Here is a 72,089-nt window from a genome sequence, read left to right as displayed (position 1 = left end):
TTCTTAAGTTACTGAATTCAGTTTCAGGTAAACATTTGGTAAATATAGAGCCTTTTTTAGCTTAAAAACATGGTTTGGGTATTCTAGGTCTTCAAAACCTGATGGTTGACTTACATAGACCTTCTCTTTAATTTGCCCATTTAGGAATACAGATTTAACATCCATTTAATATAACTTGAATCCTTTGTATGATGCATATGCTAGCAACATCCTAATTGATTCAAGCCTAGCTACAGGGGCATAAGTTTCATCGTAATCAAGTTCTTCGACTTGACTAAACCCTTTGGCAACTAGTCAGGCTTTGTTCCTTATGATTTCTCCTTGGTCATTCAACTTATTCCTAAAGACCCACTTAGTGTCAATAATTGACTTATTTTTTGGTGGGGGTACTAGATCCCAAACCTGATTCCTTTCAAATTGACCCAACTCTTTTTGCATTACAATTACCAGTCAGGCTCAAACAATGCATTGTTTATGATTTTGGGTTCAATTTTAGATATTAGTTCTATTTGACTTAAGTTCCTAAAAGCTGATCGGGTCTGAACTCTCAACTCAGGATTTTCTATTATTTGATCAATTGGATAGTCAAGGTTTAGTCGTATTATTCTTGGGTTGTTTTTTTTTCTATTTGTTTGTTTTGTATTATTTGCTCTTCTTCTTCTTCACGATTTATTGAATTTGGTTGATTATTAGTTTTCCCAAGATTAATTAAATCATTATTTTCATTAAAGGTGACATTAGTTGTTTCTTCAATTTTTAAAGTGGATTTATTATAAACCCTATATGCTCTACTGGTGGATGAATATCCAAGGAAAATTCCTTGTTGGGGTTTTGAGGTAAATTTTCTTAAGTAATCTTTAAGGTTTAAAATATGTACATTACATCCAAATACTTTAAAGTATTTTACATTTGGAGTTTTATTAAAATAAATTTCATAAGATGTTTTACCTAAAAGTTTGTTTATTATAATTCTATTTTGGATGTAACAAGCCATATTAATGGCTTCAGCTCAAAAATATTTAGGTAAATTGAATTTATTTAGCATTGTTCTTGCAGCTTCTTGTAAGGTTCTATTTTTACGTTCTACTATACCATTTTATTGTAGGGGTCTTAAGATAAGAAAACTCATGATGATAAACATTTTCTAGGCAAAAGTTTAACATTTTTTTATTTTAAAATTCACCTCCATTATCACTTCTAATTTTCTTAATTTTTATTTCTTTGTCATTTTCTATTTGTTTATAGAAATTACTAAATATTTCAAAAGTTTCATATTTATGAGTTAAGAATTTCACCCAGGTATATTTGGAGTAATTATCTATTATAACTAAACAGCAAAGACTTCATTTAGTGATTCAATTCCATGGGAATCAAATAAGTCTAAATGTAATAGTTTAAGTATTTTATTAGTTCTATTTCGATTAGTTAATTTATGAGTTGATTTAATTTGTTTTCCTTGCTGACAAGGATTACAAATTTTATTTTCAAGGATTTCTAATTTAGGTAAACCTCTGACTAAACTAATTTTGTTTAATTTAAGTAAATTTCTAACATGGGTGTGAGCTAGTCTCCTATGCCATAACCATGTTTCTTCATGTTGCGTCAAAAGACAATTGTGTGAGGTTTTTGGTAGATTTATTGAATAAATATTTTTATCTCTAAATCCTTTTAATAATATATTGGGTGAGTTTATGTAACTTATTTGACATTCAGAAGATATGAATTTTGCTTTAAATCTAGAGTCACATAATTGACTTATACTAAGCAAATTATAATAAAAATGTTCATCAAGCAACACTTTTTTAATTGATATACTTAATTATAATTGAATTTCTCCTCTACCAATTACCTTTAATTTGTCATTGTTTCCAAAGGCAACTTAACCTAAATTTTTAAACTTGATACTAGTGAATTTGTGATGATCCTCAGTCATGTGTCTAGAGAACTATCCAAAATCCATTTGTCCAGATCTTTGGATTTCATATTAGGACCTTCAGAAACGGATACAGATCCATGGCTTCTCTCGGACTCAGTGTCAATCTCGGACTCGTACTCTTCCTCGGACTCAGAATCTTCGTTTCTTGCTATAAGGGCAAGATGCCTCGAGTACTTCAGCTCTTCCGCATAGGACTCCTCAGAAGATGACTCGTCCCACATCGCTTGAAAGGCCTTCTTCCTTCTTGCTATTTTTGGTCTATCCTCCTTCCAATTTAGGTATTCATGTTTGAAATGCCCCTTCTTGTGCATCTGTAATAAATCATTTATGATTTGTTTTGCATCTGGTTGATTGGTGTCTTCTTGGTGCTCTTTTTGAATTTCTTTCTTGTTAGTAGTTTTCGGACCATGCTGACCAACTCTTCTTCTTTGGTTGAGTTTGAGTCAAACTCACTTTCTGGTTCATCCTTGGTTCTCGTCTTCATTTCTTTGCTTAATCCTGCATACAAGGCAATTCCTTTCTCAACTTGACTCAAGTTAGACTGTTCGTGTAATTCTAATTTACAAAAAAGTTCATCTAACTTAAGAATGGAAAGATCCCTTAAAACTTTGTATGCATCTACTATTGATGCCCATAAAGCATTTCTCGAGAAGACATTTAGTGCGTACCTTATCGTGTCATGATTTTTCAGATTATGTCCGATTAGATGTAGGCCATTGAGAATATCTTTTAGTCAATCGTGTAGTTGTGTTGCGGTCTCTCTAAGAATAATTTTAATATTAAATAAATTATTTAATAATAAATCTCTTTTATTTACCTTGGATTCATCAATTACTTCGTGCAGCTTCACCAGATGGTCCCAGAGTTCTTTTGCATTTTCGTAGGGCCCGACTTGGTTCAGTTCTTCCATGGTTAGGTCGCACTGTATTGTGTTGATTGCTTTATATTGCGCCTTTTTGATCATCGGGGGAGTCCAGTCTTCTGGTTCTATCACCTTTCCATCTACCATTGAGGGAGTGTATCTTTTGAGTATGGTGAACCAGAGTTCGATGTCAAACTTGAGGTAGCACTCTATTCTGCTCTTCCAGTAGCTAAAATTCTCTCCTTTGAACAGTAGAGGATAGACAGTGTTGTACCCTTCTTAGTAAGAGTTCGACATTCTTGCAATCAACGAGTAAAAAAGGAACAAGAAAATTTCCAAGACTCTTATCTTGGGATTAGTAGTGTTGTATAAAGAATTAAGAGAAAATTTTTTAAGGTAAAAGAAAATGTTTTTAAAATTGCTCAAAAAATGATTAAGTAATTTCAGAGCTACCAGGCTCTGATATCAATTGAAGGATCGAAAGATGCGATAGGGGGGGTGAATATCTCTTTTTAAAAACTTTTTTTGAAGCGTTTAAAACACGAGTAGTGCAGCAAAAAATAAAAGACTTGTTTCGGTTACTTGGTTCGAAGCCTAGGTCGACTCCTACTCTAAAACCCGTGATCCTTGATCGTACCGTTAGGCAATTCACTAAAACCCTTCTTTCTGAAATATCTGGAAAGAAGCAATTCGTATAATGAAATGTGTAAGATAGTAACAACCAACTATCTTACTTGAAATTAAGTATAAAGCAAGCTAAATAAAAATATACCAACACTAGATTGAAGATGGAGCTTAGTCGGTACTTTGTGGATAGAGTAGCATCTTGCTTGAAGATGAGCAGTAGAGTAGTAGCATGAGCAGTAGCTTTGCATAGAGATGAACTAAAAATAGATGCTCTGCCTTAGACCTCGAGCTCCCCTTTTATAAGCATCGTTCGGTTAACTGATAAACCCATCGGTCGACTGATTAGTTCAATCGACCAAACCTTCTATCGGTCGACTGAATGCGTTCCCCCTTCCATCTTCACTGAAATCTAATCTTCACATATTTAATGAGCTTTAATGGTTCAATCAACCGATCCCTTTATTCGGTCGATCGAACAGTGAATTTCCCTATTCGTCTAGATTCACACTTAATGTGCCATTAATAAAGTGATCGTTCGATCAACCGATCCCTGTGTTCGGTCAACTGATCAGGCTAGCTTCCATCTCTACTTTTGATCAATCTATTTTGTGCCATGTCTGCATGGTTTAATTGATCGATCTATGGGTTCGATCGACCGATCAGTCACTTTACCAAACTCTGATTCGACTGATCTCTAGTCTAAATTAACTTGGTTCGATCAACTGATCCTGGTGTTCGGTCGACCGATAAACTTAGATTCCTACAAAATAGAGTTAGAACAGAAGCTACTACAAAACAAAATTAGCACAATAATATAGTAAGATGCATGAGTAGTAATAGACAGTAAGACTGTCTTGATCTCAACTTAGAAACCTTCTTGGTTTCTTTAGTTGGATCAGCGACTTAGAGTTTGTTCCTTCTTGGAACATGTCCTCACTATTGCTTTTCTCCAGTTGCTTGCCTCAACCTATCTGCCAAATATTGGTCCTCCAGACCCGTTTGGACTTTGCCGCTTAGCATTAGATCGGCCCACCAAGACTTTCCCTCGATCTTTGGTCCTCCAAACTTATCGAGCTTCCCTGCCAAGTGTTGGGGCTTCCACGATCTACTAAGTCTTTCTTGCCTAGCCGCGACTAGGGCTTTCCCGGTTAAGTAAACAACCTGTACACTCAGTCTACTTATTAGATCACAACGAGACTTAACTTGAATCTTTGACAACATCAAAACTCAGGTTCGATTCTAGTGCATCTTGTACCAATAGATTGAATAATATAAAATTCCCCCAGAACATTATAGTGACTTAGAGGAGGAGTTCCCAATAGCTGATGATCTATATATTTTAAATTCTTGATTGCTCCAAAGGTCAATTTAAGAGGCAACAGATGAGCATGAAGTTTGTGTTGGACATATTTTTTCGTCTCGACAAGAGTTCAAGAATGCACTTGTGAAACATGTCATGGTTAAACATATGAGATATAATCCAAATGATATCCAAAAAATAAAGTAAAAGTCATCTGTTTCAATCAACCATATACATAAAGAGTAGTTGCTCGGGAGGATGTAGAGTTCACTATTACGAAATATGTAAATGAACACTAATGTGACACTATTAGGGAAAGTGTTGATAATCAAACAAGCTCTTCCTCCTTTTGTTGAAGAGCAATTTGTTGCTAATGAACAATATAAACTAAGTATGATTATATTAGATATAAAAGCTAGGTTTGGAGTGACCATATTATACAGAAATGCATACATAGCTCTGGAGAAAATGATGAAGAAGGTCGTTGGAGATTATGACTAAGCTTATAGAGATTTTCCACTATATCAACGTGAGTTAAGAGTTAGGGATCCTGAAACCTATGTGGCACTACACAAGATTGGTGATAACTAGTTCTAGCGTTGTTTTGGGGGTTTTGGATCTTATCAAAGAGTATTTGGGTCTTATATTCGCAAATTGATCAGAATTGATGCCACACATCTAAGAGGAAAGTATTTAGGTGTGTTGTTGATGACTACAATAATTGATGTTAATGACAATATGTTGGTGTAGGGAGCACCAGACGATTGAACCTGAGTTTTAATAATAACAAAGAGTTCAAAAGTTAAGATGTCTTGTGATCTAACTAGTGTTACTGAGTTTGCAGGAAAGTCCTAAGTGTTCTTAGGCAAAAGTCCTAGTGGATTCTAGGCAGGTGGAAAACCCTAGGGGGAGGTAACCCTAAGTCCTAGGGGTTCGCAACCCTAGGTTATGGAATGTCCTAGCTACGGTTATGCAATGAAGTCTTGGTCGAGGGGATTGGGTGAAGTCTTGGTGGGTCGACGACTTTAGGCAAAATCCTAAAGTCGAGGATTCTAGGTGAAAATCCCGGGGGTTGCAGACACCAGGTGAAAGTTTGGACGGATCATAGAACGAATGTTCAGCATGAAGTCCTAGAGTCTTGGATACTAAGAAAAAGTCCAGACGGTCTAGATGATAGGTCTGGCAAAAGGTAAACTCTCCTAAGAGGAGTAGGTAAGGACGCGTTCCCTGAAATGGGAACAGTAAGCGTCGGTCCGATTTAGAATTTCAGCGAAACTCAAAGTTAGGATCGGACAATCCGAAGGCTATCAAAAATTATCTTTACATGTTATTTACCTTTTATTCTAACTCTATTTTGTAGGAATATTAACACTTTACAAGTTATAATTTTGGCTTGTTCGGTCGATCGAACATCCTGATCGGTCAACTAAACCCTCGAGCAAAAAGATCAAATAGGCAACGACTTGATCAGGTTTAACTAAGGGATCGGTCGATCGAACCTCGAGTTTGGTCGACCGAACGATGGATAAGTAATGACTTGATCGGACTGGGTTGATCAGACCAGATAAACCAGCGAGGATAGAAGGATCGGTCAATCGAATGATGGGATCGATCGATCGAATGAAGGCTTATCCGAAGTGGTAGAATCTGGATAGAAAGCTAGGCAGGTTCAGAAGGTTCAGCTGACCAATCAAGGGGATCGGTCGACCAATCAACGCCGAGTCAAACCTGATCCCGAGATCAGTGGATCTGAATCAGACTCAACTCAACTATAAAAGGAGGCCTTGTCTAAACACTTGGAAAATGAATTCCGACAATCTCTCTAGTGCTACTCCAAAGACAAGTCCACGAAGTCATAACGCTACTCCAATAACCGAAAGCAGGCTTCTTTGAATTCTAAAGTCATTGATATAATTGTTCATAGTACTTTAATTCATTATCATTGTACTTCATCTCTATACTTGAATTTTTGAAACTATAGTGATTTCCCAATGCCTTGGAGTAAGAGTCGTTATAGACTTCGAATTAAGTAAATCTTGGTGTGCCATTGCTTGTTGTTTCTTTATTTTCTCTGTGCATTTTGTGTTTTGCAAAAATGTGAAAATGCCATGAGTGCTATTCACCCCCCCTCTAGCACGTCTCAATCCTATAATTGGTATCAGAGCAAGACCACTCTGAATTGGTGAAACCACCAATCGAGCAGGGAGTTCATTTAAAAAAAAAAAGAAAATTGTATATCGTTTTTGTTTAAAAAAATATTCTTACACTTTTTATTTTTTCCCTCCATTTTTTTTGAAAAAATTATTTTTATTTTTTCATCATTAGTCAGAGTTGGTGAAATATCACATTTAGCAAAATTTGTCATACTATTTATTATTATTATTTTATTAATTTTTCTCAAAATTAGTGAAATATCTTTATTTTATTTTTCCCAACACTACTAATCTAAGACCAAATCTTAGGATATTTGTCGTTTTTTATTGTGTGCAAGATTTTTCTAAATAGCCCATCAAAAAGGCTACAGCACCGCTCGTCCACCTCTTTTCTCTGGTGAAGACTTTGGGTACTGGAAAAGTTGGATAGAGTACCATCTCAAGGCCCAAGTGGAAATGTGGATCATAATCCAAACTAGATTCACATTTCCCACAGAAAGATGGAGTACTCGTCCCTTGTGACAAGTGGGAAGCACAAACAAAGAGGAAGATCGAGGCGGATGCAAAAGTGACATGTACCCTCCAATGCAGACTAACTAAAGAAGAGTTGAACCGGATTGGCCCCTTCAACAGCGCCAAGGAGTTATGGGAGAAATAGATCGAACTACACGAGGGCACCTTTGATGCAAAAGTAAGTAAACATGACTTAATATTAAATAAGTTATATAAAATTAAAATGCAGGAAGGTAAGTCGGTGAGCTAGTTACACGCTCACATCCAAGATGTTCTGAACGGCCTCCACGCGATTAGATAAAAAGTGGAGAATCGTGACATCATCAGGTATGCGCTAAATGCTTTTCTAAGGAATATCTCGTGGGCATCGATGGTAGATGCTTACAAAGTATCCAAGGACCTTTCTTCAATTAGACTAGATGACCTATTTTCAGAATTTGAATTTCACAAACAGACTAATGTATGTCCAGTAGAAAAAGATATTACTTTAGTCATAGGTACAAGCAGAATGCAGGAACCAAAAATCAAGCATTGAACCAAACCTGAGCCTGAAGATGAATCAGACTTAGAAGATGACGATGAAATTACCGTCAAGTTCATTAAACTGGTACCAAAAATGTGTAAAAAGAAGAAGGTAACTCAATCAAACATGGAGGCCAAGTTTAAATCACTTTCTACTACTGTAACAAGAAGGGGCATATCAAGCCTGAATGTCCAAACTAGACACAAAGAAGAAGGAAGGTCTTAAAGCCATGTGGTCTGAATCCTCGGAAGGCTCCGATGAAGAAAACGAGCAAGCGAGTTTCCTTGCTCTACCGGTACAAGCTTACGTTGCTGAAATTGAGTCTAAGTTTAAAACTAAAGATAAATCAGAAACTGAGTCTGAAAGAAGCCACAGATCCATATCTGTTTCTAAAGGGCCAAGCAATACTATAAGTTCTTTGGTTGTTGGTGCTCAAGTAGATGATCGACATAATTTAATTTCATATTTATTAAGGAAGTTTGCCAAATCTAATATCCGAGTAAAGTCACTCTACAAGGAGGTAATAACACTTAAGGAGGAGACTAACCTAAGATCTTTGACTGAATAAGTTCAAGATGGAATCTCAACTCAAGTCCAATAACTTGAGGAAGAGAATTCTAATTTAAAAACTCAAGTCAAAGAACTCAAGGACTCATTGGAATGGTTTACTTTGGGTTCCAAGAACCTTGATATGATTCTTAGAAAGCAAAGGACCATATATAATCAATCCAGACTCGGATATGAGGCCAAATAAAGATTCAGATCATATCTATCTTTAGTAAATCAATCAAATAGAAACTTAGTCCAAGCATGAGTCCCCAAGTCTAACCTGAGTAATCAAGTTGAACTCAATCAATATTGAATCCCCAAAGATCAAATCCATTAGCTTGATAGACTTTATCGAGGCTATGATCTAGGAGGAGCCAATAAAAATTATTTTTGTTATTAAGTAGCCTTGCTTAATGTTTGATTTGCTATTTTCCCTATACATGCTTAGATTAGGATAGATAAAGACTTAGGCTTGATCGACACTTGTTTAGTTAGACCAAGGATTCTTAGAAAAAAAAATTAAATATTTAATTTATTTAAAAGACTTTGTCTAGAAGTAGTTGTTGTTCCAATATACAAGAAGGTCTAGTGCTTCGCCATAACTTGGAAGTCAATTATTGAAATGAATGTTAAATTAACTAACTATTAAACCTTAGTCTAACGCAGATATAAATCAATCCTTAGATTTAAATATAAAGATCAAATTAACCATCTCACAAAATCAATAAGGTTCCTAGATTTAAAATTAAGAAAGGGTGAGATGGATTTAGATTTAATTTGAGAATTAGTCTAACGTAATTCAAACCAATCAAATTTAAAATTAATTTCAAAACCTTAATAATTTTAAAACTTTAATAAATTTTAAAACTTTAATTAACTTTAATTAATTTTAAAATTTAATTAATCTTCAAATTATAATTAATCTTCAAATTTTAATTTGAAAGATCTTTCAAATTTTATTTTTAAGACTAAAATTTAAGTTTAATCTTAACTATTTTAAAAAAAATCCAAACTTAAATATTTTCAAAGTTTAAATTCAAATTTATTTACTTAAATTGTTAAACTCAAATTTAATTATTCAAACTTAAAATTTTCTTATTCAAACTTAAATTGTTAAACTCATATTTATTCAAACTTAAAATTTTCTTATTCAAACTTAAATTGTCAAACTCAAGTTTAATTATTCAAATTTAAATTTTCATATTCAAGTTTAATTATATTTTAAAAATTCAAATTTAAACATTTAAAATTAAAACTTAATTATTTTACAACTCAAATTTAGACTTATTTTTTTTTCAAAATTCAAACATAAAATCAACTTTAAAATCAAAATTAACTTAACTCTATCTCATACAAACTCATAAGCTTAACTTGTTTGATAATTTAAAAAAAGTGAGTTGGAAAATCAGGAAAATAAATGATTATTTTAAATATGTTCTTAATTTTTTTTGCTTGGACTCTAGGAATCCCAAACTTAAATAAGTTACCTAAAGTTTCTTTGGGCATTAATCAAGGGGGAGAAAATAGGAGTTGAGTTAAATATTTTTATTTTCAAATGTCAAAGTATTTTTCTAAAGGAAGTTAAAATTTTCTTTGGTTTAACTATTTTTGAAAGTTTAACTATTGTTGAAAAATAACTTTAAATATTTTTTTGAAAGGCCAAGTTTAAATAGTTTTTTTTGAAAAAAAAATTAACTAAGTTTTTATGAAATATTTTCAAAAAGCTTAAATAAGATTTTTTAAGAATCTTATACTTAACTAAGTTTTTCAAAAAGCTAAGTACTTAACAAAGTGTTTTTTAAATCTAAGAATTTAGCTAAAATCTATTTTTTTTTCTTCCAAGCCTTTAAATATACATTCAAAGATACTAAATCTTTAAAAAAATATCTTTTAAAAATGAAGTATTTTCAAAAGTTAAGTTCTTCTTCAAGGCTATTATAAAATGCTAAGTACTTTCAAAAATAGTCTGTTTGAAATTATTTTTTACTCTCCCTTTTCAAAAAGTTTTTCAAAGTACAATTCCACTATCAGAGTTTATTTCAATTATTTAAAAAAATATTTTATTTTGAAATTAAGTGTTTTTCCTCCCTAAATTATTTATATATATGTCAAAGAGCTGGGAGAGGGAATATTCAAAAGTTAAGGGGAAGAGAAAGTTAAGAGACTAAGGGGGAGCTAACAAGTTAATTCTTTTTTTTATTAATGAATCTCTTAACTTTTGCTATATGTTTTACTTAACTTTTGAATCAAGTTGCTATAATAAAAAACGAGGAGATTGTTGATGCAGGGAGCACTAGATAATCAAACCTAAATTTTGATAATGGTAAAGCGTTCAAAAGTTAAGATGTCTTATGACCTAACAAGTGTAACTAAACTTGTAGGAAAGTCCTAAGTATTCTTAGGCAAATATCTTAGTGAATTCTAGGTAGGTAGAAAACCCTAGGGGGAGATAACCTTAGGTCCTTGGGGGTGGTAACCCTAGGTTGTAGAAAGTCTAGCTGCGGTTAGGCAACAAAATCCTGGTTTAAGGGATTAGGTGAAGTCTTGGCGGGTCTAGGACTTTAGGCAAAATCCTAGAGTCGAGAATTCTAGGTGAAAATCCAGGGAGTCACGGACACCAGGTGAAAGTCTAGATGGATCATGGAGCGGACGTTCAACATGAAGTCCTGGAGTTTCAGACTCTAAGAAAAAGTCCAGATAGTTTAGATGATCGGTCTAGCAAAAGGTAAACTCTCCTGAGAGGAGTAGGTGAAAACGTGTTCCTCGAAGAGGGAATAGTAGATGTTGGCCCGACCTAGACTTTTAGCAAAACTCAAAGTCAAGACTGGATAGTCAGAAGGTTGTCAAAAATTATCTTTACATGCTATATGCCTTTTATTCTAACTCTATTTTGCAGGAATACTAACACTTTACAGGTTAGAATTTTGGCTTGTTCGGTCGATCAAACATCCTAATTGGTCGACCGAATGTCCTGATTGGTCGATCGAACCCTTGAGTAAAAAGATCAGATAAGTAGCAACTTGATCGGGTTCGACCAAGGGATCGATCGATAGAACCTCGAGCTCAGTCAATTGAACAGTAGATAAGCAGCGACTTGATCAGACCAGGTTGATCGGATTAGATAAACTAGCGAGGATAGTGGGACTTTTCATCTACCTAAACTTTATTTAGGACTAGTCACTTAATAGACTTCTCACCACCGCCTAACCTCTAGTTAGGACTTTCACTTACTTAACTTTCAGTTAGGACTAGTCACTCGGTAGACTTCTCATTACTACCTAACCTCCAGTTAAGAATTTCCCTTACCTAACTTCTAATTATGACTGGTTACTCGATAGACTTCTCACTACTGCTAAGCCTTCAGTCACCTTGATTACTTAGACTTTTCACTTTACTAGTTAGCCGGACAAATTTGACTTGACTAGACTCCATTAGATATATTGTCAAACAAATATCAAAACCTTGGAGGTCGATTGCACCAACAGTCTTATGGTATACGTCTCCTTTATCAAAGGAGTAGTGAATCCTCTATGCGCTATTCAAACACCTTCAGGTATATTGAGTTATATCTCCTAGGAGATATTTGCTAAAATGTCAAAGTATAAATTTTCATGACCAAGATGACTTTAATAACTCAAGTCTAAGGAAACTTACACTTGAGTTGTAATGAGATCTTCATTAATATATATAGAACCATATAAAATCTCATAGCATGTCACATTCAATGAACTAGTTACCCATAACTAGTATCCACATGTTGACTCTCAACATCCCAATATTTTAACAGTGAGGACCGACTGCTTGGATAAACCAATGAACATAACATATGTTAGTCTTACAAAATTGATGATGTCTAATCTCATTAATTTATCAACTAGGAAAGATTTTGATACATATATAATTACACATGATGAGATAAGTACTAAAGCTACATTTGGTTGGGCATAATGTAATTGAGCTTGTAATGTAATCAAATTTGTAATGTAATGCAATGTAATCTTGATTACATTACTACGTTTGGTAATGAAATGTATGTAATCTTTGATTACAAAGGTGATTACATTCTTTTGTTTGCTGTCCATTATTTTTATAAGGAATGTAATTCGTATTATTATAAAATGACAAAAATATCCTACGACTTCTATCGGCGGGCGCTACATCTCTATCGGAGCTTGCGGTGGCCGCTGTCGCCGGTCGCCAGCCGCTGCTGGTCGGCCGTAGCCAGCAGTCGTCGACCGACGACCGACAATCGTCGGTGGTCGCCGGCCGACGACCGACGATCGTCGGCAGTCGCTGGCCGACGACCGGCGATCGCCGGCGGCCGCCGGTCGATGACCGGCGATCGCCAGCGGCCGCCGGGGGCGGTGGTGGCGAGCGAAGATGTGCGGCGACAGACTAGAGGTATATTTGACATTCAAATTTTTGTTAAAAGGTGACCTTGTAATGTAATCGGATTACAATGTGTTTGTTTTGTAATCCAGATTACAAAACTTCATTACATTTTGTAATCCAGATTACATTACAAGTTAAAAATGAAACCAAACAAAATAATTAGCCTTGTAATGTAATCTGGATTACATTACAAGGTAGATTACATCCTACCAAACGCAGCCTAATTGTGATCCAATCATAATTTCTCTTATACTATAAATTATATTGTGGACTTCATTAATTGAGTTTAAGATTGAATCATATACATAGAGAATGTACACTCAAATACTAAATTTATTTATCAAATAAATGATATAACTTCTAATACGATTGCCTTAGGAAATCTCTCAAATATAACAATTATTTTCCAAGTTTTAACTTGTTTCCTAAAAATTACAATGATGCTTAATGTTGGTGCAAGTTGCACCAGAATCAAAGCTAAGTTTTGATGTTGTCAAAGGTTCAAGTTAAGTCTTATTGTGATCTAACAAGTTGACTAAGTGTGCAGGATGTTTACTCAACTGGGAAAGACCTAGTTGGAGCTAGGCAGGAGAAGTCTTAGCAGATCGTGGAACTTAGGTAGAAAGACCAAGTGGGTCGAGAGGACCTAATACTTGGCAGTGAGATCAAGAGGTCTGGAGGACCGAAGATCGAGAGAAAGTCCTAGCTAGCTGATCAAGGCTAAGTGAAAAGTCTAAACAAATCTGGATGATCAACGTTCAGCAGGTAGGTTGAGGTAAGTAACTGGAGGACCGACAGTGAGGTCGTGTTCCTAAAAGGAACAACCTAAGGTCGTTGATCCAACTGAAGAAACCGAGAAGGTTTCCAAGTTGAGATCAAGACAGTTGAGCTGTCTATTATGATTACTCATGCATTAGATTTATTATTACTGTGCTAATATATGTATTGTAGGATTATTGTCTAACACTGTTTTGCAGGTTCGGCCTGATCGGTCGACTGAACCAGATGATCGATTGACTGAACAAGGCCAACGCAAAGCAGATATCAGTTTAGACCAAAACAAAGCAGGGTCCAATCAAAACTTGATCGGTGGACTGAACCGTGATGACTCAGCACAGTTCAGATTGAGCAAAAGCAAAGAAGGAAGAGTGATTGATCGGTCGCCCGAACTAGGGGATCGGTCGACCAAACCAGGGGATCGGTCGATCGAATAATCATCACTTAATGGCACATTAATTCTAGATTTTGGCAAATAGGGAAGGATCTCTATTCAGTCGACCCAACAAGGGGATCGGTCGATTGAACATTTAATTATCATTAAATGTCAAAGATCAAATCAACATCAGATCTCAACGAAGATGGAAGGCAGCTGGTTCGGTCAACCGAACCCAAGGATTGGTTGACCAAACGTCGATGACTCTTATAAAAGTGAGCTCAAGGTCCGAGGCTGGGTAACGAAATCTGATTGGTTTGAAGTTCATCTCTATGCAAGCTAATGTTCGTGTTATAACTACTCTTCACATGCAAGCTACCACTCCAAGAAGTGCCGACAAGCTGCACACTCATTCTTAAGTCAGTATAATTTTACTAGCTTGTAATTGTACTTATTTATTAGTAAGATAGTAGGTTGTCATTATTTTACTCATTTATATGCACTACTTCTTTCCGAGGTTTTCAGAAAGAAAAGTTTTAGTGGATTGTCTATCGGTGCGATCAAGGATCACGGACGTTGGAGTAGGAGTCGACCTAGACTTCTAACCAAGTAACTGAATTGTGTTTTCTATTTTCCACTGCACGACTTTGATTTTAACAAGTAAAAGAATTATTTTTAAAAGTGTGATACCCATCCCCCTCTATCGCACTCTTTCAATCCTACAATTGGTATCAGAGTGAGGTTGCTTTGAAAGTACTTAATCATTTTTTGAGCATTTTTAAAAACTTCCTCTTTTCCTTTAAAATTTTCTTTACTCTTATCTCTTTTATCTCACACTGCTAATCCTAAGACAAAAGTCTTGAAAATTTCTTTTATTGTTTTTATGGCTGCAAGTATGGCAAACTCCTACCAAGAAGGGTATAACACCATCCGACCTCCACTATTCAAAGGGGAGAACTTCAAGTATTGGAAGAACAGAATGGAGTACTATCTTAAATCTGACATTGAGCTATGGTTTATAATACCAAAAGGCTACACACCTCCAACAAAAGATGGAGTGCCACTAGAACCAGAAGACTGGACTCTCCCAATGATCAAGAAGGCATAACTAAACTACAAGGTGATCAACACCATTCAGTGCGAGCTCACAATGGAGGAGTTGAACCGAGTTGGTACATACGACAATGCTAAAGAACTGTGGGACTTTCTGGTAAAGCTATACGAAGGGATCGATGAGTCTTAGGTAAATAAAAGAGACCTACTTTTAAATAATTTATGTAATATTAAAATGCTCCCCGGAGAGACGGCTTCGCAACTACACGCTCGACTAAAGGACATCCTCAATGACATCCATCTGATCGGGCATAATCTAGAGAATTGCGATACAATAAGGTACGCACTAAATGCTTTTCCGTGGAATGCTTTGTGGGCATCAATAGTATATGCATACAAAGTTTCTAAGGATCTTTTAATTCTTAAACTAGATTAGTTATTTTGTGAATTAGAATTACACGAACAATCTAACTTGAGCCAAGTCGAGAAAGGAGTCGCTTTGTATGCAGGTCCAAGCAAGGAAACCAAATCAAGAACAAAAATCGAATCAAAAAGTGAGTTAGACTCTGATTCAACAAATGAAGAAGAATTGGTCAATATGATCTGGAGATTGTTAACAAAGAAGAAATTCAAAAGAAGCACCAAAAGGACACTAATCAACCAAACGCAAAATAAATCAAAAATGATTTGTTATGGATGCAACAAGAAGGGGCATTTCAAAAACGAAAGCCCAAATCGAAAGGAAGAAAGCCCTCCAAGCGACATGGGATGAGACATCTTCCGACGAATCAGACACGAAAAAACCGAAGTACTCGAGCCATCTTGCATTTATGGCATGAAACGAAGACTCTGAACCCGAGGAAGAATACAAGTCCGAAACCGACACCGAATCCGAGATCAACATCGAGTCCGAGAGAAGCCACGGATCCGCATCCGTCTCCGAAGGTTCAAATATGGTAACGATTTATTCTAAGTCAAACTTGCTTAAAGTAGTTAAGTGTTTATTTAAAAAGTTGTCAAAATCTGAAAAATAAAATAACTTGCTATTTAAGGAAATAGACCACCTTAAGAAGCAAGTTAACTTGAGTGACTCGACTAACCATGTAAGATATGTAAAAAAAAATATTTATATGGTTGAAGAAATAATCATGTGGGAATTTTTAGAAATTTTTCTGGACTTTTACGAAGATTGTATGACTAGTTTCGTGGGGTAGTAGTAGAGGCCTATTTGGGAATACGCGTTACTGGTGTTTAATTGAGGAATTACTTAGGGTTTGATTCCCTTAACCCTAAGTGGACTATATTAATAGGATTCCCATCTCCCTCACCCGAACCCATACACCCGACCCGCACTCTCCCTTCCTCTCTTTCTCTCTCGCGCGTACGAACCCGATACCGACAGAGGATTCTTCCCCGATGATCCCGTTCTCGCCGAATCACTGGAGGAAGAGCACCGGATCACGACGGTGCCAACCATCCCCGGAGGAGCGATCACCTCTTCGGCCATTTCTTAAGCATGATCAACGATGATCCAGTGTCTAGGGCAAGCGGGGAGTTTGGCTCGCATCGTTCCCGATCGATCAAGTTCCTCCGTCCTTCCTCCTTGATCTATTCGAAGGAAGGTGACTCGTGTCATCGCTCGTTGGAGCGGATCAGACGACGTCGTCTGTAGGTGATGATTGAGGTAAGCGTCGACGGGAAAGATCTTGTGGATTCAAGATGGTGGTTTTTGGGGTTTTCAACTTTGATTTCCTTTCTGGGATTAAGGGAAGGGTCGGATCAACCTGGTGATGCATCTCGCTTGAGCAGATCTGGACCTTCTTCCTCCTTGCAATAGATTGGGGTCTCGGTTGGGAGATTTGGGAATCAATTCAGCTGAGTAAGGTTCTGTGTGATAAGGATTGCAGCAAATTCATTGTTCTACAATTAGCTTCTGTTTAGGTTTTTGGAAAGAGGGGGTGTAAGGAGCTTGGTAGCTGTCGGCAGGATCCTTGCGAGGGCTATAGGTTTTTGATCCACTGCTACCTCTCAAGGTAAGTGATGTCCAGTAAGGGTATTTCTGCTGATTTCATTCATACGTGGCTAAATTAGGTTTGTTTAATGGGTGTAGAATTTTATTCTTACTTAGATTAATAGTAGTGAATAGTTGTGATTATAAATCCATGTTGACACTAGATTACTAGGATTTAAAATCAGATTAGATGTGGTGGATTAAAACCTTTGGTTAGGGAATAATTGAAAGGTGAATTATATTCGAACCTAGTCTAGTCGATTATGGTATGTTTAAGGTTGCATTATTCTAGATAACCACGGTTGACTATTACTTTAGAGTTGGTTATTTATTTAAAGGTGATTCAATTATGTGTAGTATATATATATGTATATTACATGGATTGAATATGTGATACAGGACCTTGATTTGGATGAGCCATGTGACGTGGGTGGTTCTGTTGATACGGGATATATCGAGGCGGGTATTTCTTCCTATCTCCTATTTAGCTCTTTGATCTTTAAAGCATGGTTATATTTGGATGTTTAGGTTGTATTACCTTAAATCTGTATATTTGTTTCGTTCCTTCTTGTCACTTTCTGTCTTGATCTTTGATATGATCTAGTATACCTCGATACAGTCTCACCCTTGATATTGGAACTCTGTGTATATGCATATGTAGAGTTTGTATCATAGAGATGTCTGGTTCGTATGATTAGCGTGTTTATCATGCATAGCGTGTATATGCATATGTGACGGGTATGTGTTATTGGAGTTACATAGTGGATTGACCATGTTGTATGTTGGAGTATGTGTATACATTTGTAGTGGTTATTGGGGGTGTTTTTGGGGTTGCGTGATTGATGATAGTATCTATATTGTGACTATTTACATCATGTCATCATTCATTGCATACTGACGACTATTGTCTCCCTTGTGGTGAGAGGGTCATCAGTTGTTTATAGCTGCCCATTCGACCACTGTTGGAGAGTGGTAGCTAGGAGTGGAGCTAGTCCTGTCGCGCTTGCTCAGCTGTTCGATGTTTATACTCTGTCAGCCTCGACCACTCTGGAGTAGTGGGCCTTGAGGGTACAGTAGTCAAAGGGCTTGAGTTGTGAGTGGTCAGGGACCCTTAGCTATGTAGTTATATAACTATTTAGCTGACCGTCCGCTTCAGCCGCTTATAGCGGTGCATGTATTGGAGGCTAGTACGGTTTGTCACGGACCCAAGCCTCTCGGCCATACAGGGGTCGTGGTGTTTAGAGAGGTGGCGGGGTGACCATGGAGCATGCATGCATATTTGCATATGATGCGTGGTGCATTTGGGGAGATATTTTCGCATACATGCCTAGTAGATATTAGTTGTATGTGACTATGTACTGTTGCATTTGCTTGAGCTATGTATGCTGCATTTGGGTGTCATACTGCATACATGTCAGTTATTTTACATGTATATGTAGTCGTATCTATATTTGTACAGGTGTCTCGAGTAGATCTGTTGTTGTTCCGGTGAGTTTACTGATTATGGTATCGTGGTATTATTTCTAGTCGAGCATGTGCATTTATTGTGACAGGTATGTTTATGTATGGTTGTTGTATCAGATGTGGCTAGATGTGTTATATTTTGATAGCATGATTTTATTCTTATTATGGAGATTGTACTCCTTGGTTCATATATTGTCATATTTTCCATGCTTTACTCTGTCTTTACCCGTTGAGTTCCTTGTACTCACCACCTTGTCTATACTATTTTGATTTCAGGTAGTATGTAGATGATATGGAGTTGCTTGGAGTATACTGCTAGCCGGTCCCACTTTCCACATCATATCTGAGGACTTCATATCGGTTTTAGTTCCTTATTATTTGCATTTCATACTCGTTGGATTTAGAGTTGTGAGAACTGACTATGTCTTGATACTTGTATTGTGGACTTGTATCTGTGATGTCTTTGTGGACTTTGCATTTGTTGATTTCCCCTTCGTTTTTCGTTGTGCTTTTGATACAGCTGTGTGGGTTGAATATTAACTGCGTGATTGTTTTCCATTTCTTTTATCCAGTCGAGTATGATGTGAATATTAACTGCGTGGTTGTTGTTACTTTTGTATATATATTCCAGTCGCATGTGGCTAATATATTTTGTAGGTATGTGAGGTTCAGATTGTCACTGGTACAGGGGAGATGCTGTCGAAATTTTTCGGTAGAGACTCACCCAGGGCATGACAACCCAAGTTCAAGTCGAAACATCAACTCGAGTTGCAAAACTTGAGGAGGAAAACTCTAACTTGAAAGGTCAAGTCGAGCAACTCAAGAAAATGTTGAAAAAGTTTGAACTGGGATCCAAGTGTTTAAACATGGTACTTGGATTGCAACGAGCTGTGTATAACAAATCAGGACTTGGTTATAAACCAAATCAAACAAACTTATCTAGATTCATGATGTTAGCACTTAAGTGAAAATGTTAGAACTTATATGCTTTCTTGTCTTTAAGTGAAAATGTTAGCACGTTCATTATATAAATTCATGATGTTGTACATGATGTTAGTAGTATGCTTAATGTACCTCTTTCCTCTATCTTGGGTAGCATGATATAAGCTAAGTATCATATGGAGATAGGTTTTAGTTTTGACTTGACCTTAAGGATCTTATCTTCACTACACCTATACTTGATGCTTGAATGATTGATATTATTGAAATAGTCATGATTCATCTTATTTATTTAGTACTTAGTTTCCATGGTGATTTCTCAAATTTCATTTTGGTTACTGGATGAGGCTCAAATTATGTAAGCTCATTTGGAAAAATCAAAATATCCAAACAATTGTGCTAAAAGTACATTTGTGAATAAGATTTGTACAATGCAAATACTTATGAAAAAAAGGTGTGAAAAAAGCAAAGAAAAAAAAGTGAATAAGGGATATAAAAAAATAATTATCGTGAGTGGAATCTAGCAAGTCACGCCTTTGAGACCGAGTTAGGTTACTGGGGAAATGACTGCTTAGCTTCTCTTGAGATTGAGCACGCCTTTGAGACCTTGGGTTGATTGAGAAATATGAACCAAGTGTGTGACAAGTAAGTGCCTATCACTGGTTACTTGTCTATCACCGGAAACATTAGGAATTTAAATTTGATGACGACTTGACTAGGACATAGATTGAAACTTGAAGAGTTTTAAGTTACTTTGCACTGTGCACAAGAGACTTATGTTTGAGCCATACTTAACTTGTTTCCACGATCATGCTTGCTAATGAAACTTTTTGATAGAGTTACGAGAATGCATTAGGGATATGAGAGCATTGTAGAACATATGAATTTAGATTGCAACATTTTTCTTGAGGACAAGCAAAGGTTTATATCTGGAGGTGTGATGTGCATAGATTGTATACACTTGTTTAGCATGTTTTGACGCACATTCATATACTTTGTCTACGTATTTTCGTACTTCTAGCTTTCCTTTTAGCATAATTACTCTTTTTGTTCGGAGATCTGCTTTTGTGCATTTTCTGTACACAAGAGTCGAATTTGGTGAAGGTTTTGTGTTCAAGGCCAAATCTGTAAGCGAAGCAAGGGAGGAAGGCACCATTCTTGAACCTCACACGACCTTGCCATGGGGGGTTGCCCAGGCTGTGTGGAGATCCTTGGCCGTGTAGCTACAGCAGGAAAGGAAGGTGGCTCGACTGTGTGAACCTTACACGATCGTGCCAAGATTTGAAGCAAAATGGAGCCGGGCCGTGTACACCACACGACCATGCAAGATTTCCAGAGACCAGGGAAGCCCTGGCCGTGTACACCACACGGTCGTGCAGGATTTCCAGTGAGTAAGAGGGTTCTGGCCGTGTACACCACACGACCATGCCAGGTTTCCAAAGACATAAGCAGTCCAGGTCATGTAGATCTACACGACCATGCAAGGGGGTCATGGAAGGTACATGTCACGACCGTGTGAGGTAGGCAGAGAGGGAAATGGAGCAGGCCGTGTGAACCTCACACGGTCGTGCCTCGGGGTCGTGTGGCGCCCAAACCTTCCCTCTATATAAAGCCTTCTTCTTGATTTGAGAGGGGATCTTCTCCCTTTTGAGGGGAAACAAGATTTGGGGTGTTCCTTACCATTCTTGGGGGGATTTCCAGCGATCTAAGGGCGGATCTTCACCGAATCGACTCTGGGAAAACAAGGATTGGATCTGAAGATGTTTTTCTTTGTAGATAAGTTTTCTTTCTCTATTGTTTTGGATTTTAGGGGATCAAGAATGCTTGTAATCATCTTTTCTTCAGGTTTCTTTCCTTATTCCATGGATTAGATTTCTTGTTCTAGGATGGAGGGAGTATTTGTAATGGAAAATTGATGTAAACTCTTGTGGATTTGCCAAGATTCCTATTTCTATGATTTTGCCCTGTTTGTATCTATTCTTTCTTGTGTGGATTGTTGAAATTAGGGCTTAATTACCATGCTTGATTGAATGTTTGAATATCTTGTGGATCTTGTATGGATTGCTTCTCATTCGATTTTCTGAGGGACGTTCGTGACAGGAACATGCCCGTATAAGGACGTTTGAGGGGTAATCTTGAAAGGGAAATTAGGTATTTCAAGAGGGTAGAATGGATCGGATGCATTAATCTTTATATCTTAATGAGGTTGAGAAGTAGTGGATTTCTATGTTGATTTTCTGAGGGACGCATGTGACAGGCAAGCCCGTGTAAGGACAACATATGGTTCATTCCTAATTGATCACATTTAGATATATTTCAGTTCTAGGCCGATTGTCTATTGCAAGAGAGAATCGGCAACCTTCTACAAATAACGGACAATTGAGGAATAAGATTTGGTAGACCATTACATTAAATAACATTACAAAGAAACCAAAACTCCTAGAACATTCCCTTTATCGTCACCCTTATTCTTGTTTCTTATTCTTTCATTTCTTTGTTTACCTTTCATAGTTACACTTAGATTCTGTAAATCAATTGATTAGTTGTTTAGCTAACTCACGTTGAGACATCTTTAGTGCTTATTCCAGTCCTTGTGGATACGATATCTTTTATTATTACTTACGACATTTCCGTACACTTGCGAAGGTCAACAACACTCTAATAATCAACCACTCCAATGGTTTGTCCCATTCCATCTTGGTTGTGAGCAACTATTTATAATTTATAAGGAACTGATAACATAATCTTCTGCGTGTCTTCTCACACCATGTTATCTACAATATAAATTAAATGTAAAACTATACTTAGCATAAATGTAGACATTTGACCAATGTGATTCTTATAAATGTTTACAAAAAGCTAGACTTTTAGTATGCACTCTAACACTAAGGACATGGTTTAGGTGGTCTAAATCCTCAAATCCTGGGGGTTGATTTACATAAACTTCGTCTTTGATGAATCCATTGAGGAATGCAGACTTGACGCCCATTTGGTATAACTTAAATCCTTTATGTGCTGCATAGGTTAGCAGCATCCTGATGGATTCAAGTTTGACTACTGGTACATAGATTTCATTATAATCTAACCCTTCTACTTGGCTAAACCCCTTTGCCACTAGTCTAGCTTTATTTCTAACTATTTCTCCTTTACCATCTAGTTTATTCCTAAAGACCCACTTAGTATCAATTATGGATTTATTTGTGGGTTTAGGTACTAGCTCCCAGACTTGGTTTCTCTCAAATTGGGCTAGTTCTTCTTGCATTGCAATTATCCAATTTGGGTTAGGTAGGGCTTTTTCTATAGTTTTGGGTTCAATTTTGGAGATAAGAGCTATTTAGCTTAGGTTTTATAAGATGATATAGTTCAAACTCCTAAGGTTGGGTCACCCAAAATTTGGTTAAGTGGGTGGTTGATTCTTACCCTAGGTGGTCTTATTTCAGGGTTAACACTTGGTTCTTATGATTCACTTGATTTATGTCTAACTTCATTATTTTCATCATCTTCTATGTTTCTTGTATTTTCATTAATATTTTCATTGATTGAGTTAGGTAAATTTCTTCATCAAAAATTAAGTTAGTTATTTCTTTAAATTTTAGGGTATTTTTATTATAGACTCTATAAGCTCTACTAGTTGTGGAGTGTCCTAAAAAGATTCTTGTTATTAATTTTGATATAAATTTACCTAAATAGTCTTTAGTGTTTAGTATATGGACTTTACACCTAAATACATTTAAATAATTTAAGTTAGGAATTTTATTATAATATATTTCATAGTGGGTTTTATTGTAAAATTTATTAATTAATATTCTATTTTGAATATAAGATGTCGTGTTTACTGCTTCTGCCCAAAATTGGTTACCTAAGTTATATTTGTTTAGCATGGTTCTAGTAACTTCTTGTAATGTTCTATTTTTTCATTCTACTAGACCATTTTATTAGAGAGTTCTAGGACATAAAAATTCATGATTATATCCATTAGTTTGACAAAATTTGGTAAATTTATGATTTTCAAATCCCCCCTATCACTTCTATGTCTTTTAATTTTTGTATCTTTTTCATTTTTCTATTAATTTACAAAAATTATTAAAGATTTCAAAGGTTTTATCCTTAGTTTTTAGGAATTTTATCCAAGTAAATCTTGAGTAATCGTCAATTATTACTAAGCAGTATTAGTTTTGTTAGAGTGTATACTAAAAACATAACTTTTTGTAAATATTTATTTTGAAATAAAGAATGACATTGGTCAAATGTCTACATTTATATGCAAAGTGTAGTTGTTCGATTAATTTATATTGTAGATAACATGGTGTGTGGTGTCACACATAGAAGATCATGTTATCAGTTCCTTATAATTATAAATAGTAGCTCACGACTAAGATGGATAGGAACAAATCATTGGAATAGTCATAGTGTAATTTGGTATTAGTTTATCTTGATTATAAAATTACACTAGGATACTTTGAGTGTATTGAGCAGGACCATTTGAGGTAGTTTCTTTGATACTGACTCTTTAAAAGAATAAGACCTCTGTTATTATGGAAGTGCGTGCTCTTAATCATGATATAATAACAAGTATGTATACTTAATATTTATTTCTTTAATTTATCAAATGATGTGATTTAGTTCGATAAATTGATAAGCCCGATAAATTGGGAAATGATATTATTTATATGGTGTGTTGCTGATTATAGAATGAAACCGTGTCCTAGGAATCTAGGTTGATGATGCCCCCAAGAGGAGCTCATAAGGATTGTCATGTAAACCCTGCAGGTGGACTTAGTTCTACATGACGATAAGGTTGAGTGGTACTACTCTTGAAGTTAGGTATTAATTAAGTGAGTTGTCAGTAACTCATTTAATTAGTGGGCATTCGATATCTTAAACACAGGGAGATTAACACACTCATGATAAGAAGGAGAACATATAGTAATATGAGATTGGTGCGGTAGTGTAACACCCGAAAATTCTCAAAACTATTTTAGGAATATTCTAAGATTTTTTTTCTAGAATTATTAGATATTTTTCTGGAATTTTTGGAGTATCGGAAGTAGCAAAAATAAATAGAAAAGTAAAATGGTTTAAGCGGGAATCGAACCCGGGACCTCTCGGGTCCGCTAAACCTTTAGTTAGCCTTAGTAACCAGTGAACCCAGCAGGGTCGTGCTGAAAGAGAAGGGAAACATTTATATTTATATTTGAGTTGGGCCTAGTTACCCACTTAATATAAATTAAGAACTTAAGTTGGTTCGGGTTATTTTTAGTTTGGTTCGGAAACTTCTCCCTCTCCAAACCCTCACCGACGCCAACTCCTTCTTCCTCTCTTTCTCTCGGCGCCAACACCCAAGCAAGCCTAGGGTTTCATCCCTAGGGCCATAGGAGCACTTTCCGGCGATGATTTCAGCACCAGGACGTTCCCCTCTGCGAGTAGAACACGTGGACGTGAGCGAATCGTCGAGAGGTCGTCTCCACCGGAATTTCTAGCGATTAGATTTGTAAGAAATCTAGCACACAAGGTAAGAAACCCCTCACCTGCAGTAAGTAGCTTCCGTTTGGTTTTCTATGCATTAGTTTAGTTATATGCAGATTTTTCGACATATAGGGTGTATTTAACCCTCCTCGCAGGTTTAGGGATTTAGTGAGTACATTTAGATGGGTCGGACACGTCTTTCCCCCTTCAGTTGGAGGTTTAGATGTTGTTGGGTGCCTAAAGGTAGTCTCCCTAATAGAGAGGGGAGTTAAAGCACACTAGGTGTTCGATAAAATAGCTAGTTAAGTAAAAATGCAAATTAGGCATTTTAACAGCTCAGTTGAATGCATTAGAAGCATCTAAATCAATAAATCAGTTTATTCTAGCTTATATGGGACTACGGTCCGATGGGTGGGCTCCCACAGTCGCCTCTAGGTTCAGACAACCTAGCCCTAGGTTCAGATAACCTAGAAACAGCAATTTAGAACAGTTTAGCTATACTCAGTATTTTACTTTTCAGTTGGCACTGTACCGGATTAGATATCCATTGGGTTGGACTTCCACAGTCGTCCCTAGGTTCAGATAACCTAGTAAACCCTACTAAATTCGGGACTTGCAAACCCGGGTTTAGTTAGGGATGCGCGCACAGTAAGTACAGTTGCCGGGCCCAAACAGCAGCATGATTATGTATTTTCACATATTATGTATATAGTTTTCAAAAATTCATAAAATAGTCATATGAATTCAATACAGTTTTAGTATCAGATCAGTAATAGCTTAGCTCAGTATCATGCTCCAGCTTAGTTTCCCTGTGAATATGCATGATAACTCTATGTTTAGTTCGATATCCATGTTTGGATGATTGTATGCCATGCCATCTTTTACATGTTCAGCATATGTTTAGAATAGCATGTTTTAAAAGCATGAATGCATCGTATGCATGTTTTTGTGAGGTAGATGGTTTCTTACTAAGCTTTAAGCTTACAGATTCTATTTTCCTTATACTGCAGATAAAGGTAAAGGAAAGATGGACTAGCGGAGGCTGGAGGTCAATGCACTGATGAGGATGTGTGTGGATGGAACATGGAATAAAGATCCTAGGGATCCAGCAATTTCAATTAAGCATATGAACTTTAGTATTTCTATTATTCTTTGTTTTAGTATGTTAAACGCCATGAGCTAACGAACCATGCTTTAGATTGTGCTTAGAATGTTAAATACATGATGTTAGAATGTTAATTGTCATCGTTAGAGTGTTTCCTAGCCATCTTAGAACTGGAAATGTGGTTGAGGCACGAAACAGTGCTGAAATCAGACATTTGGCACGAAATCAGTAACTCGAATCGATCAGCTGATTGATTCGAGGGTTCCCAATCGATCAGCTGATCGATTGGGCAATCTGTTCCGCGAACAGTAGGCCTCTGGATCGATCAGCCGATCGATCCAGTCATTTCCGTCGCGAACAAAGAGCTCTGGGATCGATCACTGGATCGATTGGCCAGCCTGGATCGATCAGCCGATCGATCCAAATTATTGCCCCGAGAACAGTAGCGTGCTGGATCGATCACTGGATCGATCCAACTTATGTCCCGCATACAGTAGCCGTCTGGATCGATCCCTGGATCGATCCGACTATTCCAATCGATCCGTGGATCGATTGGGAGGTCTGATAACAGCTGGGAAACATATATTTCAGTTCCTTGACCATAGGGGATGTAGTATATGTTAGATATACTTAGATTACACTCCTTAGTACATGTAGCACCAAGAAATGTTAACAGCTTAGCAAAATTTTAATTAGTACAGCTTCCGCGTCTAGTTTTAGTGATGGTCAGGGAATAGTTTAGCACAGCATAATGTGACGATAAGCCTTACAGCTTAGTTAGTAGAAGGCGGGTCGTTACAGAGTGGTATCAGAGCAGTGTTCCATACTTCCTACACACACATCAGCATTGAACCTGCAACTTCCAAGTAAGAATACCTCTATTTGATTTATGTTTCTTGCTTTCTTGTATAGCTCATGTTTATAGATAAACTGCTGCATGATAGTATGTGATAGTATATAACATGATAACGATAGTTATACAATTATGATTGTAATAGTTATTCATGTTCTGTCCTCTATGTCTTTAGCAATGGCACGAGGATGCCCAGCTAGAAGGGCACTAGCTACTGAGCCCCAGCAAGAGGCAGACAGTTCAGTGCCTCCCCCAGACCTTACAGCATTAGTGGCTCAGTTACAGCAGCAGCTAGCTGAACAGCAACAGGAGATAGCCACCCTCAAGGCTAATCAGCAGAGTACCCCCACAGTCACCCCGGAACCGAACCTGACGACTCCAGAAGTCTTAGAGGTTCCACCAGCCCGGCCTACAGCGCCAGCGCCAGTACCAGTACCAGTACCAGCACCAGCAGTCCCAGCAGCTGAGCCAAGAAAGGAAGTCTATTTGATCCAGTGGCAGCGAGTCAAGCCAGAGAACTTCTCAGGCACTAGTGAACCATGGGATGCACAAGCCTGGTTTAAAACAATGGAGAGCACGATGGAGCTTCTGGACTGGCCAGAACACGAGAAGGTGAAGTATGCCTCCTTCTGCCTGACAGGAGGCGCACGCATGTGGTGGGAAAGAATCAGAACGAAGCACCCAGTGAACCAGATGTCATGGGCTGACTTCGAGAAAGAATTCTTCGAGGAGTTCTTTCACATACGGGTTACAAACCGCCACTACGATGAGTTCACCGAGTTTCGCCAGGGCAACCTTTCAGTTGAGGAAGCCGTGAAGAAATTCAACAGGTTGGCTCGTCTATGCCCAGAGCTAGTCAGCACAGAGAAGGAACGAATCCGGTTGATGCTCAAGATGCTGAGGCCAGAGATAGCAGTGAACGTGGCTGGTGGCATACATAGGCCACAAACCACAGAGGAGTTAGTGAGCAGTGCCTTGACCACAGAGCATTACCAGAACAGCATAAAGCAGCAGAAGCAAGTCTCCTCAGAGTCCAAGGGCCAAGGAAACTCTCACACTCAAAAACAGCAAGGCCACAGCTCTAACTGGAAAGGGAACTCCAACAGCAAGCGCAAATCAGGGAGTGACCCAAAAGGAGGACCATCTAGCAAGCGACCCAGTTATCCAAAGTGTGCTACTTGTGGGAAATTCCACCCAGGGGTTTGTCGCAAGGGCACACGAGGATGCTTTGAATGTGGACAAGAAGGGCACATGGCCAAGCAGTGCCCGAACAAGACCGGTCTTCCTCAGCCACAGCAGATTCAGTATGCAGGCCAGCCAGCTCAGTTATATCAGATGTAGGCCGCTCTAGAAGGTCCACTTATCAGCCAGGGCAGATTAGAAGCCCCTCCAGCTATGGCGAATGCGAGGATCTACTCACTCACCAGAGAGGACGTAGCCAATGCCTCGACAGTTGTCACAGGTCAGATTAGCATTTTACAGTATAGTGCTACTGTTCTATTTGATACTGGGGCAACCCATTCATATATAGCCAGGATGTTTTCCGAAAAATTAGAAAGACCCTCAGAGGTACTCAGTGGTCAGTTTTTGACGGCACTACCTTCAGGAGAGATCATGGCATCCACGCACTGGCTCAGAGCAGTGCCAGTCATTATAGCAGACAGAGAGCTTTTTTGTGATCTGATAGTGCTAGAGATGACCGACTATGACGTTATCTTTGGAATGGACTTTACGATCGAATCACGGTGCTACCATAGAGTAAATGTCATCTTCCAACTGAAGCGGCGGTGCGGTTTGAATCTGGGAACCAAAGAGAAAGGCCAAGTTTCTCTCATGAAAGCACGAAGCTCTTGGATTCGGGATGTCTGATTCCTAGCGTAGTCAACGCCACCGGACAAGAACCAACAACTAGCGGAGGTTCGAGTCGATGTGACTACCGGCTTCCCGAAGAGTTACCAGCTTAGCACTAGGCAGGGAGATTGACTTTGAGATAGAGCTCGTTCCCGGTACGAATCCTATCTCCAAAGCGCCTTATCGCATGGCTCCAGCAGAATCGAAGGAACTTCGGAACAACAGGAGCCGCTTGACAAGGGTTTCATACGCCCGAGTCACTCACCATGGGGAGCTGTATTGTTCGTGAAGAAGAAGGATGGAAGCATGCAGCTATGCATAGACTACGGATCACCGAACCAAGTCACGATCAAGAACGGTATCCCTTAGATGACCTGTTCGACCAGCTAAAAGGAGCAGCGGTGTTCTCTAAGATAGATCTCAGATCGGGTTTATCAGGTGAAGGTTAAAGAAGGGATATACCCAAGACAGCATTCAGAACTAGATGCGGACACTACGAGTTCGTAGTCATGCTCTTTGGCGATGCTCCAACTACATTCATGGATCTCATGAACAGTATTCTGGGAGTATTTAGATAAGTTTGTTATTGTGTTTATCGATGACATCCTTATCTACTCAGGAACTCAGGAAGAACACTCAGAGCACCTGAAACTAGTATTGCAGACCCTTCAGCAGAACCAGCTATACGCCAAGTTCGCGAAATGTGAATTTTGGCTAGAGCAGGTGTCCTTCTTGGGTCACATCATCTCAAAGGATGGTATTATGGTAGATCCCAGCAAGATAGAAGCAGTAAGTAACTGGAAGAGACCTAAGAACGCCAGCGAGATCAGGAGCTTTCTGGGATTAGCAGGATCTAGAGGACTTCTCCAGGATAGCCTCCCCACTGACAGCTCTTACCAGAAAGAACAGGAAATTTCAGTGGACAGGGGACTGTGAGAATAGCTTCAGCGAGCTAAAAAGGAGATTGACCAGTGCTCCCATTTTGGCTCTACCAGACAACACCAGCAGCTTTGACATTTATAGTGATGCCTCTAAGTTGGGACTAGGAGCAGTATTGATGCAAAATGGCAAGGTGGTCGCCTATGCCTCCAGACAACTCAAGGATTATGAGAAGAATTACCCTACTCATGACCTTGAGCTTGCAGCAGTAGTGTTCGCTCTCAAAATTTGGAGACATTACTTATATGGTGCTCAGTGCAGAGTGTATACAGATCATCAGAGTCTGAAGTATTTCTTCACTCAGAAGGATCTGAATATGCGACAGCGCAGATGGTTAGAGCTGGTCAAGGATTACGATATAGACATCCTCTACCACCCAGGGAAAGCAAATAAGGTAGCCGACGCACTTAGCAGAAAATCCAGTGCTACCTTATTATCTCTTACAGCCGTATCACCGCCCCTACAGAAGGAGATCGTAGATTTTTGTCTCGAACTCATCATTGGACAGCTCTCTACTATGACCTTAGAGTCTACCTTGCTTGGTGATATTCAGTCAGCTCAGGAGTAGGACCCTGAAATTCAGAAAATCAAGCAAGGGCTAGCGGAATCAGAAAGTAGAGAATTCAGAGTGTCCGATAGCGGGGTGTTGTATTTTGGTGACAGACTCTGTGTTCCAGATCAGGAGGAACGGAGATGCATTTTAGATGAGGCTCACAAGACTCTATGCGATGCATCCGTGTTCCACCAAATGTATCAAGACACGAAGAACCATTTTGGTGGCCGGGATGAGCGAGACATCGCCAGATATGTTAGCATCTGTCTCACAGCCGGAGAGTCAAGGCGAACATCGGACCGGAGGAGTTCTGCAGCCTATACAGATTCCAGAATGGAAGTGGGAGGATATCTCTATGGATTTCATAGTGGGATTGCCCAGAACCACGAATGGTTTTGATGCCATCTGAGTAATAGTCGACAGGTTGACTAAATCAGCCCACTTCTTAGCTATCAAGATATCCTACACCATGGAGAAGCTAGCTCAGTTGTATCTCCAGGAGATCATCAGACTACATGGAGTTCCACGAACCATCATTTCAGACAGAGACAGCAGGTTCACATCACACTTCTGGGAGTGTGTACAGTCAGCGTTGGGCACTAAGTTAAAGTTCAGCACAACATTCCATCCTCAGACCGATGGTCAGACGGAGCGAATAAATCAGGTACTCGAAGATATGCTCCGAGCGTGTGCCCTAGACTTCAAGGGAAGTTGGTGCAAATATCTTAGCTTAGCAGAATTTGCATACAACAACAGCTATCAGGCCACTATCGGCATGGCACCTTACGAGGCTCTCTATGGGCGGAGGTGTAGATCTCCAATCTGCTGGTATGAGAGTGGTGAACAGAAAGAACTAGAACTTCAGACAGATCTAGTACCAGATACCACAGCAGCTATACAGCAGATCCGCCAGAGGATAGAGACAGCTCAGAGCCGCCAAAAGAGCTATGCTGATACACGGCGCAGACCCTTAGAGTTTTCAGTGTTCCTCGAGTAGCTCCTATGAAGGGAGTAATGCGTTTTGGGAAGAAGGGCAAGCTAAGTCCCAGATATGTGGGATCATACCTTATCAGTAAAAGAGTGGGCAAGGTAGCATATGAGCTAGAGCTACCCTGGAAATGTCACTGCTCATTTCATGTCTCTATCTGAAGAAGCATATCCAGATGCCACCGGTGATTGAGCCCAGTCAGTGCAGATCCGAAGACCTCGGCTATGATAGTCGGCCTATTCGGATAATAGACCGAGCGGTTAAGAAATTGGAACAAGGAAGTACCATTAGTCAAAGTCGTTTGGCACAGAATAGAAGAGGCAACTTGGGAGACGAAGCCAGTATGAGATAGAAGTACCCTAAGTTCGAGGACGAACTTTTATAAGGTATGGGGATTGTAACAGAAAATTCTCAAAACTATTTTAGGAATATTCTATGATTTTTTCGGAATTATTAGATATTTTTGGAATTTTTGGAGTATCGGAAGTAGCAAAAATAAATAGAAAAGTAAAATGGTTTAAGCGGGAATCGAACCCGGGACCTCTCGGGTCCGCTAAACCTTTAGTTAGCCTTAGTAACCAGTGAACCCAGCAGGGCCGTGCTGAAAGAGAAGGGAAACATTTATATTTATATTTGAGTTGGGCCTAGTTACACACTTAATATAAATTAAGAACTTAAGTTGGTTCAGGTTATTTTTAGTTTGGTTCGGAAACTTCTCCCTCTCCAAACCCTCACGGACGCCAACTCCTTCTTCCTCTCTTTCTCTCAGCGCCAACACCCAAGCAAGCCTAGGGTTTCATCCCTAGGGCCATAGGAGCACTTTCCGGCGACGATTTCAGCACCAGGACGTTCCCCTCCGCGAGTAGAACACATGGACGCGAGCGAATCGTCGAGAGGTCGTCTCCACCGGAATGTCTAGCGATTAGATTTGTAAGAAATCTAGCACACAAGGTAAGAAACCCCTCACCTGCAGTATAAGTAGCTTCCGTTTGGTTTTCTATGCATTAGTTTAGTTATATGCAGATTTTTCGACATATAGGGTGTATTTAACTCTCCTCGCAGGTTTAGGGATTTAGTCAGTACCTTTAGATGGGCCGGACACGTCTTTCCCCCTTCAGTTGGAGGTTTAGATGCTGTTGGGTGACTAAAGGTAGTCTCCCTAATAGAGAGGGGAGTTAAAGCACACTAGGAGTTCGATAAAATAGCTAGTTAAGTAAAAATGCAAATTAGACATTTTAACAGCTCAGTTGAATGCATTAGAAGCATCTAAATCAGTAAATCAGTTTATTCTAGCTTATATGGGACTACGGTCCGATGGGTGGGCTCCCACAGTCGCCTCTGAGTTCAAACAACCTAGCTCTAGGTTCAGATAACCTAGAAACAGCAATTTAGAACAGTTTAGCTATACTCAGTATTTTACTTTTCAGTTGGCACTGTACCGGATTAGATATCCATTGGGTTGGACTCCCACAGTCGTCCCTAGGTTCAGATAACCTAGTAAACCCTACTAAATTCGGGACTTGCAAACCCGGGTTTAGTTAGAGATGCGCGCACAGTAAGTACAGTTGCCGGGCCCAAACAGCAGCATGATTATGTATTTTCACATATTATGTATATAGTTTTCAAAAGTTCATAAAATAGTCATATGAATTCAGTACAGTTTTAGTATCAGATCAGTAATAGCTTAGCTCAGTATCATACTCCAGCTTAGTTTCCCTGTGAATATGCATGATGACTCTATGTTTAGTTCGATATACATGTTTGGATGATTGTATGCCATGCCATCTTTTACATGTTCAGCATATGTTTAGAATAGCATGTTTTAAAAGCATGAATGCATCGTATGCATGTTTTTGTGAGGTAGATGGTTTCTTACTAAGCTTTAAGCTTACAGATTCTATTTTCCTTATACTGCAGATAAAGGTAAAGGAAAGATGGACTAGCGGAGGCTGGAGGTCAATGCACTGATGAGGATATGTGTGGATGGAACATGGAATAAAGATCCTAGGGATCCAGCAATTTCAATTAAGCATATGAACTTTAGTATTTCTATTATTCTTTGTTTTAATATGTTAAACGCCATGAGCTAACGAACCATGCTTTAGATTGTGCTTAGAATGTTAAATACATGATGTTAGAATGTTAATTGTCATCGTTAGAGTGTTTCCTAGCCATCTTAGAACTGGAAATGTGGTTGAGGCACGAAACAGTGCTGAAATCAGACATTTGGCATGAAATCAGTAACTCGAATCGATCAGCTGATCGATTCGAGGGTTCCCAATCGATCAGCTGATCGATTGGGCAATCTGTTCCGCGAACAGTAGGCCTCTGGATCGATCAGCCGATCGATCCAGTCATTTCCGTCGCGAACAGAGAGCTCTGGGATCGATCACTGGATCGATTGGCTAGCCTGGATCGATCAGCCAATCGATCCAAATTATTGCCCCGAGCACAGTAGCGTGCTGGATCGATCACTGGATCGATCCAACTTATGTCCCGCATACAGTAGCCGTCTGGATCGATCCCTGGATTGATCCGACTATTCCAATCGATCCGTCGATCGATTGGGAGGTCTGATAACAGCTGGGAAACATATATTTCAATTCCTTGACCATAGGGGATGTAGTATATGTTAGGTATACTTAGATTACACTCCTTAGTACATGTAGCACCAAGAAATGTTAACAGCTTAGCAAAATTTTAATTAGTACAGTTTCTGCATCTAGTTTTAGTGATAGTCAGGGAATAGTTTAGCACAGCATAATGTGACGATAAGCCTTACAGCTTAGTTAGTAGAAGGCGGGTCGTTACAGGTAGTTCAATAATAACTCTTTAGTGGAATGAGTTATTATTGATGAACTCGAGTTGGGTGTTCGGGGCGAACACAGGAAGCTCAAGTTCATCGGAAGACCAAAACCAATTCCTCCTCTCGGTCCTTGTCGTAGCCTCTTAATTATAAAGTGTTATACCCACCCATACCCACCTTCTTACCCATCCTAAGGTGGCCGGCCAAGCCAAGTTTGGAGCCCAAGCAAGGGCCGACCAAGATATTCCTTGGATGGATCAAGTAGGTGGTCGACTCTAACTTGGAGCCCAAGTTAGTGGCCGACCACAATAAAAATAAAAGGGATTTTATTTTTTAAAATCTTTCCTTATGTGGAAGCCATGATTTAAAAGAGAGTTTTAAATTAAATCTTTCCTTTTATAGTTTCTGCAAAAGATTAAGAGAAATGTTTCATATCTTTCCTTATTTGTAGTTAAAAGGAATATTTTAATTTTAGAGAAAACTTTCCTTTTTGTAATCATCCATATGTTTTAAGAAAGAGATTATAATTTATAAAAGTTTTCTTTTATAACCAACCATGAAGGGAATTTTTAAAAGAGAAATTTTTATTTTAAAAATTTCCAGAAACAAATTAGGAAGTTTTAATTTTGTGTTTAAAACTTTCCTTATATGGAGGACTTGTAGGGGTCGACCATTAAGGGTTTATAAGGAAATTTTTAATTAAATTTTCCTTCTTAAACATTGGCAAGGAATATAAGGAAGTTTTAATTATAAAACTTTCCTTATTTGCCAAGACCAAGGATTATAAAAGAGATGGTAGAGGTGTCTCACCTCATAACAATACATCTATTATTCCTCTCTTCGCTTCTTTGGTGGTAGTCGGCCCTCATCCTTTCACCTTCTCCTATTTTTCTTCCTTGGTGGCCGCGACATCTCATCTCAAGGAGCTTGGTGGTGGGCGAATCTTGCTAGAGGAAGAAGGAGAGATAGGAGGCATTGTATCTTAGCATCTCTTGGAACTTGGTTGGTGGCCGAAAGTTCTTCATCTCTTGAAGATTGTTGGTGGCTAAAACTTACTTGGAGAAGAAGGAGGCTTAGGTGGATTCTCATCTCGGTATATCGTCGCCCACACGACGTCCGAGATAAGAAGAGGAATACGACAGAAGATCATGAGGTCTATAAGCTACAAAAGGTATAACTAGTTATTAGTTTCCGCATCATAACTAGTTCATCCTTTTGTTTAGATCTTGAAATACCAAACACAAGAGGCTAGTGATTCTAAGTTTTCGGATTTATGATTCGATTTGTGTTTCTTTTGTTTTTCGATCTTGTGATTCGATTGTTCTTATTGGTTAAACCTAGGGTTACTATAAGGAGATTAAATATTGAATTTCGTTGAAAGGCTTTGTTTAGGAAGTGGTGGATGCTCTCATAACCAAGATGGCCTAGTGCCTCACCATGTTTAATCTGGAAGTCGATCTCTGAAATAAATATTTAATCAAATTTGTAACATAGGTGGATTTGGATTAATAATGTTAAGAATTATTTGCGATCCAAGTCTAAACCTCTAAGAACAGATAAGTTGAATTTAGAATCAATAATGTTAAGTTCCATTTGCGATTCCAAATTCAATTTCTAAAGAACACAATAGGTTGTTAGGAAAGGTTCAGGACTTGTACAAAATTTTTGTACAAGGGAACCGGTACGATATTCCGAGTAGCAACCAACAAGTTTCTACTTAGTTACTTGGCTCCATGTGAATTAAATAAGTCTAAGTGTAGGAGCTCAAGTATTGAGTTGGTTCGATTTAGGTTTGTTAGTTTATGGGTTAACTTTGTTTGTTTACCTTGTTGACAAGCAATATAAATTATATTTTCTAAATTTTTTAATTTAGGTAGACCTCTAATTAAGTCATTTTGACTCATTTTTGAAATAAGTCTAGTGTGAGTGTGACTCAGTCTTCTGTGCCATAATTTGATTTCCTCTTATTGTGTCAAGAGACACTTGAGTAAGAAAGTTGGTAGGTCAATTGTGTAAATATTATTTTTTCTAATTTTCCTAAGTATACTTTCAGGATTTTTGATATTTTTAATTATACATTTAGTGTCAGAAAATGTTATTAAGTAGCTAGAATCGTATAGTTGACTAATACTAAGTAAGTTAAACTTAAATTTCTCAACTAATAATACCTTTCTGATAATGAAATATGAACTTAGTTCGATATTACTTGTTCTGATTACCTTAAGTTTTTTGTCATTGCTAAACACAACTAATCCTAAGTTCTTGAGTTTTAACCTAGTGAACTTTAATCAGTCTCCAGTTGTAATGCCCAAAAATTCTCAAAAGACTTTTAGAAATATTCTACGATTTTTTTGGAATTTTAGGATATTTTACAGAATTTTTAGAGTAGCGGAAGTAGCAAAAACAAATAGAAACGTAAAATAACTTAAGCGGGAATTGAACCCGAGACCTATGAGACCTTATGTCTTATGGACAGCTCCAGTAACCAGGAGGCCCCAGCAGGGGTGTGCTAAAAGGAAAAGGAATCAATTATATTTATGTTGAGTTGGGCGAATTAATTCCTTAATATAAATAGGAAAATTATTAAGTGGAGAATTGTTTTAACGACAATTCTTTTCCCTCAACCCTAGTCACGCCACCCCTCTCCCTCCTCTTCTTCTCTCGGCGCACCAAGCCCCAAGGGCTAGGGTTCCGTCCCAAAGGCTCCAAGAACACCTTCCGACGACAACTCCGGCACGAGGACGCTCCTCTCCGCGAGAAGAGCACGTGGAAGCAAGAGGGTCGTCGAGAAGATTGTTTTTCCGGAAAAAAACCTAGCGATCAGATCGTAATGAAAACTAGCGCAGGATGTAAGAAACCCCTCACCTGCAGTATAAGTAGCTCTTCGTACGTTTTATGCATTGGTTTAGTCATATGCAAAATTTTCAGTATATGAGGTGTGAATTTGTGCACACCAAGTGGTTGCTTTAATGCTTAGCTCAGTAAAATGCCACTATAGGCATTCCAATAGTCTGCATAAATGTAGTAGAAGCATTTTATAGCACATTTAGTCTTGCTACAGCTTTTATGGGACTACGGTCTAATGGGTGGGCTCCCACAGTCGCCTTTAGGTTCAGATAACCTAGTTCTAGGTTCAGACCACCTAGTTCTAGGTTCAGACCACCTAGTAAAAGCAAGACAAGAATTATTAGCTTATGCACAGTATTTTACTTTTCAGTGGCACTGTACTGGACTTCAGTTGTCCTTGGGGCTGGGCTCCCATAGTCGTCCCTAGGTTTAGATAACCTAGTAAACCCTACTAGATTAGAGACTTGCAACCCCGAGTCTAGTTAGGGATGCGCGCATAGCAAGTGCAGTTGCCGGACCCATCAACAGCATGATTAGTATTTTCATCTATTTATGATAAATAGTTTTTCAAAGCTTCACAATTTAGTATGTGATTACAATTCAGGATTTATATCAGCTTAGCATTGGGTTAGTTAGCTATTGTATCAGTTTAGTTCTATCTTGTTGATACTAGAAGATATTGCTATGATCAGCTTTTGCTTTCTATGTTTTGTATGCCAGAATGCCATATTTTAGCATGTTCAGCACATATTTCAAATAGCATGTTTCCAAAGCATAAATTGCATCGTATACATAGTTTTGTGAGGTAGATGGTTTTTTACTAAGCGTAAACTTAGAGATACTTCTTTCCCTTATACTGTAGATAAAGGTAAAGGAAAGATGGACTAGCAGATGCTGGAGGTCAATGCAGTGAAGATGTGTGTGGATGAGAACTTGGAACAAAGATCTTGGAGAAACTAGCAAAAATTAGAAACCTTTAGCATTTTCTTATGTTATTACGTTTCCGCACTTCTAGTTATTTTAACGTTTTGAATCATGAAAGACCTGCTTAGGTTGTTAGTGATCATACTCAGAATGCTAGTTAATTGTCATTAGTATGTTTTTAGCCATGTTAGAACCCATGAAGGTGAATTGGGCACGAAACAGTGCCAAAATCAGACTCCTGATATGAAATCAGAAACCCCGATCGATCAGCCGATCGATTGGAGGTCCTCAGTTGATCAGCTGATCAATTGGGGAGCTTGTTTCCACGAACAGTAAGCTTCTGGATCGATCCGCCGATCGATCCAGTCACATTCTGTCGCGAACAGAAGGTTATGGGATCGATCAACCGATCGATCGAGGAATTAGCTCTCGCGAATAGAGAGCTTCGGAATCGATCACTAGGTCGATTGGCAAGTCTAGATCGATCAGTCGATCAATCCAGAATATTACCCGAGCACAGTAACGCGCTGAATCGATCAATGGATCGATCAAATAACTCTAATCGATCCACCGATCGATTGGAAGGCCTGATGTTGGCTAGGAAGCTCTGTTTACAGTCTCTAGTCCATTCGGAAGCTTAGGTTTCATCTCTTAGCGTGTGTAGCATAATAAAAAGGCATTATGAACAGAAACTACCGCTTGTAATAGTCATTAGCATGAAAATTTTAAATTAGTTCGCCTCTCCGCAACTCATAGCTTAGCACAGTATAATGTGACGGTCTGGCCTTATAGCATAGTAAGTAGAAGGTGGGTCGTCACACCAGTCATATGTTTGGAGCATTCACTATCTAATATCCATTGGTCCAAATCATTATGCTCCTACACATAAAGTATTTGATTTGGATCCAATAAAAATAGATTATAAGATTGATTGAATTCAACTCTTGATTTTCAATCTCACCCAATCTAGGTTGTTAATCATGTTATACCTACGGGTTCTTATGAGATGTTTATTTAACTTAAGTTTAATTTGATTTGATTTAATTTTAATTTAAGTTTATAATGATTTGATTTAAGTTAATTTAGGTTTGATTTGGTTTAGGTCTAGTTTACGTTTGATTTAGGTTTAATTTAGTTTAGGTCTAATTTTAATTTTGAGTTTGGTTTAATTTAATTTAGGTTTAATTTGATTTAGGTATAATTTTAATTTTGAGTTTGGTTTAATTTAACTTAAGTTTAATTTTGTTTAGGTCTAATTTTAATTTTGAGTTTGGTTTAACTTAATTTAGGTTTAATTTTAATTTTAAGTTTGGTTTAATTTAAATTTTACTACTTTAACCTAAATTCATCTCACCATTTTCTAGATTATCAATTAGGAAACCTTATGGGCTTTATGAGATGATTATTTTAATCTTCAATATAGATTAAAATCTAAAAATTGATTTATATTTGAATTAGACTAAGGTTTAACAGTTAGCCAATTAAACATTTATTTCAATAATTGACTTTTCAGGTCGTGGTGAGACACTAGATTTTCTTGGATATTTGAATAATAACTACTTTTAGACAAAGCCTTTTAAAGAAATTAAATATTTAATTTTTTTTCTGAGAATTCTTGGTCTAACTAAACAAGTGTTGATCAAGCCTAAATCCTTATCTATCCTAATCTAGGCAAGTATAAGGAAAGTAGTAAATCAAACATCAAACAGATTTGTTTAATAATAAGGATGGTCTTTCTATTGGTTCCCCCTGGATCGTAGCCTCGATAAGGTCTATCAAGGTAATGAATTTGATCCTTGGGGATCCAATATTGATCAAGTCCAAGTTGATTAATTAAGTTGGACTTGGGCACCCATGCTTGGACTACTTTTCTATTTGTTTGATTAACAAGAGACAAGTAGGATTTAAATTTATGTTTGACTTTATACCCAAGTCTGGATCGGTTGTATATGACTCTTTATTTTTAAAAAAATTAAGTCAAGGTTCTTGGAACCCAAAATGAGTCATTCCAACGAGTCCCTAAGTTCCTTGACATGTCTTTTCAAGTTAGAATTTTCTTCCTCAAGTTGTTGGATTTAAGTTGAAGTTCCATCTTGAACTGATTCAGTCAACGAGCTTGGGTTAGTTACTTCCTTGAGGGCTTTGACCTCCTCTTGGAATAACTTGACCCGGAGGTTGGACTTAGCTAACTTTCTTGACAAGTAGGAAATTAAGTTATGCAATATAATTAAAGAGATACTTACATTGGTTAGGGAACCTTTTGAACCGAATACGGATAAGTGCCTTCGCTTAAACTCAGCTTATGATTCTGTCTCGGACTTAGATTTGATGACTTGCTCTTGGGCCAGAAGTGCGAGGAAGCTTGTCTGTTCGAGATCTTCATCGAAGTCTTCCGATGATGATTCATCCCATGTTGCTTATAACATCTTCTTTTGTTGTTGCTTCTTCGCTTCCTTCTGGTTTAGACAATTTGCCTTGATGTGTCTCTTCTTGTTGCAGCCGTAGCAAGTGACTTTAAATTTTGTTTTCGAGTTTGGACTTGGTTGTGTCATCTTTGACTAGATCACCTTTTTGATCTCACATTTTGTGAAACCCTTCTTTTTTCTTGTACAATTTTCGTACAAGGTTGATGAACTCAGCGGTGATCCCATCATCGTCTTCTAAGTTTGATTCATCTTTGGGCTTGTGTTCAGTTTGCCGCTTGATTTTTGGTTTCCACATTTTACTTGTACCTATAATCGAAGCAATACCTTTCTCTACCGATAGTGCATTAGTCTGTTTATGAAGTTCAAATTCAGAAAACAATTTGTCTAATTTAATTAATGAAAGAACCTTATATACTTTATAAACATCTACCCTGGATGCCCACAAAGTATTCCTTGGAAAGACATTAAGTGTGTACCTGATAATGTCACACTTTTCCATTTTCTGCCCAATCGCGTGGAGGCCGTTGAGAAGATCTTGGATTCATGCATGTAGTTGACTTGCTGATTCACTATCCTGTATTTTGATGTTATACAATTTATTAAGAATTAAATCTCTCTTACTTACCTTAGTGTTGGAGGTGCCCTCATGCAGCTTGATTATCTTTTGCCATAACTCCTGGCACTGTTGAAGGGGTTGACTCAATTTAATTCTTCTTTGGTTAATCCGCATTGGAGGGTCTAAGTTGCTTTGTCATCTACCTCAATCTTCTTCTTTAGACTTGAGTCCCAATTTTCATAAGAAATTGGTTTTACATTGCGGTCGAGTGGAAGCGCGAAGCCGGTTTGGATGATGATCCACATTTCGACTTGTGTTTTGAGGTGATACTTCATTCAACTCTTCCAGTAGTCGAAATCCTCGTCGGAGAATAGTGGTGGTCGTGTAGTGTTGTAGCCTTCTTGGTGGGCCATTTAGAAAAAGTCGCTTGCAAAGACAAAAACGATGAAACTTGTTCCAAGACTCAGTCTTGGATTAGTAGTGTGGTAGGAAAATAAGGTAATAAATCGGCTAGAATGATGTCGTACCAATTTCAAGAAAAAATTTGATGAATCGACAAATTTGTCAAGAGAGGTTATTAGACCAATTCTGACTTATAGAAAAAATTTAAAAAGAGAAAAAAGACGTAAGAATTTATTTTAAAAGAAAACAGACAAAAAAAATGTTTGAATAGTAGTTGTACATAGAACTATCAAACGGGTTGACCTATAGCGGGACAGGTCGGCTCGTGGCAGGCCAACCATTTGACGGGGCGAGGCGGGCCGACTTGTCAACTTGGCGGGTTGGAAAATCTCCAACCCAACACAATCGAAGGCAGGTTGCGGGTTAGGCAGGTCAATCCGCGAGCCCATAATTTTTTTAAAAAAAATTTTAAAAACTTTCATATCTTCAATGTTTTATTTCAAAAAGATTTTATCAATAAAATATATCCAAAAATAGATATTTTAAATATAAATGTACACAAACAAATTCACATATTCGATGAAAAATATTATGTTTGTAGATTATTTTTCTTATCATATTTTATTACATTTTATTTCTTTATAATGGAAAATGAATCGAGATTCGTGATCCTCAACCTTGTGATCAAAGCTACCATTTCTCAAAGAACATGGATGTTTTTTTTTTACAAGTTGAAATGGATATGATATGAAATTTTTCCAAAGATGAAACTTCAAGTGTTTTTTATAATTTATACATACAACACATTTGACTGTTTTGTTCATGTCCTTTTAGCACTGAATGAGGTGTTAAAGTAAGACATTCAAAGACTGAAGGCTACAACAGGTGAAATTTTAAAACCCGACGAAGCATACAACATTGGACTACATAATGTACCTTTCAACCCATCATTCTTCATACTTTCCCAACAATAGTCGGTCCATCTCCAAGCTATCCAATTAAGACCGCCTTTGTTCAACCAACCACAACCTAGTGTTGCAAACCAACAAATGCTTCAACAACACAAAGACTATCTCGACGAACTACAGCAAGATCCCCTTGGAAGGCTTTAAGGATTGGATATCAACAAAGGTTCCTAACATAAAATCTGATAGTTCCACAGTTTCTCAACCTGTGGGCCAACCCAAGCCGGTTGTGGGCTAACCCACGCGGGTCGTGGGCCTAGGCGGGTCGGCCGACAACAGGCTTAGGTTGATAAAATTCCAACCCAATCCGCTTAAATTATTTGGTGGGGTAGGCCAACCCGACAGACTCAACCCAAATTGACGACTCTAGTTGTAGCGATTTAAAGCGGCTCTACTCTAATACCAATTATAGGATTAAGATGCACTAGAGAGGGGGTAAATTGCAGTTGCAACTTTTTCACTTTTCAGAAAATAGAGAATAACGCAGCAAAATAAGAACAAGTAAAGAAAATAATGACACAAGTTGGTTTTACTAAGTTCAGAGCTTGTGACGACTTCTACTCCAAGGCCCACGATCGTTGATCGCTTTTGTTAGATAATTTACTATCAATTCAGAATTCCAATTACAAGGATGAGTGCAAAAAAATATAATTTGAATGCTTTACAATAATTATACCGACGACTTTTAAAATTCAGAGAGTCTTGCTTTCGGTCGTAAGAGTCGCGTTGCAGAGTCGCAGGATCATCGTTGAAGTAGCGCGCAAAAGAAGAATCGTAAGAATGAGTTGTCTTGAAGCTCTTACTCGAAGCCTTCTTTTATGGGTTGTTAAAGGTGCCTTCAACCCCCTTGAAGGCACCTCCAGCTTGGATCCTTATCCCCGAATCCGCGGAGACGATAATTCACGCATTTTGTGAACTTTATCCCTTTGAAGGCACCTTCAAGATCATGGAAGACGCCTTCCATATGGGATTCGAGACGCCTTTAGGTGCTTCAAAGGTGCCTCCATGGCTCTTCCACGCGGGCCTTTGGCCAAAGCAGCCGAGGCGCCTCCAACAGCCCTGGAGGTGCCTCAAACGCTATTCCTCTGAGTTTTTCTTTGTGCATCTCACTTTCTGCAAGACATATTAGTCTAAATACAAAGTATACCATGCAAGACAAAGTTAGCATAATAAAATATGAATACTAATTTATTCAATAGTCTCCCGACTATCCGATTCTGACTTTCAAATTTTCTAAAAAATCCTAAGTCAAACCGATGCCTATTGTTTACCTCAACGGGGAACGCGTCATCACCTACTCCTCTCAGGAGAATTTACCTTTTGCTAGACCGGTCCTCCAAACCATCTGGACTTTTGCTCAGTGTCAAGATGTCAGGACTTCATGTTGAACGCCCAATCCAAACCAGTCCAATCTTCCACCTAGTGTCTGCGACCCCCAGGATTTTTACCTAGTGTCCTCAACACTAGGATTTTGCCCAACATCCTCAACTCGCCAAGGCTTTACCCGGTCCCCCGAACTAGGACTTCACTGCCTAGCCACAACCAAGACTTTTCACCTACCTAGAATCCACTAGGACTTTTGTCTAAGACTACTTAGGACTTTTCTACACACTAGTTCAACTTGTTAGACAACAATACAGCTTAACTTTGAACTCTTTACCATAATCAAAACTTAGGTTCGATTGTCTGGTGCTTTCCACACCAAAAGTATCTAATCAAGGTATTTAGTTGGGGAACTTCATCACAACATTACATATTGTTAATGACATTAATAGGTCATTGAGGATCAATGGTGATAGTAAAGTCACAAAATTGTATGTCAAGAATAACCCAATTCGTCGAAGTTTAAGCACATCGACATCAAGTTTCTGGAGGTTAAAAAAAGAGTTTAGAGTCATCAGGTCATGATAGAACACATCAATACAAATTCCATGTTTGTTAATCCACTTATCAAAGGCTTGGTGTCTAAGGTGTTTCATGCGTATGTTATGGATATAGGAGTTCTTCTTATGAAAGAAGAACCCATCTAGTGAGAGTTTGTATTTATTACTCTATATTAATAAAGACAAATATTTTATTTTGATTATAGTACATACTTAAAGTTCAAAACATTAATCAAAATTCTATTTGTTTGTTTGACTCTCTAAATAAAGTATCATGATTTACTATTGTTGGTTAATATTTAGTGTTTGTAAATATGATATGAATTTCTTTTGGAATCGTAAGGCTTAGATCATTATTTACTTTTGCATTTTAGCATAAAGCATTTACAAATATGATTGGATCCTTTTGGGTTACTTTAGACCTAGTTGAAAATTGATATGTATTGATCATATTTCATGTAATTTCTATATTATACATTCATATCTTATTGTATGTAATTAATGACATTGATATTATGATTACTGTTGGAGCTTGTTACAGACATATATAGTAGCTAAGACTTCCTATACTAATGAAGTTGATTGATCAAATTGTTTAGGGGTATTCTATATTCAAAAAGTTTGATATCAACTAAAATTTTATTTGTATATCATATACACATCACATGAAGTCCAAGTGGGAGATTATTAGATTTAATCTCTTAAGGTGGGTTTAATTGTAAATTTTATAAAAGAATATGATCCGAACCCATTAAAGTAGTTTAACTTATGTTTATTAGGTTTTAGGTTATTAGATGCAAGTTTAATGTGTAGAACCCTTTAACTCGATCCGTTATCATTTATGGGATGATAACATATCAGAGTGCCTATATAAGGGAAAGGTCCCTAAGGGGTTAGGACATCTTAACATCTTCCTTCGTTCCCCATTAACGAAGGTTTGAGGTGTTATCACTCTAATTATCTTGGAAGACCTTCCTCTCACTTCTGCTTCATCTTCTTCCACAAGGATCACTTAGATGATGCTAAAGGATAAGAACCATGATTCTTCAATCAGGTTCTTTGTCGTTGGTTTATGCTTTCTTGTTGTTATGCCATGTTCTATGTTGAAACAAAGATCCATGCTCACTATTGTATTTCCTATGTCAAGTTCTTATTTGGTTTCTAGAAATCATACGACTTAGGTTTTACAGTTTCCTTTCATTCTAGTTTTTACTCATAACTAGAATGCACGGAATGAGCTTTAGAGTTACACCATCAAAAGTTGGAGTTTCTGTGCAATAAAGGAAACCATTAAACATCTTGAAAGTATAGTGCATAACCTTCAAATACAAATACAGAAAATGAGATCTATGTTTTTCAAAATATAAGATAACAAAATGAACAAGAACAAGTTAGTAATTAAACAACATAAGTTTAAGTTAACTTATGGTGGCATTACATAAAATTTATCAAAATTACTTTTATTTTTTTGTGTTATTGTTAGTAACAATTGCTATATTATGGTAACATTATATGACACATGCATTTTGTCTTAATTATTTTGATTTATTATGTTCTCATGGGTGAAATTATATTATGGCAATATTAGTTATCATAATTTGTCTGTAAAATTAGGTTGCTAGTGGTGATATTGACAATGATATTGAGAATGATATTGATGACGATAGTGATATCAATGGTAATGTTTGTCCCTCTATCTTATTTAAAATTTTCTACTTCGAATAAAATAGGAAGATCAATATAACTAAAAATTTAATTGTTGTTGATTAAACAACACAAGTGTGAGTTATTTAATCTAGCTTTAAGTGACATTGAACACATACATGTGTTTATAATATTAATTCTATCATCTACTTAGTAACTGTTAACAACTACTACAATGATATAACAATTAATATAATATGATATAACAATGGTGTAAGATACATCAAGATAGTTGCTACAGATGTAATAACTTATACAATATTGTAGTAACGGTTAAGTGACTCCTAAAAAATTTTAAAATGACTTTGATTAAATTAATATAATTTTGATAGAGTTTAAGCAATTTGGACTAAATTGGTAAAAATATTTTACTATAATAGTTTGTTTAAAATGAAATAGTAATTTAAAAAATATGATGGAATATTTATTTGATGAATTTTTATAAAAAGTAGCTCATTTGACCCGTTGTTAAATGTGAGACTTTTTTGATTTATTTTTTTTACCTAAAAAATAGAAATTTAAAATATGAATATTATATTTCAATATTAATAAAATTCTGAAAGCTTAGTTTAGATATCTCCAATAGGAGGCGGCGCAACCGAAACATTCTACTCCAGATGCTTAGCGTAGGAGCCCCTCCTTCCCCTGCAGCCCTTCCCCATCTCATCCGCCGCCAGCGCCCTTCGCCTTGCATCCTTCTCCCCTTTGGTAGCCGCGTCGCCGCTACGGTTTCGATTCCGCGGCCAGGACGCCGCCGGCTCATCCCGCTTACCGCTTTGAGAAGGGGACATCGGAGCCGGAAGCTGGGAGAAGGGGACGAAGATGCTGGCTGGTCACAAGTATCAGACGAGGACGATGAAGATGAGGACGTGGACGAATCGACTTTGCCTTTCCAGGAAATGAGGCAGTGGCTGCGCAACAAACCGTCCGGATTCGGAGAGGGGAAGAACTACGATACGAGGCTGGAGGATGACCTCTGGGAGGAGATTGAAAGGAGCAGGAAAACACAAATAGAGAACCTTAATAAGCTCAAGAACAAGCCTAACATGAGTGATGACAGACCCAAGACGAAGGAAAAAGCGCCACATAAAGGTGAATTCCCAACATGTTCATTGATCTCTATTAAGCCCTTTGTTTTACACAATTTATGGAACTTAATGAAACAACAAACAATAATCCATGAGTCTCAAGTCTCAACTGTTTGAGAGGACTATAGGGGTCTTATTTAGTCGTTGAACTTTAATTAAGGCCACATTAGCAATATTTTCTTCTCGTTTTTTGTTTCAAAAAACGGAAAATATTGGGGTGAACTGTAGCTCACGCGAGTAAGAACATAGATTCAAACCTAAAGGGACATCGCTCGGTGTCCATGTTAGTAGCAGCCAGGACCCTGTAAAATCAGATCAAATGTATGCAGACCATACTACCAACAAATACGAGGTCTGCAGTTCAGAAAAAACAATACAACATCAGGACTGATTTATCAAACAAACAAGTCAGTTAAAGAATCAGAATATCCATAACTTCTCAGGGCTACAACAGTTATTGATACTCCACTTCCAAGTTCATATGCTCCTTTTGTTTGGGTTGAATAGCTCACAACCTGTATCAACTCCTGTTCGGTCCAGGTTCAAGACATGAATATCGTGCCATTTTGGGGTCTCCCACACCATCGAAAGTCAGTCTTGCATTGCTGTGCTTAGCAAGCAACAAGCTACCAAGCTAAGCTGGGTCTCAAAAGCCTCCCAAGTTTCTGAACGATTGGGTGAGTCAAGGTCCATTCCCAGATTTGAGCCATTTTTCTCCAACCTAGCAAGGCAAAGGGCAACCAAAAAACAGGTTAGAAATTGCTTACTTGTGTGCTTTACATAGTGCACACTTTGGGTCATCATCTAGCTGTCTCAACCCTTAGTCTATACTTTGTGTTGACCTACGATGAACCACCAATCAAGCAAAGTGATGCAACACAAGAAGAGAGATAGAGTGTTGGAATGTTTGTGTAGTTGGAATCTGAAATTAGGTGTAAAGAAGTGTAAAAGGATTGTAGAACATCACACAGAAGAATTCTTAAAAACTCAATTTCTTTTCTATATTCTAGTAGTATAGCAACATACATATTTATACTAGTACATGAATTCATAAAAATCATAAAGGACTCACATAGGAAACGTAAAGTACTCATAGAGACTGAGATAGAAAATATATTAAAGACTCATCAAGACACATATAGGAAATGTAAAGGCCTCATAAAGACTCTTAATCGACACTTTAATTTTTCAAACATTGAAAGTTAAAACACATTGTAATTTCTGGAAATTTATAGAGGCCTTTTGACTTTCAACCTTTGTTTTCAAACCCTTGGAATTGTGGAACTTTATATCATTTCCCAAATAGGCTCATCATTTTCCAAAGTATGCTAAATTAAAAGTTGGTCTTTGGAATCCCTGTTTTTACATTTATAAACTTTTAATAGAGAATGTCACTTGACTCCACAAAAACTAATTTTTGCTTAGAGAGAAGGAATACCAAATGAGATGAATAGACTATCTAATCTCCAATTCTGGGTATATGCAAGGTTTAAAATTTTGATCCATGTCGAAGTTTCGGTTTATGACCAGAATGATATAGTTTCAATACCATATCATGTTGTGCTGATACAATTTCGGTACTTTTTAAAATATAAATATATTATTTTTTATATTTGATTATTATAAATACTTATTATTGAGTTATATTTGAGATGTTAAAAGTTGAGCTTAAATTTTGATATTATCTTGTACAATGATTAATTCTTATTGAGTAAAAATTAATTTAAAATTAGTCGAAGTCCACCAAACAGACATGGCAGGATCTAGTAGATTCGAATTTAATTTAATTTAAATTTATGTTGATAAATTTAAAATTAAACTATATATATATATATATAATAATAATAATAATAATAATTTAATTCATAGTAAAATTGTCAATGTCGATCCCAAACCTAGATGAAAAAGGTTGGAGTTGCATTAAATTATCGGTCAGCGTCAAACACAAATAAATATTCTATGAATGGATCCATCAAACAAATAATTTAATTCATAGTATATATTTTACAAGGTTAGAAATTATATTATATTTATTTATTTTTTATTTTTTCTAACAATTTGTTTCCTTTATCTTAAAAGGTTTTCTTTTTGTTTACCTTGTTGATAGACAGAGGGGAAAAAGTTTATCATCATTTAAAAGAGATTTTATCCCTTGGGATGGATGAAGGAGAAAAAAAATCAACAAAGGAGGAAAAAGACAAAAGTGAAAGGATCGAGGAGAAAAAAATTAAAGGAAAAAATAAGTGAAGGAATTAAATTAATGGTTAGAAATTAAAAATAGTAAATAAATAAATTTTTAAAAATTAAAAATAAAAAAGAAATGGATTTTTTTTTAAAATTTAAAATAAAAAAGAAATGGAAAATAATTAAATAAATAAATTTATTTTTAAAAAAATTGGAGGCAGCCGTGAAGTCATGGCTGCCTTTGCAACCTCGTGGTGAACGTTGCGAGGTCGTGACTCCATCTGTGACACCCACGATGCTGTGCTGGTCCATGTGTGGAATGGAAGCTTTCGCCTAGGCTGACGAGCTCGCCACGATATTTGAATTTATGGGTAGATGTCTTGAGAATTTAAATGATCAATTTTCTCTAAATGCTTACCGTAGAAGTCTGAAACTCAGAATATGACCCTCCAAACAAAAGTCAAAAGTGCATTTACTTGGAACTTAAGTTTCAAACCAATCCCATTTGACCAAAATAGCGGCAATTCTTATCTTGCAGCACTGAATATCAGTCATTTTCTTTTTCAATCATCATTTGCTCAAGCATGCTAGGCCTTCACCATCCTGGGCTTCCACACAATGTCCTAAGAAACAAGGGTCTCATTGCGAAGAGATTAGTTATGCTAAATTTTCAAAAAAAATCCCTAGGAAGAGGTTAGTAGTTTAAATAAACCATGCTGGAAGATAATCATTGGTTCATTAGCACACCATCTTGGAAGAAAGAACATTGTTGATGAGGACTAACCTTTCACCTAAGGATAGGAATCTTCCTTGCCATGGATCTAGCCTTCTAGCAATCTTGTTTATGATGGAACACTAATAGGATTTTGGAGGTTGCTTAACACTCTGAAACCCAAATAAGGAATGGGTAGCTCTGGTTTCACACATTTGAAAAGGGGAGCAAGTTGGCTGCCCTAGGTTCAGAGGCTGGTTAAGGTATGTGAAGGAAGATTTAGTAAGGTTATTTATTTTTCTTGTTGAATAGGGAGAAAGCAAAAGAATAATTTTCAACTTTAAAATATTAGTATCATTAGCTTTGGAGAAAAGGAGTATTTTTAGAAAAGTACTAATATTAGAGCATCCACAATAAGATAGAATATTTTTCTCAAATATTTGTGGTCCCCACATCCACATCATCAATGAAATATCTCATTCTTTAAATATCCCAAATCTCACAATCAAATATCCCACAAACCAAATATTTATGGAGTCCATCTATTACATACCCCACTATTAAATATTCTAAATTCCACTATTAAATACATATTTTAATTTTTTTTTGTTAAAAAAACAAAGAGAGAGAGAAATCACTAGGCATAACTCTATGCCCGGTGATTTCAAATCTCCTCCATAATATCATCTTCAAATGGGGGATATTTGAGATTAGGGATATTTAGAGAAATATTCCCTCCAGATATCTCCCATTGTGGATGCTCTTATTCAAAATCTTTTAAATTACTTTTTATTTTGTAAAATAGAAATATTTGATTTTTCTCTATCCTCCCTTTTCAATCTATTCAACTTCTTTGACTCAATAATCAATTGGTTCTCTTTGAATATCATTGTACCATCTTAGCATTTTTTTCCCTCATTTTTATTATTTATTAGACCACATATTTGTAAATATATTCTAATTATCATACGCATCTATCTTGACATTTCTCATTGTTCTTTCATTGACATTTTATGTTTATTTCTTAATTGCCTCAATACTCTCACTATTACAAGTTTGACCAGGCATACTATAACTATAACATTTTTATTACCTAGCAAGTCCGAAACATTTAGCCAAGACCCTTGAAACTTTTGTTTTGATCTCTTATTTATCTCTCATTTACTTTTTTTTTAAAGATGACTCATCATTTTCATCTCTGTATAACTACAAAAACATTGAATTTTACCATTTTGTTGGTGCAATTATATCCCATGTGGTTGATTTTGACTAAATGGTCTTTATGTGTTTTGCAAAAGGTTTAAGTTAATTGTTAGAATAAGTAAAAGGGTATTTGAGTCTTTTGGTGTATATCTTCTTTTCTATATAAAGGACTTAACTCGTGGGGTTCCTATAACACGAGATTTTAGGTTTTGCTTTGAACATGGTATCAGAGCCAAAACTCTAATTTCTTTTTCTCTTCCCCGCGTCGAATTCCTGTTCTCTCGTGCCGCCTCCTTCCTCGTTCCCTTTTTTTCTGTCGCCCGCTGTCTCCTTTTTTGCCGCGCGAGTTCTCCAGCAGCGAGTGCCGCACGAGTTCTCCAGCGGCGACTGGCCAAGCTTCAATCCGGACGTTGTTCTTTCATCCCTGGTCGCGAGTACTCGCCGGAAGCCAGGCACACGAGCTACCTCTTCACCGTGCCCTAGCCGTCACTCTTCCTCTCCCCGAGTCCACTTTGTCGCAGGCACAAATTCATCGCCGCTCTTTGCTGGAGTCGCTTCAATCGAAGCCACCAGGCACATCAGGCTCTCGATCCGCCATCGCCGACAGCCGAGCGGTGTTCTCTGTACCTCTCGGTGCTGAGCCCTCACGATTCCACCGCACGTTGACGTCGCTGCCGATCTTGTGTCGATTTCCACTCTACCTCATTCTCCTGTGCCGACTCGAGCCACTTGCGGAGTGATCCCGACGTCCTGGTCCAGTGCCAGACCTCTTCCTCGCGCGTCTCTGTCGACTTCATTGCTGCAAGCTCTGCTGGGTTGTGCCCTAGCTTTGGTTAACTCCAGCGGCGCCGTCTCTTTCTGCTGCGGCCTTTCTCCAGCGGCGTCTCTATCTTCAGCAGCCAAGAACCTTGCCGTTTTCTGTTGCACAGAACCTTCTGCTCTGCTCTGTCATCAGCAGCCAACAAGCTGATGCCAAAAGAAGCACTTCTGACAGAAGCAAGCGCAGTCCGGTTCATAGTTCTATTCATGGTTACATCTGGCGCTCCAAAGCCAGATACCTCAATCTTTACCAACCATATTACTGCACCCCTCTCTTCCGAGCAGTTGGATGGTAAAAATTATATCTCCTGGGCATCTCATATTGAACTTTGGCTTGTTGGACAGGGGTATGAGACACATCTCACTCAAACTGAAGAAGATGTTCAAGATGCCGATCGTCCTCTGTGGAAGAAGGTTGACGCTCAGTTGTGTTGTATTATCCAAGCCACCATCCATTCATCTCTTAGGAATGTCTTCCGTACTCACAAAACCTGCAAAGCTGTTTGGACACAAGCCCAACAACTCTTTACAAACACCTCTCGGCGACTCTATCAAGTTTTTGAAGATCTCATGACTATCCTCAATGCCAATCAGATTAAGGATTCAATGTCAACTTATCTGGGTTCAGTTTCTAGCCTTCTTTGTGACTTCAATGAACTGCTCCCACCTGCGGCTGATCCTGTTGAAGAGCTTGAAAATCGGAAGAAATTTTTTATGTCTTTGGCTTTATATGGTCTGCCCACAGATTATTCTCATGTCCGTGACCAGATCCTGGGCATCCCCACAGAAGCTACCATGGAAAATACCTGGGCGACTCTTCTCTGTGTCCCGGCCAAAGTCTTGACGATGCCTTCTTCTGTTCCTGTCGACTCGTCAGCTTTAGTCTCTCGACACAAAGGACCTCCACCTCGCAAGGGTGGCAAAGGACGCCCTTGGTGTGATCATTGCCACCGACCGGGACACACGATTGATAAATGCTGGAGTCTACATGGTCGTCCTTCTCGTCCTATCAAGTTTGTTCTTTCATTGACATTTTATGTTTATTTCTTAATTGCCTCAATACTCTCACTATTACAAGTTTGACCAGGCATACTATAACTATAACATTTTTATTACCTAGCGAGTCCGAAACAATTAGCCAAGACCCTTGAAACTTTTGTTTTGATCTCTTATTTATCTCTCATTCACTTTTTTTTTAAAGATGACTCATCATTTTCATCTCTGTATAACTATAAAAACATTGAATTTTACCATTTTGTTGGTGCAATTATATCCCATGTGGTTGATTTTGACTAAATGGTCTTTATGTGTTTTGCAAAAGGTTTAAGTTAATATTATATTTATTAATATATTTGTCAAGTATATAGGTTTAGAGGTTACTATAAATGCAATCATGACTCAACAAGTGTTAAAATTGGAAGTCCAATCATGAATGAACAAGTGTTGAAATTGGATTGTGTTGAAATTGGAAATCCAAATAGGTAAAGTTGATTGAATACCTAATAGATGAAAAAGTATAATAGATGTTGATAGTTGGTGATGTTGGTGCAAGAAGCACTATACGATCGAACTTAAGTTTTGATGTTGGCAAAGGGTCAAAGTAAAGTCTTATGGTATTCTAACATGCTGATCAAGCTTGAAGGAAAGTCCTATGTGAGGCTAGACAAGGAAAGTCTTAACTAAGGCTAGACAAGGAAGTCCTGGTTAGTGAGACTCAGCAAATCAAGGACATCAGGCGGGAAGCCTTAGGGTCTAGGACTCCAAGGGGGAAGCTCGGGGGTCGTGGACATAGATAGAAAGTCTAGTTGGGTCGAGGGTCGGAGGTCTAGCGAAAAGTTTCAAGGGTTAAGATCGGTTGAGCAAAAGTCCAAATAGGGTGCATGAAAGGTTTGGCAGTAGGTAAACTCTCCCAAGTGGAGTGGTGAGAACGCACTCTCATAAAGACGTTGGTCCAATCTAAGGTTTCACGAGAGACCAGAAGTTGAGACCAACTTGGACAGTTGTCAATTATAATTTTATTATATCTGTGCTAACATTGTTATGCTGGAAGCTAACTATGAGAGCTGATAAAAAAAAGGAGGTCCAGGCTCCCTAATCGATTTCAGGCGACTGGAGGTCTAGGCTCCATTATCAGGTCCAACGCCTAGGTAAGGATAAACACGGCATGGATAGAGCTTCGACCAAGTGCTGCCACATTAGCCGGCTAGGCGCCTAGATTGGCTGAATCAACATCGAAGTAGGATCAGATAGGGGTTGCTAAGGCACCTTATGCCGATCTAGGCGCCCGGATAGTGCTATAAAAGGAGGTCATAATCAAAGGCTTCATATGGTTCATTTGTGCTGAATTCTACACTTCTACAACTACGAAAAGCTATTGTGCTCATGCTACAACGACGCAACAATGTTGCGATGTCGCTACGAGCTTAAATGAACCTAGCATCTTGGTAACACTAGTTGTTTGCTTACTTTGCTTATTTGTTTCTTTGAACGCTTTATCTTGAGGGTTAGTAAGATTATTATCGAACCCGATTTTTGTAAAAGAAACGGATTGATAGTGATTACCCAATGAAAGTGGTCAAATTGACTATGGGCCTTGGAATAGTAGCCACGAGGCTGCGAACCAAGTAAAACCAAAGTATTCTTTACTTCCTATTATTTAATTTCCGCTGCATAACTTTAGTTTTTCGAGTAAATTCTGAACGTGTACGAAGCACGTTATTCAACCCTCTCTTGCGCTTTCTTGATCCAACAATTGGTATCAGAGCACGATGCTTGAAATTGGTGCAACCACCAGCCAAGCTATTTTTATGCGTACATTTTTAATTTTTTTGTTCTTGGTTAGAATTGGTGCAATCACCTCTTCTTACAATTTTTTTTGTTTTTCGAAACTACTCGAAGTTGGAGCAACACCACTCGAGTATTGTTTTCTATTACTTCATTCTTTCCACACTACTAATCCAAGACCAAGTCTTGGAATATCGTTGCTTTTACTAATTGTGTGCTCGATTCTAAATGGCACATCAAGAGGGTTACAACACAACCCATCCCTCGCTCTTCATTGGAGATGACTTTGGTTACTGGAAGAGCCATATGGAGTATCACCTAAAGACGCATGTGAGCATATGGATCACGATTCAAACTGGGTTCACCCTACCTACCAAATCAGACGAAAGTCCAATGGGGTGCGAGGGTTGGGATCCAATTGTAAAGAAACAAATAAGAGTTGATGTCAAAGCAACCCAAACCTTCTAATGCGGCTTGACCAAGGAGGAGCTTAGTCGGGTCGACCCCTTCATAAGTGCGCAAGAACTATGGAACAAGCTAATCAAGCTCAACGAAGGACGTTCGACAAAAAGTAAGCAAAAGTGATTTATTTTTAAATAATTTATATAACATAACCATGTAAGAAGGAGAGTCCGCTAGTCAACTCCACGCCCGACTCTAGAACATCCTCAACGGATTGCATGTAATCGAACAAACAATGGAGAATTGGGACGTCATAAGGCACGTGCTGAGAGCTTTCCCCAAAAACACCTTCCTTGTGGGCATCGATTGTCGATGCTTACAAAGTTTCTCGAGATCTCTTAAAAATTAAATTAGATCAATTGTTTTCTGAACTTGAATTCCATGAGCAGACTAACACAAGCCATGCCGAGAAAGCTATGATTTTTTTTGCAGGACAAGTAAAGGGGAACAAGCAAAAGGCACAAGTAGAACTGCAATCCGATGAGTTTGATTATGACGATGACGATGACGAGACTACCGTTGAATTGATCAACCTTGTTCGGAGACTGGTAAAGAAGAAGAAAGGGTAACTCGAAGCAAGAGGGACGGAACAAGTCGAACTGTTACTTAGAAGTCCGACTCAATTTGCTACGAGTGCAAACAAAAGGAGCACTTTAAAGCTGAGTGTCCCAAGTTGAAGAAGAAATATCAAAAGATGAAGAAAGCACTCAAAGCAACATGAGACGAATTTTCATCCTCCCTTGAAGAATAATAAACTAGAAAAGTAAGAAGATCACCACAACCACTTGGCAATGATGACTAGAACCAACACCGAGTTCGAGACAGAGTTCAAGTCTGAAGCTGAATTCGAGAGAAACCACGGATCTGTATCAGTTTCTGAAGGATCAAACCCCAATGTAAGTACTAGTGCAAAGTTATAATTGTATGAAGTTATTTCTTGAATAATAAACTAGAAAAATCCAATGCCGGGGTTAAATCACTCCTCAAGGGGGGTCAAACTCCTCAAGGGGCAGACCAACCCGAATTTGATAATTGATCAGCTCAAGTCCAACAACTTGAGGAAGAGAATTCTAATATGAAAGATCAGGTTACCGAACTTAGAGGTTCATTGGAAAAGTTTGTTATCGGATCTAAGGGCCTAGATATGCTTCTTGGATTTTAGCGAGCTGGTACAATCGAACTAGACTGGGATTCAAGACAAAACACACTAAAAATAGATCTTTCATGTCTTTAGTTAATCGAAACAAACCTAGAGTCTAAGCATGGGTTCATAAAATCAATTTGGTTAAACAAGTTGAAACGAATAACTATTGGGTTCCTCAAGATCATATATATATTTTGGATAGACCTCATCTAAGGCATGATCGAGGGGGAGCCAATTGGAAAAATATTTTCATTGTTAGATAAATTGCTTGTTTATTTCTTTAAATGCATGCTTGGTTTTTAGTTTTTGTTTATTGTAGAACGGTTAGATAAGGACATAGGCTTGCCTAACCTAGTACCAAGGTGGGACGAGATGATAGTACCTCAGGAAGCTTGGTCTAGGTAGTTAAGTAAGGTAAGATGTACTTTACTTGGTTTGCTTAGATAAGTTGAACTAATTGAAACTATCTCACCACATCCTACATTAGTTAGACCAGAGTTTTTCAATTGATTAGCTAAGTGTTCAATTTCACGAATCAACTTTGTCTAGAAAGTGGTCGTTCCTCCGATATTCAAAAAGGCCTTTGTGTCTCGCCATAACCTGGAAGATGAAACCTGAAATGTGCACCTAGTTAGTTAACGGTTAAACTTGAATCTAACACAAGGTCAAACAATCCTTAGAACTCAAATTGAAAAAGATAAATCATCTCACAAATTCTATAAGGTTTCCTTATTCGAAAATCTAGAAATTGGTGAGATGAATCTAAGACTTAATTTAAGATTAAGTAATTTAATTCACTCTAATAATCTAATTTAATCAAGTTTAATTAATCTAATTAAATTAATATGAAATTAAGGGGGCGTTTGGTTTAGGGGAATAGGAGTGAGGAATGGGAATGAGAATCATTAATTGTCATTGTTAATGTCTGGATTATGGGAATAGGAATGCAAATAAGGGAATGAATCTTTGAAATTGGGTAATAACTCATTCCTATGTACCTCCCCTTCAATGAGTCATTACCCTATTTTCATCAATCAAAATATTTCCTTATTCCAAAAATACTCTTGACGTAAAACTAAAATTTTCTCTCTTAATATCAAATATCAAAATATATTTATTTATTTTTTCTTTCATATCACTTCTCTCTCCTTGTTCTCTCTCATCATATTTTCTCTCTCATCATTTTATCACACACTTTCTCTCTCCTTAATCTCTTCTATCATACTCTCTTTCCTCTTTTTTTCCCTTATCACACTTTCTCTCTCATCATACTTTCTCTCTCCTCAATCTCTTCCATCGCACTCTCTTCCTTCTTTTTTTCTCATCATACTTTCTCTCTCCTCAATATCTCTTATCACACTCCCTCCTTTTTTTTTCTCAACACACTTTCTCTCTCTTCAATCTCTCCCAGCACACTCACTATTCTTTTTTTTTCTCATTACACTTTCTCTCTCATCATACTTTCTCTCTCACCATACTTTCTCTCTCCTCAATCTCTCTCATCACACACTCTCTCCTCATTTTTCTCATTACATTTTCTCTCTCTTCATCCTCTCCCATCATACTTTCTCTCACATCATATTTTCTTTCTCATCTTCTCTCATCATGCTCTCTCCTATCACACTCTATTTTCTCATTTTCTTTCAGCACACTTTCTCTCTCTTCATTCTTTCTCATCACACTTTCTCTCTCATGAGACTTTCTCTCTCATCATTCTCTTTCATCATATTTTTCTCTCACATTCATCTTTCTCTCACATCTAATTTTTTCTCTTATTTTCTTTTAAGGTTAAAAAAGGAAATTTTGATTTATTCCGATAGAAAATATGCAACTAACCAAACATTGATTTTAAGAGTGATATCCTTGTTCATACCCATTCCCATTCCATAATACAATGATTCCCATTCCGATATCTATTCCTAGGAAAGAACCAAATGCCCCCTAAAAACCTTGACTAATTAATCTTAATTAATTTACGTAATGTTGAATAATTAACACTCAATTAATCAACCTAATTTAATAAACATCCGAATTAATCTAAATCAATAATCCAAATCTAATAATCTAATTAATTTAATGAATCTACTTAATTAACCCATTAAGATTAAACATAATTTGATAATTCAATAAAGTTAGTCTAATTAAAACTTGATAAAATTAATTTCCTAAATCTAAGCCCAATTAAATTGTTTAACATTAATTAATAAATTCAAAATTAAGATAAATTCGAATCTAAAACAAAATTCCAAAAATAAATAAAAACTTAATTAATCTAATTCACTTAATTAATATAACTTAATAAAAAAACTACTTCAAAACTAATTAATTTAATTCAAGTTAATCTAATTTCAAAACTCAGTTAAATCCAAAATTAATGTAAACATAATTCAACCATCTAATTAACTCTAATTTAACTTAAACTTAATTTTGATTTAATTCAAATTTTATTTAACTTAATGAATAATTTTGGCCTTAATTTAATAAATCTTAACTTAATTCTAAATTAAACTTAATCAATAATAATAAAACTTAATTAAAAAACTTTAAATAATTAATACAATCTTATCTTAAACCTAAACAACCCAATCAAATTAAAATTCAATTAAATTAATATCTTAATCTAAATAATCAAATATAAGATAAATTTGAAATCTAATGTAAAAGGTATAACCTAAGTTAATTTTTTATAATTTAACTTGATTAACCTTAACTAAATCTAAAATTAACTTTAAACCTTTTAGTTAAACATAAATTAAATATAAATCAATAAAACATAAATGATCGAGGCACCCTTACCCAATCCGGGCGCCCTTCACCACCGAATTAAAAGGGCACATTTTTTTATATACTATTTTCTTAAAATTGCTTTCAATTAAATTAATATCTTAATCTAAATAAATAAATATAAGATAAATTTGAAATCTAATGTAAAAGGTATAACCTAAGTTAATTTTTTATAATTTAACTTGATTAACCTTAACTAAATCTAAAATTAACTTTAAACCTTTTAGTTAAACATAAATTAAATATAAATCAATAAAACATAAATGATCGAGGCACCCTTACCCAATCCGGGCGCCCTTCACCACCGAATTAAAAGGGCACATTTTTTTATATACTATTTTCTTAAAATTGCTTTTAAAAAAAAATGCTTTTCCAAAAATTTGTTTTGTTTTTCTTTAAATCTTTTTCAAATTTTTTTCCCTTAAAATCTCTTCAAATTTTTTTTCCTTACATATTTACAAATATTTTCAAAATCTTTACAAATTTTTGTATTCCTTAAAATATTTTCAATTTTTTTCGTAAAATCTTTTCAATTTTTTCCGTAAAATCTTTTCAATTTTTTTCCCTTAAAATCTTTTCAAATTTATCTTAAGTCATAAAAAAAAATTACTTAGAATCTTTTCAAATTTTTTCCCTTAAAGTCTTTCTAATTTTTCTTCTTTAGCAATATAACATTTTTTTAAAAAACATTCTTCTCATGAACAAAAATTTTTCATTTTTTTTTACCTTATACCTCATTTTTCTAAACTTTGGGAAGAATTTAAACTTGACTCCTACTTTTTTTTATGAGTGCTAGAGGGGGAGAAAAAGGACTAAAAATTATAAAATACCCCATGCAAAAATTTAGGGTGAGAGATCAAATTAAGGGGAAGTAACAAAATGCACTTACTTGTAAAGTCCTAGTTGAGGCTAGGTAAAGAAAGTCCTAGTTGAGGCTAGGCAAGGAAGTCTTGGTTAGTGGGACTGGGCAGGAAGTCTTGACAGATCGAGGACATCGGACGAGAAGCCCTGGGGTTGAGGACACTAAGCGAGAAGGCGGAAAGTCTAGATGGGTCAAAGGTCGGAGGTCTAGCAGAAAGTTCTTAGGGTTAAGATCTATTGAGCAAAAGCCCAAACAGGTCGGGTGGACCAAAGGTTTAGTTGCAGGTAAACTCTCCCGAGTGGAGTGGTGAGGACGCACTCTCAGAAAGAGCAGTAGGCGTTGGTCCAACTTATGGTTTCATGGGAGACTTGAAGTTGAGATGAGACAACTCAGAGAGCTGTCAATCATAATCTTATTATATCTGTGCTAACACTGTGATACAGGAAGCTAACTATGGGAGTTGGCGAGAAAAAGGAGGTCCAGGCGCACCAATCGGTTTTAGGCGATCGAAGGTCCGGGTGCCCCTATCAAATCCAGGGCTTGAGTAAGGATAAACACAGTGCAGATAAAGTTTTGACCAAGTGCTGCCACGTCAGCTAGCTAGGCGCTCGGAAGGCATTCATGTGCCTGGATTGGTCGAGTCAACATCGAAGTAGGATCGGATAGGGGTTGCTAGAGGCGTCCTATGTCAATCTAGGCGTTCGGATAGTGCTATAAAAGAAGGTCATGACCAGAGGCTTCATATGGTTCATGCACGCTGAATTCTACACTTCTACAACTACGAAAAGCTGCCGCGCTCAAGCTATAATGACGCAACAAAGTCACGACGCCTCTACGTGTTCAAACTAGCCTAGCATCTTGGTAACGCTTGTTGTTTGCTTACTTTGCTTATTCGTTTGTTTGTATGCTTTATCCTGAGGGTCAGTAAGATTGTTATCGAACAAAATTTTTTGTAAAAGAAATGGATTGATGGTGATTGCTTATTGAAAGTGGTCAAACTGACTACGGGCTTTGGAGTAGTAGCCACGAGGCTGCGAACCGGTAAAACCAAAGTGTTCTTTACTTCCTGTTATTTAATTTCCTTTGCACGACTTTGGTTTTTCGAGTAAATTCAGAATACGTGCAAATGTGTTATTCACAAAACTCAAGGGCTTTCTCGATGTAAGTCTAAGTAGGTTAATAGTGATTGGATAATTGGCAGAAGTTAAACAGGTGTTAGCAAATGTGGAAGTTCAATAGTAGTTGGTAGAAGAATAAATCCAAGTAGCTTATAGTTGATTGGATACTTAGCGGAAGGAAAAGTTCAATAAGAGTTGGCAGAAGAGAAGTCCAAATAGGTTAAGGGTGGAGTTTGTAGAAGAAGTCCAAATAAATCAAGGGTGATCAAATATTTGATAGAAGTAGTCCAATAGTAGTTGATAGATAAAGAAGACCCGAAAGTTATACTTCTTGCCAGAGAAGGGTCTTCCTAGGTGAGGCGTCTTGGCAAGTGGAAGAAACCATAGAAGCGATACTCCAGGCAAATGGAAGAAGACTCAGACGTAAGGATTTATAACATGAGCGATATGAGATTTCAAAAACTTATAATTTTGGATTGTTTCTTAACTAGGTGTGAAATCAAATAAGAAACATGTGTGTTTGAGTCGTAGGGCATGTGAACCATAAAATTAGGAGATTAAAACTTGATGACATAAATAGACCTTAGAAAAATTCACAACTGGGTATACAAATTGATTTTTGGTTACAAACCAATGTGTAAGGTCTTTAAACAAAATTGGTTTGGATTACAAATCGATGTCTAAGGCTAGTACCTACCTATAAGGGGGTTCATTTCAAGCACAATACAAAATCACATGATTTCAAACTCAATATAAAATCATCATGAACCCTTTAGGACTAAAATGTTAGAAAGGTATCCAAGGAAAAACCTAATAAAACCGGTTACAAGTAATACATTTTGGATATTAAAGAATGTGACCTTATCATATTAAACTAGTTTTGGGTGTGTTAACAAGTTTAGAAAAAGTAGAAAGCTCAACTATAGTTAGTTGGAACATTTGGATAATTTTATGCTTAAAAAAATATTTATCTAATCTTTTAAAATAGTATCAATTTTTATGCCATAACTTGTTTAAAATGTATATTCATTTTTTTTAAAATTATAACTTATATAACATTAGTTTCAAATACTTTTGAAAGTGTTATGTTGTTTTAATATCGGAAATTACCTCTTTTTTAGATGAAAATTTAAATAGATATATTTTTTGTTAAAATTACAAGTTTAAACATCATTTATTTACTCTCAGAAATTTCTAGAAAATTTTAAAAGTTGTGTTTGGTTCTAAAATGAATGAAAATCACTATGGTATAAAGCTAACTCATCAAAACCACTTGGTTGAACTCGACCATTTAATAGATTACATCAACAATCTTCATTTTTTGATGTTTGATAACCCTGAATAAAAAATAAAATACATTCCCAAGTCATTCGGGGTAATATTAAAGTTTCTACCAAAAACTTCTTATTTTCTCCCTTTTGACTTACATCAAAAACAAAAATTGAAATATCGAAAGAGTTTGAACTTATAGTCTATACAAGAAAGTACATAAAAATTTAGGGTATGAACATAAAAAATGATTTTGAATTTGCTACCCCTTAAGGCAAATTGTCCCTCCCTTTACTTTGTGCCCCTCCCCTTTAAAAATGTCATTAAAGCATTACAAATTAAAAAAAAAAAAATTTTAAAGTTCTAAAATATGGTCTAACTTCTGGGGAGGTAAAAATATAAAAATCAATAAAAATTTTGATTTATGAACTTTCAGTTAAGATTAGTTGTTTGAATTAAGGCCGTCGAATGTGAAGAAATTTTGCAATTTGAGTTTCTAGAATTCATAAAAAAAATCACATAAGTCGAAAAACCATGAAATTTTGCAAAAATATGTAGCATTGTTAAATTTAACATGAAAACATAATTTTTGATGTAAAATCTTTATACTTTTGAAAGATAGAACAAACTTGGAAATGGTTTCAGTTGTGTTTTTATCCATTTTCTTGACAACTATTTCTAACAACAATTATGTATTGTTTTTCAATTTTTTTAAAATATTTGAATTTTTTAACTAAGCGCAATAGGAAATTTCTAGTCATCATTATATGAGCTACATCTACATAGTTTTGTACATTAGTCTTCTTCATGATTGGTCATTTTCATCGATTTTATATGTTGATGATATTTGGCCTACATAAATGCATCATAACTAATATTTTAAATCAAGATTATTGTCCTATCGTACTAGGGAAAGGTTCTCTCAATGCTCTAACGCCCGCACCGGATATGGACCGAACTGTCTCATGACGTTCTTACAAAACTTGTGTGGTGTTGAATTCATCTTGTGTCCGTATATGTAGGTTTCGTCTTATTGGTGCGTCCTTTTAGAGTAGGTAGACTCTAATATCAAATGTAGGATAATGTGTGGGTGCTAGATGGGTAATAGCTAGAAATCTAAAATGGACAATTAAAACTCGAGTACAAATGTTTAGATTATGTGGTGGAACAATAAAAGCTAAAACAAATCAGTAATGATAACATGATTCTTTTAATGCAGTTCGAAACCCATACGTTTCTACTCAATGGCTATGGACTTGTGAGTCACCCCTAGAAAAATCACTATATTTTCTCCTTAACAGAGGTGGAGAAATCTCATGTAAAAACTTTTACAATAAGATAAAATTGAAGCTTGTAAAAAGAATAGAGCTTAAAGGTCATACAAAGATAAAAGGCTGTAAATTGACAAATGAGTAGTGGAATAATATTCTTTCATTTGTTGTCTTTAGTCTATTCAAAACCTATCAAGTCGACTCAAATCCATTTATGTCTATTCAACACCTATTTGTCAACTCAACTAGAATAGATCTTTAGTGACAAAAACACATTTCCTGTCACATAGACTCCAATGGATCAGATTCACATGAACAATGTTATTTTTGAATTCAAACAACACTTTAGTTGATTGCCCTGTTGACTCAAAATAAATATAGAGCAAGTTATTTTAATTAGTCGACTAAACTCACTTAAATCAACGTGAAACAGAGAGCTATTGGTTGCGAGCAGAACATCTTTAGTTGCCTATTGAGTCAGTTCAATTGTTCAATCAATTGAAGTTAAAGCTAGAATTTGCATGCCAACATTAATAACAACCTAGAAAAAAGACTATCCAAAATCAAGGTTTCAGGTTCTCTCATAATCTGTCAACTCACATGCCAGGTTCACTTATTTCCGGGTCTTCTTTAGTTTGCTAAGAGTTTTGCCTCCTGTACTTCTTCCGTTTGCTGAGTATGTGATCAATCTTAACCTATCTAGATTTATTGTTAGCCAACTTCTATTAGACTTCACCATTTGTCAAGTGACTTGGACTTCATTAATCAACTCCTATTAGACTTCCTTTTCTATTGGTGCTCACTGAACTTTATGTGTCAACTGTCCGATCAACCTTGATTTATTTGGACTTTTTCAACTCACCTATTAAGCATTTTTCACCTGCACATTTAACAAAACCTCATCAGCAAACGCAACATTAAGCTAACTTAAACTCTAGGCCAAATACATCAAAACCACTTTGTCAAACTTGATCACTTGTAACATGATTTCACCAATAAATGTCACCCTTTTAACCATGATATCTTCTATGTTTGTAACTGCTGTTAATACCTGTGTATGTTTTGGTCTGTGTAACTTTCTTTTATCATGGCCTATTCTTTAAATAACACTTTCTTTGGATTGCTTGTAAAGAGTACTCAGAATTTACTTTCTGATAGCACTGGTCAGAGGGCTTCATAGGCAGCTTTTCATGTTCTTTAAGCTTAAATAATAAGTTCAACTTTGTGCAAATTCAACATCACTAAACCAATTCTCATTCTGACATAGAATCAAAACCCTTACTCTGTTTGACATTTCAAACCTTTATGCCATCCTATTGCTCAAACCTTTAAAGCTTATATTGATTCTTTATGGGGATTTGCAGCAGCAGATGAAGCTGAACCTGGTACCCGTGTGCGTATATGGAACCTCCCCAGGAAGAAGAACATTCACAGAGACCTGCATCATGCTTTTAGAGGCTTCCCTGGGCTTGTTAGTATAAGCCCTGCTGTTATCGGGAATGAAAAGACTCGCGAGCCTGTCTGCAGGGGTTTTGCATTTGTATGTCTTGCTTCTAAGGAAGCTGCTAATAGGTACTCTCTCCTTTTTATATCTTTATTATGTTACAATATCACAAATTACAAAAGGGCCTAACCAAAGATGGAAATCTACTATTAGTAAGGTGATCTTGCTTTTTCTGCTCATTTATGGGATGGTGCTCTGTTTCTCTCGGAATATCTTGTCTAAGTTCTCCTTCCTGGTTTCAACTTTTTCAATACTGCAACTTTTGCTCATGGTACTAGAAACTATTACTATCAATAATTAACTCCCAACAATTTTCTTCTTTATCATTTCAACCTTTCGTATGAAAAATAGTATATTATTCTTATGCTGGAAGTCTGGCTAATTCATGTCCATGTAAATATCTTTCAACATGATAGATTATTTTGTAAGTATTGTTCCCACCGGATTCCTACTTTTTTTAGCTTTCATACTCTCATATTCCTAGTCTTCCAGTTCCTGAGTAATCTGTTACTTGCTCCTCATTATATCAATCATCATGCTTGATAATAAAGACAGGTGTTGCAACATGCAGGTCAAAGATGTCATTAATTCTTAGAATCTTAAATGAAGAAAGTTGTACTTCCAAACAAAAGTTTGTATTGAATCCTAATATATTGTTCTACTGAAAACCATCTTGTTAGTCTATTGAATATAATCACACCATCAATCTGCATTGGAACAACCTATACCACTGCTTTCCATCTAGATGCTTTTGCAAAGCCCATGATTCATGTGACAAAGAAGTTATGGTTTCACTGCCTATAAACTAGAAAGTTTCCATCATGTGAGAAGAACTAATAAGATTCTGACAATCTATTTTTGTAATAAAAGAGATGATTGTTTAAGTGTTCCATGTATCTTTTCCTATTCTTGAAAATTATCTTGTCCTGCCACATCTAGATTGTATATTGTATTCCTGAGCTAGAAAATTAATCTTCTAAAATCTCCTCATGAGCGAATCTTATATAAATGCAAGGTCTGAGTTAGTCTCAACTAAGATTGTTAAATCGAGGTTCAAATCATGATTTATTTTGGTGATTTTTCTGAGTTGTATAAATCTTAAGTTTATAAAACACATTGCTATAAATAATAAAATGCATTATATAACTAAAGAGTCTAATGATCGTTTTATTAAATTAATACCTTTAAATTTTTTGAAAAATTTCATCTTTTGAATTACTAATATATATATATATAAAGGCATCTATATTGTATCACAATCACTCCATATTCTCTCCACTTAAAATGTCATTATCCTCATCATTATCTTAATCTAGCATAAACTTTTCTTCTTTTTTCCTTTTCAGCTTCTTCATTAATAAATACCACCTATTAAGGGAAGAAGGCATAAAGTCTTGGTCAACATATTAAGTCACTGATGTTGGTTGCTGAGAACGAGGGGTGGAGATATCAACGACTTTTAGTTGAAGAAGCTTGAGAAACACACAAGGGTTACTAAGGATGAGGGTAAGAAACTTTAGTCAACATTTATTACTGAGGACACTCTAAAATACAAATGTCAATATTCTTTGGTCGACAAACAGTTGCTTAGGATAAGTTCCAAGAGATAATCCTTTAGTTGAAGACACATGAGGAAGAAGCCACCAAAACCTTAGATGAGCTCGTTTGTCCAAAGAGATAATCAATGATTCTTGTGGATGACGAGTTGTCGATAAAGAAGCTATCTTTGATGAGTGAAGGTTTTTAGACAATGAACTGCTACCAAAGAAGCAATATTTGGTGAGCAAAAGGTAAAACACGAAATGACTGGTGAATGTTAAAAATGAACCATTGAATAGAATAAGACACATGATTTTTTTAAACCTAAATATATTTCCGATTATGTGAACCGTTTATTTATCCAATTATGTTGAAACTGTCTTCTTAGATTATGTGGAACTATCTATTTTTCAGATTATTTGGAGCTGTGTATTTTCTAGATTATGTGAAAATGTTTATTTTTAGTATTGTGGACTTGTTTATTTTTCATATCATGCAGAACTATTTTTTTTCTTTTCAGATTTTGCAGAACTATTTATTTACCGAATAATGTGTACTTGTTTTTTACCGGGGTATTTAGAACTATTTTTATTTACTTGAGTACACGGAATTTTTTATTTAGCTTGGTAAACAAGTTAATGAGTAACGTATTTGTGTTCTTTTCCTTTGTTTCATGTTCATACATTTCAATCAAAGGATCAATTCTTAACGGGTGCATGCTCTTGGGGAAAAAAAAATTCCTCCTACCTCCTAGTCAACTTGGCGGTTAGTTATAAGCTAACCCCTCCTTGATTTACCTCCCTTCACATAATCTAAAGATGGGCTATGAGGAACGCTTGGAGGGAGCATAATCACCTTTTGCTATTCATACATTTCAATATGTTTAACACTATTTGTACTTCTTTTCACCGTCGTCAAGTATATTCATCTTTCTTTCACTTCAGGTTCGTACAAGCATATTCAAGGAAAACTCTGTGCTTTGGTAAAGTGGAGAAGCAGATTGCATGTGCCGTCATAAACACACGTGGTATTCGTGACTCGTCTGAGCCTCAGGAAGATGTTTCTGTCAGGTTTTCTCTATCAAAATCCTTAAAAGGGGGAATTGGGTTGTCTGGAGCATCTGACGTTGATATTGTCTCACAAGATTCAGAAGGAAGAACAATTGAAGATGGGTCTGTTTGTATAGGTATAACAGAGAAGTCTGATGTTGAAGACATGTTATCCAAGAGAACTTGTGACGGTACTTCAACAAACTTTGAGGACAAAGAAAATAGTCCTGGACATGTTACCATCCCTGTTCTTGGTTGTCTGGAACATGGGAATGAGGTGCCTTGGAACGATTTGGCCCAAAAGGAATCTATGCCTCAAATTCGCAAACAGCGTGTAAGAACATCTTCGAGTAAGAAGGCCACCAAGACTGATCTAGTCCAGGGTAACAAACCGAGCTTGCTAGGTTCCATGGCCAGGTACGTCTCTTTAGTCCGTGTTCCTTTTGCTTGAATGAATGCATGAGCCGTTTCTGGAAATGTGTTTCAGGTTAAAAATCAAGGAGAGGACTGTACTAACTGGTGTCTTCTCCAAGTACAGCAGAAATGTAGCTTCAGAGACCTGATTTGGAGTCTTAACTAAATCTTTCCGTATGTTTGGCTTAAGTTCTTTGCCTGCCGTGGCATATGTATTAGTATGAACGTTATTCGCTCTTCCCACCACCATCCAATTGAACCGTCGTGTTTTTTGATAATATAAATCTATTGCTCGATATATTTTCGTTTTGAAAGTAACAATTATAGTCCTTTTGAGGTACAACATAAATTATTTAGCTTAATTCAGTGACGGTCCGTGCCTATTTTGCGAAGGTAAGATACATCGGTAACAGGACTAAGATATTGACTTTATATAGTATAAGTGCTAGCGAGTTTCAGGTTTACTTTGAAAGAGATAGATGGATTGGCTCCGTAGATATGAAACTAAGATGATGGATTCAAAAATAAATTTATTGCTAGTAAGGTGATAAATGCACACTTTTTACTAATAGTTTTTTTTATATCATTAATATGTATTTTCTTTAGTGAATTTGAGAAGCTGATTTTGGAATTTGAAAAATAAACACAAATAGTGGTCCATAGGCCATTAGATCAGATAAAGTTTATATTCAATAATTCATAAATTGAAACGGATAAACACAAACAAAAAGTACCCGTAAGAAAGAACCACATAAACATCAGATTTTCTATGCAACAAAACATGTCATAAAAAAAAAAAAAATTAAATTTGTCAAAAAATAATCTGATACAATCAATTGGATTTGATCAGATTGAACAAATCTTTCTGTCAGATTAACAAAATTGAGTATAACACAAACACATTAAATTATAGAAATAGGCTAGAAACGGTCTGATGCAATCTCAATATGCCAAAATGCATAGAAGACACTGTATAAAATTAAGAAAACCAAAATACGTGAAATTGAATGTGTGTTTTGGTACCATCATTCTGATAAGAATATTGTCACCAAATAATACTAGATCTTAGCAATTTGTTGATAGCCCATATGTAAGTGCAATTGGTGATTTAGGTTATCACTAGAGACAAGGAAATTCACCATCTTTTAACCACAAGGACAAAGGAATAATTTCCTTTGATAATAGTGGAGAATTCTTACTAATGAGTATATATAACATTGAAGTAACATAAAACTTTATTATAAAAAAATATTTTTAATAGAAAATATAAAATTTAATTTATTTAACATTAGTCAATTGTGTGATACCCAATACAATATCGGCTTTCACTAAATCATGTATTGGGTAAAGCACAATGATTTAAATAATGTCATGTTAATATGACTATGCCTTCTATATATATGTCACAAAAGAATCTAGAGAAACATAATTTGTCATGTTAATCATATGATGTTAAGGAGATAGTTTTGGTTCAAAATGTCTATTATGTGCATTATTTTGAGTAAAAATAATATTCAATATATGAATTATGAGGAAAGTTTATGTATAAATCATGTGCATATAGCTCAAGATTATAAGATGAAATTTTAAATTAAAATGAACTTGAGTGCTTGGATGATAAATAATTGAAGTGAAACATTGGCCAACTCTTTATTTGAATTTGGTCAGCCTTGATCAAAGGGTTGATTGCTCCAACAATCTTCTTCTAATTCTTAAATATAAGATTATCTTAAATATATTAATTAAATATCAAAATTTAACTTGGCTGATTAGATCAATATTCCCACAACTAGTCAATTGAACATATTTAGTTGACTATCTAGTAGACTGGTTTCTAAATAAAAATATTCTATTAACAAGACACTAAGCCTGAGTCGACTACCTAGTTGGCTCAGCTCGCATGTCAACCTTTTAGTTGATTAAAGTCTTGGTTATAATCATCCTAATGATCCAATCTTTCTCTATGCCAAGCATTGCCCTCATCCCAAGTATAGGTCGCTCAACTATCATAGCTCATTTAAAAACATACATTTTGCAGATTGCACCCTATGACTTACTTTATATGTCATCCATCACTTCTTATCTATATAGTTCACCTACTTCCAACTGCATTCATTATTACACCCCAATATTCTTCATCTTGTAGTCCTTAGATGTCTCATAACTTCCTTCTCTAATCTTCAATGGGCCTTGAGCCACGAAGTATGTTTCCTTGGTATGTGACAGGTATTGTCATAATGAGGTCGCAGGGTCGATCCTCGGAACAGTTGGGGAATAAATCTCTTATCCTTGTATTACACCCTGTCCGTCATATACTCGTTTGGATGCTACGATTTACCTCCCTTGTGATGATATTGAGTCGGGTACAACAAGGACCCGGAGGATGAATGTTTCATCTTTTTTACTACAATTATTCGTGCTAAGTCATTAATCCACACTTGACCACGTCAAGTCATAAGCTTCATGAATTAATGCACAACTTAACCCACAGGCCAATTAAGAGATTTTTTTTAAAAATTTATTATTATTATTATTATTTTAATGAAGGAGCATCTTTAAGTTTTCAAAATCCTTAAGAAATCTGACTACATCAAATTAAATAAAGCTAAAATATTAAAAATATCCTTAGCAGCCCAAAAGTCAAATATTATATATCTTTGAAACAATAAACAAACATATTGTTTGGCCGGGGCGTAGGCCGAGGCCTCTAGTAGACTCAAAATCCCAAACTCCCATCTTATTTCTACCTTTACATTAATCTTGTTTCAAATTCTCTTTTAATGTAGCAAAATATTTATAAACATCAAATGACTTATATTTGACAATTATATATTGATCCCTAACTGAAGGATATTAGGATAACTAGCAGTGTAAACGCTTTAGCCAACGATAGTACTTTATACATGATAATTCATTTGTGCAAAAGGATGCACAAATTAAGAGAGAATTTAGATAAAATGAAGATTATGCAATGTATTAGGTTGTAATCCTATTTCTAGATTATGATGCTAATATTATGGTCATTTTATAATATTAATGTCCAATCATTGCTGAATTGTGTGATTAGGCTTGATCATCATAAATTGGCCTTCTAGAATATCCATAGTCTTTGATTTATCTTATCTTACATTATTGAAGTCCACATGTTTTTAATAATGAGTTTTTGAAGGGAAATTTTAGAAGGAACTTCATGTGCGACTTCATCAATAATAATAATAATAAAATTATAGAAATTTTATCGACTCATTTTCTTACTTTTTTTTTTCTTATCACTTTTTCATTCTTTTAATAAATATGAATTTGGAAGGGGTTGGAAGATAAATTGGAATTATTAAAACATCCAAAGCATTCTCTCAAAATAAGTGCTTGCATTTTTAGTTTTCCTTCGAATTGTATTAGGTGGTCAGTTATAATTAAAATATAGATAAATATTATATATTAATTAGATTATTCTTTGGAAGGAATATTGCAACGTCTTAATAAGGACTACATGAGAACTTGACCTTGTGTTAAATTTACCATAGTTTTCATATCTCAAGTTGAATAAGAACAAACATTATAAATTTCTAGATATTATTTTATATTTAGAATATGAAACATAAAAACACTCATAGACCCAAAAAAATAGAGATAGCAAATATAATGATTAAGAAAAAAAAATATTTTATATTTATAAGGGATAAATGGGTAAGGGAGAAGGTGAAGATGATCGAGAATTTATGTAAGATATGACAAATAAATAATAACAAAATGATAAGTATTAATTATGAAATTACCTTGTACAATTTCTGGGATTTTTTAAATTTTTTTAGAATTTAAACCGAATTCGTATGATATATTTAAAGGGATAAATCTATTAGAGTTGGAGGAAGCTTATTTGGAATATGATTTAACTGAGAGTTAATTGATTTAATTAACCTAAGGTTATAAATCATGAACTAAGTATATATATAGAATTCCTTTATTTTTTCTCATTTCCTTACAAGCCTAATTTCCTGATCCATGTCCCTCTCCCAATGTTGACTCCCTCTTCTTCTTCTCCTTGATTCATCGTCACAAGCAACAACAACCCAATCATCGTACCACCCCGACCACGAGACACTGGCGCCCTATGCTACTAGCTGTCACCCCTTTCTTCCC

General features: G+C 36.5%; 1 protein-coding gene across 2 annotated transcripts; it reads left to right on the top strand.

Annotated features, from left to right (window-relative positions):
* Positions 1–46,315: 46,315 nt before the first annotated feature.
* On the top strand, positions 46,316–68,247 carry LOC122025655. 2 transcript variants are annotated; one of them, XM_042584502.1, is made up of 4 exons: positions 46,316–46,835; positions 64,811–65,015; positions 67,431–67,952; positions 68,023–68,247. In XM_042584502.1, exons 1-4 carry the CDS (start codon positions 46,361–46,363, stop codon positions 68,096–68,098), a joined length of 1,278 nt encoding a protein of 425 aa, XP_042440436.1. In that variant the 5' UTR covers positions 46,316–46,360; the 3' UTR covers positions 68,099–68,247. The 2 variants fall into 2 exon arrangements, with proteins under 2 accessions (XP_042440436.1, XP_042440429.1); XM_042584495.1 differs by having other exon boundaries at positions 64,808–65,015.
* Positions 68,248–72,089: the final 3,842 nt, after the last annotated feature.

This window comes from Zingiber officinale, chromosome 1A (genome assembly GCF_018446385.1).
Source record: "Zingiber officinale cultivar Zhangliang chromosome 1A, Zo_v1.1, whole genome shotgun sequence".
NCBI classification, from domain to species: Eukaryota; Viridiplantae; Streptophyta; class Magnoliopsida; order Zingiberales; family Zingiberaceae; genus Zingiber; species Zingiber officinale.
Note: the sequence above shows the minus strand (reverse complement) of the source record. Positions and strands in the feature narration are given on the sequence as shown.

Coding starts and splice junctions, on each gene's coding strand:
- LOC122025655 (XM_042584495.1), top strand. CDS start 46,361: ATGCTTAGCGTAGGAGCCCCTCCTTCCCCTGCAGCCCTTCCCCATCTC. Junction 46,836..64,807: donor GGAAAAAGCGCCACATAAAG/GTGAATTCCCAA, acceptor GGGGATTTGCAG/CAGCAGATGAAGCTGAACCT. Junction 67,953..68,022: donor TTGCTAGGTTCCATGGCCAG/GTACGTCTCTTT, acceptor AATGTGTTTCAG/GTTAAAAATCAAGGAGAGGA.